Source organism: Panthera leo, chromosome D3 (assembly GCF_018350215.1).
Source record: "Panthera leo isolate Ple1 chromosome D3, P.leo_Ple1_pat1.1, whole genome shotgun sequence".
NCBI classification, from domain to species: Eukaryota; Metazoa; Chordata; class Mammalia; order Carnivora; family Felidae; genus Panthera; species Panthera leo.
This window is the reverse complement of record NC_056690.1, coordinates 53,005,015-53,077,103: the sequence shown is the minus strand read 5'-3', so window position 1 is coordinate 53,077,103 and position 72,089 is coordinate 53,005,015. Positions and strand designations below refer to the sequence as shown.

General features: G+C 37.2%; 1 protein-coding gene and 2 pseudogenes across 1 annotated transcript; 1 reads left to right on the top strand and 2 right to left on the bottom strand.

The window, feature by feature from the left end:
* The first annotated feature begins 28,600 nt into the window (after positions 1-28,600).
* On the top strand, positions 28,601-57,439 carry DSC1 (desmocollin 1). Its single transcript, XM_042909684.1, has 17 exons — positions 28,601-28,663; positions 29,687-29,770; positions 31,367-31,451; positions 32,751-32,953; positions 34,159-34,278; positions 35,268-35,423; positions 40,418-40,562; positions 42,101-42,267; positions 42,749-42,883; positions 44,305-44,490; positions 46,367-46,626; positions 46,710-46,852; positions 50,961-51,173; positions 52,614-52,856; positions 54,483-54,601; positions 55,099-55,344; positions 56,216-57,439. The coding sequence occupies exons 1-17, from the start codon at positions 28,601-28,603 to the stop codon at positions 56,411-56,413; spliced, it is 2,766 nt and encodes a 921-aa protein (XP_042765618.1). The 3' UTR covers positions 56,414-57,439.
* LOC122203562 lies at positions 51,374-51,844 on the bottom strand (annotated as a pseudogene).
* Positions 57,440-66,557: 9,118 nt separating the features above from the next.
* On the bottom strand, positions 66,558-66,658 carry LOC122204353 (annotated as a pseudogene).
* Between the last annotated feature and the right edge of the window lie 5,431 nt (positions 66,659-72,089).

The following is a 72,089-nucleotide window of genomic DNA, read 5'->3' as shown; positions in this document are numbered from 1 at the left end:
AGTAACATGTACAGACAGAAACAGGGAAGAAGGTGTTCCCGGTACTGAGTTAACCCCCTCTGAGGTGGAAACCTTCTGCATAATATCCCAATCAAATGATTAACCCACCCATAGTTGTCTTCCTTAGTGGCAAGAAATTCTGTACCTTGTGGGGAATACTCATCCCATCCTAGTTTAATTAGAATTCTTTCTTATGCTTACCTGAGTTTAATCTGAACTCAAAGTTTTGACCCCATGTGATAGCTGGGTCCCTACCATCTCCTGGCTGGTCATACAATCTGACCCTGTGTCATGGGGAAACTGAACTTCTGTGTTCTCATCTTACATTCCACCAAAAAAGGAGTGTTAAGGACCTTGAGGGTTCTGGAATCACCTTCCCCTGAGGACTCTATAAGGTGAAGAAGATGCTCTAACTTTCCCACCTTTCTTTGAACAATAGAATCCACCTTGGACTTCTCTTTTGGTGTCATAAAGGAAAACAGGAAGTGAATGGACTGAGAGTTGAACTTCTTGAGAATTTACCCTGTTCTAGGCCCTTCAAGGATGTGGGGTGCAGGGGGATGGTACTTCATTTTATTACCACATTTAGTCCTCGGAACAATGCTGTGAAGTGGGTAATCGTTTTCCAAATGCCTTATGAGGAATTGAGGCTTAGGGAGAATGAGCAGAGCTGAGCATTCTCTCTTTACACGCTGTGGCTTTCTATTTCTTTCTTTTCAGGAGACGTCTTTAAGTATAGAACAATGCATCTAAAGTGTTCTTAGTGATCATATATATTCTCACCCAATCTAGAATACTTTTGAGATTGACAGAAATCAATGCTATAATTATGTCCCAACCAAAAGTATAAAACTGGGGGTGTCTGGGCAAACTTTGACCTTTGGTCACTATAACTTAAGGCTGCTCCTAAGCCACCAGGATGTCCTGGCTAGGAGTACTGGAGCTTAACTTAGAGACTTGATAATCGTAATGGGATCTTTTGGCCCCTGTCTCTGTGCACTGTATGAGAAAGTATCTTCTTATATTAATATCCACTCAAAAAATTTTCTCACTTTTATAAGGGTTATATTTTCAGTGTTCCTGTCAAAACTCTAAACAGGGGCGCCTGGGTGGCTCAGTCGGCTGAGCGTCTGACTTTGGCTCAGGTCGTGATCTCGTAGTTCATGGGTTCGAGCCCCGCATCGGGCTCTGTGCTGACAGCTCGGAGCTTGGAGCCTGTTTCAGATTCTGTGTCTCCCTCTCTCTCTGCCCCTCCCCTGTTCATGCTCTGTCTCTCTCTGTCTCTCAAAAATGAATAAACATCAAAAAAAATTAAAAACAAAAACAAAACAAAACAAAAAGCTCTAAACAAAAGAGGACTTCTCTAACTCTCCTAGAACAGAAGTTGAGTCTGAGCACCATCTTGCATGGCATTGTGCCTGCTACTGATAGGAAATGGGCCCACTTGTAGCCTCCCATCCATTCAGTTTCTCAAGGGTCCAACAGGTTGGAGCTGTTCAACTCTTTGCTCAGTACTGTGGAATGCTATCCCTACATATCACGGGAAAAGGTGAAATTAGTGGTGTAGAATCCCTTTGAGATCTCTGATAAAAGATGATTTGATAATATAAGACATAATAATAAACAGACTGTGGGATTGTGTCCTTGGGGTTGTAAATGACACTCTGTCAACATGAACATATGAAGAGATGAACTTCAGGCATCCATTTGGTACCATCTTTTAATGATTTCCATTATATTGGAACATCAAATGTATAGTCATTACATAGTGAGAAATGCTCTGTGTGATCATTACTTAACAAGAAACTTAAACTTGTTCTACATGCACAGATAGACTGAATCATATTTTGAGTTGGGATAAGCACTACAGGTAGAAACTTGTTCAATTATATGCCTTGGAAGAGCCAACCGCCAAACAGAAGAAACTAAATTTGTCAGCATTATCCAAAATGATTCAAGATTGGATAAAGTCAAATTAATAAAATCCTGTCCAGTTTTACTTTACTATCTTAAAACATGCACATCTTAAAAGGAATGCTAATTGCCACTTTATGTTAAAGAACAAGGCGATTGACATTGACTATATTCTAGTAAATAAATTATCATGCAATTTAAAGATATAAAATTCAATGTGAAGAAATGATTTGACTACTCAGTTTGTCTCTTTTTCTTAATTCTCATCAATTTACAGATTTAGGACATCAGCTTTTTGGCTCAAATATATTTCGGATGATCTGAAGTGTTCTGGTAGTTCTTATAAGTTGTAGAATTATATTACCTTAACAACAGATATTTATACTTATGAACATTTTGTAGACCTTGGCCTTTGGAAATATATTTTAAGCCACAAAGCCTACTTCAAAAACAAAATATTTGATGGCAAGGATGTACGGTGAGATGCTTACACAAACATTTCTCAAATAAATGAAGTGAGATACTTCAGGGCACCTAGAAATACTAGCAGAAGCTATTGTAAGAGTAGACGAATGGATTATTTTCTTAATGTTGTAAAGTCTGTTTATAGATTTATTAGTGTTAGGTTAGTTATACTAATCTTTTTGAAGTTTAACCTTGGCCCTCTTTCACAGGAAAATAGATTTTTGCATTTTGCAATCTGTTTGCCACATCAAAGGGAAAATTGAGCTCCAAAGTAAACAGGCTCATTATTTATGTTGGTGTCTGGTCCTCAGGACTGTAGAATCGAGGTACAGAGTCGCTTTGCAGTTATTTCAGTACCACAGGCCAACACCAAAGGTGCACGTGCAGCAGTGTAAAGCAGCAGTTTGCCAACTTCAGTGTGCACAAGTTCTACCTACTGTTCTTGCTAAACATGCAGCTTCCTTGATCGTCTCTCTCCCCCATCCCAGGACAAATGCATCTAGTCTGGAATGAGATCGAAGCACTTAAGTGTCTCTTTCCAAACGCTTGTAATCCAGACACCACTCTGAGAACACTTATCCAGATTATTGGGGACTAGAACAAGGGCGGGAAATTTATGGCAGGTGTGGTAAAGGTAGAAGTAGAATGTTTCCTATAGCCTGGTCCAAGGAGGTAGCATGGCACGGATGCAACCAAAATTATAAAATTGTATCTTCTGCCATTTGGCTTCGGTTCTTATCAATTCCCCCCACCCCCCAAATCCACTCTCCACCCCGTACACCCTTCAGACTAGACTCTATTTCTCTGATTCTTTCTAGGATGATTACTGATATGAGCTGACAGTGATTCCTTTCAAAGGGGATGTTTTCACCATAATAGTATACTTTTGAAATCTATTTCTCATTAACTGCTCCTCTATTTGTTAGAGAAGAAATTTAGTGCGGTGGTTAAAGCCAGGCTACCCGGATTCAAATTTCATCTCTATGATGTTCTCACTGTGTGCTTTCAAACAGTCACTTAATGCCTTGAGTGTGCTATCCTTTAAAGGGGGATAATAATAGTATCTATGTCATAGGATTATTGTGAGGACTAAATAAACTGATATAAAACACTTAAAACAGCAAGAGGAAAATGTTAAAGCTATATAAATGTTATAAAACTTGAGTAAGGTTTTGAGTCTTGGGTTTAAAGGAAACAAGAGTATTATTTTCACTAGTCTTCAGGAACCATTGGCTTCTCCATATAAACCTAAATAAATACATAAATAGGCAAGGTAACCAATGTAAAGAAAGCAGAAGAGAACTATGAAAATAAGAAATGGGATTTTTGTGAATGAAGCTGAAGCTCTTCTATCAATGTGTGCATCAGTAATGCACACATTTTAGGAGACACTCAAAAAGCCATTTGACAATTTGGCAGTTATTCCAAATAACATTACTATCATTACTGTTTTCTTTAATCTAGAAAGAGCAGCACATTGTCTTAACATTAACAAAGCTCTTCCAGCCAAACCAACAAGCTCCTAACTGTCTCATTGCCTGATCACGGTCCCAACAGGTGTTTGACAGTTGTGATGAGGTTATCTTAGCATCTGGCACCAGAACTTTGCTTGAAGAGAGAAATGTCATTATTTAGGGAAATACTGTGACACTGTTGGTGATAAAAGCTGAGTACTTGAAGCAAAGACTGGAATGAGATAAGGAAACAAAGAAATGGATAAATCATGCAACATTAGAAATAAAGATGAATCTAGAGGAGAAGAGAGAAGAAAGCAGAGCAGAGGATAGGAGAGGAAAGAATGAGAGAAGAGAGGGAATTCAAATGTTGTAGCATGGGCCAGAGCCTGAGTAACAGAGGCTACTAAGAAATTCCTGTCATGTGGTTGGGTAGATTATGGCAGGATTTTAAGAGGAGGTGTTTCTAATATTGTAAGGTTTTGTTTTGTTTCGTTGTTTTTGCTTCCTAGTTTCTCTCACCCACTCGCTCGTCTCTATAAACCCCCAGCGAACCCTGGTATGTTTATGCATTCCCATGGAGCCTGTGTTCTGGGCATTAAATGCTGGGGTAATAAAGGAAGATGTGGCTGGTTGGACATTCAAGGAGGGAAGTCCACGTGGTGATCACAGGAAAGAGAATGACAGGCTGGCGCAAAAGAGACAGGGGTATAGAAAAGTGGTTACAGGGTTGTCCTGACTCGGAAGAGGGCAGGGCCACTTTCTTCCTTCCCAATCTAGTAAATATTATTGTATAGTGAGCATATACTACCTGCCATGCACTAATTATGCACTCTACCCATATTATCCTTGAGGCCTCACAAGAACCTCTATCAGGTAGGGACTACTGTGCCTTTTATGCACACGAGAAAACTGAAGCAGCAACAGGGTAATTTACCTATCCAAGATCATGCAGCTGGTCACTGGCAGAGTCAAGATGTGAAAAATGCCACCAGATCTACAGCAAAGCAGAGCAGAGCACTCTTAACCACCACACGGTAATGCCTTGGTTGACTTCAGAGATGAAAGGATGATAGCTGGGTTCTGCCTGAGAGCAACGCAGTCAAAATTTCAAATTGGATGACCTGAGAGTGGAAACCTAAATAATAGGTGTAAACAGGAGGACCTCGGCTGGGCGCTGAGAGCTGATGAAGAGAGTCAACAGCTAAGGCAACAGTCTGGGGGGTGCCCAAGACAGAGCCTTCGCTCACGGCTTTTTTGCTATTCCCCGTGGCTTGATGTGCTTGTAGGCCAGCTGCATTTAAAGCATGGAGACATAGAGTAGAAAATACCTAAAGGTGAAAAGAGGCTCTTCCAATTAATTCAGGAAGGAAAGAAAAATGGTTTTTACTCACCATTACTTAGCATTATGCTAACAAGTGTGATAAAACAGGAAAAGATAGAAAGTTGGAAAGGATTGGAAGAGAGTAGAGAAAAATTTTTGCTGTTTGCACGTATCATTTTAATCAGCATATTACTGGGCTTGAAATTAGTATATGACTACTAGAGGGTTGTTCATTGGGACTTCCCAGGAACCTTTATGAAACACATCCTTATCATTTATTATATAGAAATATATATGGTAAGCTGGCTATTCCGATTACAGAATATAGGTTTTGTTAGTCATTCTTATAAATTCTTTTGTCTTCTTTATAAGGTTTTGAATGTAACCCTTAAGGTATTATTACCTATATACACAAGGCCTTGACAAGTCAAAGTATTGATGCCTAGAAACTAAGCAGCACCAACTAGTACTTCTGCCCCAGTGGACCTTGGTTTAGAGCAGGTGTGCTAGGGCTGAGTGGAAAAGAATAATTAAAAATATTGTTTATGAAGTAAAAGGCAAAGAAATATGTAAAAATGAACATATTTTAAAATATAAGAGATGACCAGATTAAAACATTTTCGGGCACCTGGGTGGCTCAGTAGGTTATGCGTTCGACTTCGGCTCAGGTCATATCTCAAGATTCATGAGTTCAAGCCCCACATCGGGCTCTGTGCTGACAGCTCAGAGCCTGGAGCCTGCTTTGGATTCTGTGTCTCCCTCTCTCTTTGTCCTCCCCACTCATGCTCTATCTCTCTTAAAAATAAACAGTAAAAAAAAAAATTAAAACAAAACAACCTCTCTCTCTCTCTCTCTCTCTCTCTCTCTCTCTCTCTCTCACACACACACACACACACACACACACACACACACACACACGACATGGGGTCTAGGAGGTAACTTTCTAAGAAATAGAAAAAGAAGCCCTTTTTTCTAGCAGACACGGCTTCATGCCAGGGCACACAGCTGATTGCGAGTGGGCTATGACCAGATTTCATCTTTTGTTCTCCTTTCCCAGCGACCCTTACTCACAACACAGCCCAGGTAAACATATGCAGTAGATTTTTGGAAAAAGAAAAAACTTAACTAGAATTTAAACATGTTTGAAAACCGAAGAAAAGACAAAAGAAAACAAACAAAAGACAAACAAAAGTTGCTTATTAGCAGCTACAACAATTTCATCTCATATTAAATCATATCATATAATACAGCGAGGAAGGACTTGAATAAGATATGGGTATAATCTGTATGAAGAAAATTGCAAACTTTTACTGATAAATAAAAGATAATAAAGTAAGAGTCATAGCTTGTGAGTATCAAATATTTTAAAGACACTAACTATCCATGCAAGTATTTAGAGACTTTGGAGAATTTTGTGTTTGGAAAATACTGTGTTCTGTAGCAGAGGCCAGGGAGGATCCAAGGGGTATTTGTTAGATCAGAAAACCCATTACTGAACTCAACACAACCCCACAGAAATGATGTCCTCTTCAATTTCCCAAATCTGAATAAACAACACTGGCTCCCAAACAGGGAAATCTTATAGGTAATAAGGAAAGAGGGAAGAAAGCTAGAAGGTTGGGCATTTATTACAAATAGACTGCTACTGGAACTAATATTAACAGATGGATCTAAGTAAGTATCACTGTTTATTTCTACCAGTGCTGTCACCATCCCCACTACCCTTCATCCCAAATTTCCCCAATCTTTTAATCTTATTTCTTTGAGGACTACGACCAATCAGCCTGGCCATTCATCACTGTCCACGAGTTATGAGTCACTATAATTCAGGCCACTTCTTCCTTCATACAACATGAAAAAACGGGTATACTGCTCTTGGCTTTATCCATTGGGAGAATTTCCCTTCACCACCAGGCCTACCTCTGAGTGGGGCTGTAATAGGGGACCAGTCCACTTATAATTAACCTTAAGATACTGTGCTGACCCATTTGAGAGCCAAGAATAGGTTTAGTTTCTGTTCTGTGTTTCCATACTTCACCAGTCGATCACAACTGACCCCTGTTAAGGTAAAGACATGAATTTAAAAAAAAATAGGAGCCACAAGAACCTGGGCTATCTGGTCATAAAATTTACTTGTGTTTCTGGGCCTTCTTGGACCCAATCCCAAATATATAATATCTATAATCTAATGATTTTTTTTCATGCCCTCACAAGTGAGACCAAGGTCTTACGTGTTGGTATAATTTATAATGTCCAGAACAGGAGGGAAAAGCAGTTACATTACAGGGCCCTTCCTCAAGGAGAGCCAGTTTATCCTTCAACCAATGGATTCTGCATCTGTAAGCTCACTTACATCTGGAAAGTGGATGAAGAATCAGAAGTCTTCGTTTATGATGGCTAGCAGCCTTTTTCTCATCACCTTTTGATAAAGCAGTACCCTGATGGGTGACCCTATATTTCAACTTCTAGAACGCCATAAACTCTTATCCATCACCACAGATATTACTGGGTCTAGGCACCTTAATTGCCACTCCAGCCTTGCTACTCATTATAATAACTATGTCAAACTTACATCTGGCTTCTGCCATCCTGGAATCTCATTATCCCCAATTGGAAGTTGTGGCATCATTGTTTACTATAGACTCCAGCCTATAGAGGGTGATCACTGTCAGTTTCCTCAAAGTGCCAGTGTCCCTGCACCAGTGCATTCCTCATCTCCTTAGTTTAAATAGTACCTCCGAGGCCCCCTCAAGAAACATAATCAGGTGATGGGTTCTATCATCTCACATAATAAATTCATTAAAATGCTCCCACTTTGCAAACCTTGTGGCCCCCAACATTCAGAATCTCCACTTCATTTACTGTAGACCATTTCCACGTCCAAATTCAAGGAACATTCTCAGCAGCATGTTAGGATCAGCTTCAAGGGTGCTTCCTGGACATTACATCCTTAGTCCTAGAATACTCTCATATCAAAAATTCTCCCTTATCCAGTTTTATGTTCTGCCTTCTGTAGTCCAACACTAACTTCCACGTGTGATCCCATAGTTCACGCCAGTCCAAATGGACCAGCACTTTCAATTCCTTTGGTGTATAAGCTATTTTTCTCCAGAGCAGAGATTTTATGTCTACATAGGCTATGTTGATATCTGGGATGCTTAATCTTATGTGTCAACTTGGCTAGGCTATGGTTTCAGTTGTTTGGTCAAACACCAGTCTAGATGTTGCTATGAAGGCATTTTCTTTAGATGTGATGAGTCAGTAGACTTTAAGTACTACAGATAACCCTCCATAATATGGGTGGACCTCATCCAATCAGTTGAAGGCCTTATGAGCAAAGACAGAGTTTTTCTGAGGTAGAATTCTCCTCAAGACTGCAAGCTAAAAACCCTGCCTGTTTCTAGACTACTGATCTCTGGAATTTGGATTCAAGACATCAACTCTTACCTTAATTTCCAGGCTGCTGGTCTGTTGTATGGAATTCAAACTTGTCATGCTCCCCACCCCCAGAATTGCATGAGCTAGTTCCTTAAAATAAATCTGTCTTGCTCTCTCTTCACACAGGCGCACGCACATGCACGCATACACACACACACACACACACACACACACACACACACACTCAATTGGATTCTTTGGAGAACTCTGGCTAACAAAAGACCTAAACTTGATTATAGTCCTGGAAGCAATGAAAAGACACAAGGATATATCTTGAAAGAGGCTTCTCGTTTCCAGCAAGGAGGATTGATCCTGAGGGTTTGTCTTCCAGGAGCACTTAATGTTTTGGCCTGGGTTCTTCCAGAGCAAAGGAGAGCCTTGAGTGGAGGTTTTTTATTTAGGAAAGAACCTCAGGGAGTGGAGGGCAGGGGAATGAACATGGGAGAAGCAAGAGCCAATACACAGGTACATTACTGAGTTTGTCACCAGCACAGGTGACTGATGCACAGGGAGCCCTATGAAATGTCTCCCAGAACTTTCTGGCTAGAGGATGCAAGGGAGAGTCATTTATCCATCAGCTTGCATCTTCTATTGTTAAAGATTGTGCTCTATATTATGTATACATGAGCACCATACGGACTCATTGCTTCCATAATGAACCTTGAAATTTGTCACCTAGAACTACTTGAGGGGTAAAATAGTAAACCCAAGCATTCTATTCTCTGATCATAACCAATCTCTTATAATTATGTCCTCTCACTTTCTTAGTTTTATCTTATGTGCTTTCCAGCTCTTAATCTTTGTTCCTACATTTTATCCTATTCACAGTGCCCTGCTGGTTTCAAGTAAGTTCAAATTGTGTCTCCATCCTCTTGCTAGTTCCCTGAACTTGTGTAAGTTACTTAAACTCTCTAGACCTCAGTTTTTTGTCTATAAAATGGCATAATAACAGTACTAGCTTTATGGAATTGCTATGAGTATGATTTGAGATAATGCATATAAAACCTTTAGCAGTGTCTGATACAGAGAAACCAGTCAATAAATGGTAGCTGTTATGACTAATGGTGATTCTAACAATGATGATATTTGTCCAGCTCAGATACTACAGGTCATCACTTCATCTACTCTCTTAACTTTTGACCCTTGGGTTTCTGCCAACCCTGACCATAAGCTTCACACTTGATCTATAATCTCTTCACCTCAGTTCAACTATTAGACTATCTCGCAGTTGTTCAACCTAAAGAAAAGAGATCATAAATAAAGCAGTAGCAACAAGAGAAAAGAATAGGAGGAAACGGAAGAATCAAGGATGATTTTGGCTTACGTATTACTTACCAAGACAGTATAGGAATATAAGCTGATTCAGATGTGGAAGATGATATAGGCAGTTTGTCCAGGCTATATAATGGCATTTTCTGTTGTGGCACTCTAGAAGTAATTTTCTATCTCCTTCCTTCCCTCTACATCTATTAATTAGAGTCCATACGTAAAGAATAGTTTATTTACCCCCATTTATTTATTTGCCTAGTTATTTACATCAGTATGGACTTGTAATATTTATTTTATTCTTTGTGTTGTAGTTCAAAAGTATGTAATTATTTTCTTGCTCAAGTCGTTCTAACTTTGACCACTGGGAGCTCTTTAGTGCTGGTTCTTGTGCCCTTTTGGCATGCCATTATCCCATGCCATTATGCTTTTCAAGCATTTCCTTATTTTCTGACATCATGAGATGTGCTAGGCTCATCTTATATTTTCTTCAAACCTTCAATCAATCCATTTTCAAGGATTTCTCATTTTTTTAATTGGAGATTTCGAAACCAAGATCTGAGCCTTGGGTGTGCTCATTGATACCGGGGCATCAAAAGTTACTGAAATAAAAAACATGCAAAAGAGACAAAATTGGCAAAGGAAATTCCCATGATGATATATACAGAAAATTAGCTGTGCTGAATGCCTAGAACTCCACAAGGCCAGCTTGGGGCGAGAGGATGGAAATTTCAGGAACAATTATTGCAAGTTATAAATGGAACTGAGCAAATGCTAGACGTGTCTAATCTGATTGATAGTCATAATAATGTAGAAAATGGACATTTACTTAATCTAAGTTTGTGAAGGAAGTTGGGTGAGAGGTAGAGAATTGTGGATGGAGAGGATGTAAGAGAGATAGACACATATTTTCTAATGTAGAAAGTCAATAATCTAAATTTGGAAAATAACAGTTTCTGTGCAAACATGGCATTCAGCAAAGTGATGACAAAAAATGGAATAAATAGCTTAAAACACTTAATGTAGTTTTAAGAGTAAGAGTAAGAATTGGGATTTGGGAGGAATAAGGCAACAAACTGCTATATTTTTTAACCAATGTATTTTAGATTTACATACTTCATTGTTACAAATAAAATATTCGATTTAAAAAGGAAAAAAGAACACAGCTACAAAAGTTACAGTGGATAAAGGTAGATGGAGCTATCTGTTCCAGGTAATATAAATTCAAAGAGACCCACACCTAGAGATATATTTGCAAAATCTTTGCATTCCAGAACCAAAAGAAAATTCTTGAAAGAATGTGCAAAAAGATAAAAATTAACAAAATAAAATAACTTTAGGGAAAAAAATAAAAGCTATGACCCAAGAATATTACACCCTAAGAAATAGTCTGTTTACCTTGTATGAAATCAATGGAAATTCAATTTCAAGTATTTTCAAGTTCACAAAAGATGTACCTACCCTGAAAAAAGCATTTTCATATTTAATTGGATTAAATATGAAATTTCACAGATTAAGTAACTGATTTGCAGAGGAGTTTGTTGTTGTTGTTGTTGTTTTTAACTTACTCAAAGTATGTAAATGTAAGAGGTAGAATCAGCATTTAAATTTAGTTCTGTTTGACTTTGCCCATTATCTAGGTGAGAACATTATTCCAGGAGCTTGGCAATGTTTCTTCTTCCTCTTTTCCTTTTTCTTCTCTTTATCTTTATCCCTCTCTCTTTTCTGCTTGGAAAACAAAAGAAAACAAAAAACCTCTGTAACAATTTTGGGAAAGGAGTTCTAAGCTCAGAATACAAAAATCTGTTCATTTTTCCTAAAAGGAAAAAATAATGTATTCATTGTATTGTTTTCCCCCAGTGAGACTACAGCAGCAGCAGAAGGGACAAAATCTGTGTGCCGGGAAGGCATTGTGCTGGATTCTGGGGATACAATGATGAAGACTGATGAGGCCCTGTCCTCAGAGAGGGCACATTCTGATGGGGAAAATAGACAAAGAGCCAAGAAACAAAAAAGAAGTAAAATACAGGGGTTGTAATAACTGCTAAGAAGGAAACAAAGGAGGGGTTGGCAGAGAAAATAAGGGGACCAGGATACCTACTTTAAATTGGGTACCCAGGAGAAACTCTCTGAGAAGATGATTTAAGCTGATTCATGGCAGATGAGAATGAGGTACCACGTGCTAGGTGGTGGGGAGGCACTCCAGACAGAGGGACAGGAAGTAGCCAACTCCAGACAAGAATGACTACTGAAGTGTGTGGTCCTGTGTGGACAAAGTAATTTGTCAATGTTTAACCTTGTTATTTTTTATTCAATAAATACTTATTTGCTTCCCTCTACATGGGAGGCATAGTTCCAGCCACTGAGAATACACAGTCCCTGAACATGAAGAAATTCTCATTCAGGAAGGAAATCTTACAAGTCCCCTGGAGGTGACTTACCAGAGTGAAGAGGCTTCATATCAAAAGAGTACCTAAAACCAGTGTGGGTGGGTGTAGCAGAACCAGGAAAGGTTTGCCTACAAAATGATGTCTAAGCAGATACCTGGACATAAATAGGAGTTATGTGTAACTAGCAATGCATGAAAATACATGGGGCATAACTGTTTTTTTTCCCAGCTGGATTGAAAACGTTGAATAAATGACTTCAACGTTGTTATGGGTAGCATTGTGTGCCTCCAAAATTTGTATGTTGAAGTTCTAACCTCCAGTACCTCAGAATGTGACGTATTTGGAAGCTGATGTCAGTAGTTAAGAAGAGGTCATTAGAGTGAACACTAATCCAATATAACTGGTATTTATAAAAAGGCAAAATTTGGACACAGATGCACATGTGGAGGGAAGACAATGTAAGGACATTTGTAAGGAAACGTAAGGAAAAGGTAGCAATCTACAAGTCAGGGAGAAAGAACTGGAACAGATCCTTCATTCAGAAGGAACCAACCCTGCTAACATCTTGTGAACTCTGAGATAATAATCTGTTGCTTAAGTCACCCACTTTGTGGTGTTTTGTTATGGTAGCCCTAGCAAACTAATACAAACATAAACTTGGAATTACCTACCATATTATATTAAATGAAATAAATGTACAGAAATGCATAGCCTCCCCTATAACTTGGCAGTGTCTCTCACAAGCGCACACAAACACACACACACACACACAATGCATACACACAAACATTACACCCTCAGGAAAGAATATTTGCAAAAGATATACAAAGGACTGTTATCCAAAATATGCAAAGAACTCTTAAAATTCAACAGTGAGGAAACAAAGAAGCCAACTAAAAAATGGGCCAAATAACTTAAGAGACCTCACCAAGGAAGACTACAGATGGCAGATAAGCATATGCCAATATGCTCCACATCATATATCATCAGGGGGATGCTAACTAAAATAATCAAGAGATATCATCACAAACCCATTAGAATGACCAAAATCCAGAACGCTGGTATCACCAAATGCTGGTGGGAATATGGGGCAATAAGAACTCTCATTCATCGTTTGCAAAATAACAGCGATGTTGAAGACAGATTGGCAGTTTCTTACAAAGCTAAACATACACCTACCATATATGCTCCAGCATGGAAACTGGAAATTTATGTCCATGAACAAACCTGCACACAGCTTTTTTATAACTAGTTTTATATGTAATTATAATTAATAATTGCCAAAACTTGGAAGCAACCAAGCTGTCCTTCAGTAGGTGAATAAACTGTGGTCCATCCAAGCAATGGAATATTACTTAGCACTGAAAATAAATGAGCTAGCCAGCCATGAAAAGAAGTGGAAGAAACTTAAATGTATACTGCTAACTGAAAGAAACCAATTTTAAGAGGCTGCATACAGTATAATTGTAATCATAACGACATTCTGCAAAAGGCAAAACTATGGAGACAATAAAGAGATCAGTGGTTGTCAGGAGTTATGAGGGAAAGGGGATGAATAGGCAGAGCACAGAGGATTTTCAGGGCAGTGAACTTACTCTCTATGATACTATAATGATAGATGTATGTCATTATGCATTTGCCCGCAAATGTATACCACTAGGAGTAAACTCTAATGTAAACTATGGACTTTGGGTGATAATGATCTGTCAATGTGTCCTCATTTGTAACGAATGTAACACTCTGATGGGACATATTGATAATGTGTGAGGGAGGCTATAATGTGTGAGGGCAGAGGGTATATGAAAAATCTCTTTATTTTCCTCTCAATATTGCTGTGAACCTAAAACTTCCCTAAAAATAAAAACTATTAATGTAGAATATATCACAAAGTATGTGAAAGCAAATTAAATTCTTCTAATTCAGTAAGTATGAAGTATGACATTTCTGTCTGTTCAAAAATATATATTTATAGGTAAATATGCCAGCTTTGTAAGTTGTACTTGATAATTAAATAATTTTATATATATGTATATATATGTGTGTGTGTGTGTGTGTGTATATATATATATATATATATATTTTTTTTTTTTTTTTTTTTTTTTTTTAAAGAGAGAGAGAGAGCACGAGCAGGGGCAGGGCAGAGAGAAAGAGAGAATCTTAGCAGGCTTCACATTTAGCATGGAGCTGGACGCTCAATCCCATGACCATGAGATCATGACCTGAGCCAAAATCAAGAGTCTGACACTCCACTGACTGAGCCACCCAGGTGCCCCAATACTAAATCTGTATTTTATTGAATAAGCTCACTGGTTTTCACAGTGAATCTAAACTGAAAATAAAACATAATTTAAAAAAAAAAAATAAGGTTTTCTCCAATAATATTAATCTTAGCCATGTCCTAACTGCCCAGTTTGTGGCTTTGCTCCTGGATTTGCAGATTGTCAAGATGAGAGCAACTTCCTTGGGCACTTGATTATATCCTTTTATTTATTTACAAGTTTCCTGGAATTTATTAAGATTAAAAGAGTGTGTTTTCTGTACAAGATTGGATTGGAAGACAAGTGTGTCTTCTGTACAAGATTCTCTTTTCATTAAAAGGGAAAACTTCTTAAATAACAAGTAGATACTTATACAAACAGGATAGGCTCAAGTTTAAATTGTTAAGGGGAATGGGTGAGATATCCACAGAGATTTTAAATACTCAGAATATGCTGGGGCTTCTTCCATTTTATTTCCTCCTTCCCTTCCAGTTCTCCATTTGTCCAAAAATGCATACATTAAATGACAGGAGGAAGGGAGAGATTCACCTCTATAGTCATCAAAACATCTAGAAATGCCTCAAATTTGCTACTTTCTCTTCTAAATTTCTATAGTATCCACAGATTAGACAATAGGTGTTTTCTCATTATGATTTCATTGGTTCCTGTTTTAGAGTAGTATTCTGTCAGCTTATTATTGAGGTAAGGCCAGTGATTCTCATTCTCAAATCACATCAAAATCACCAGCTTTGTTGCTTTTGTTGGGTTGGTTTTGTTTTAATGGATGTGCCTGAGCTGTGCCTGAACCTCCAATCCCAGAGGTTCTGATTTACTTGGTCTGAGGTGGTGCCCAGACATCAGTATTTTGTTTTTTAACTCTAAACTGATTGAAGTGTGTAGCCAAAGTTGAAAATCCCTGATCTACCCAGTGTTTCTCATCCTGGCCACTCAACCAAATCACCTGGGGCACTTGTTAAAAATACAGAGTCCTATGCCCCTCCCTCAAGAATCTGATTCCATAAGCCTGAGGTGGACCACGGGAACCTACACTTTAAGAAGCGCCCTAAGTGTTTCTGATAACTAGCCAAGTTTGAGAAACACTGGAGGCATCCAATAAAAATACAGAACACGCTAGACTGGTCTGGTTTTTGCTTTATGACAAAATTTCCTCAAACTCATCTTACTGCAGCCTCTCACTGAAAAAAATTTCCTTTTAAATTTTTCTACTTTTTTTCTGTGGGTGTATGTGTTTGTGTACATATATTTAGTTTAGCTATCCATCAATCCCTTTCAGGGCATTCAAGAACCAATTTGCAATATTTATTTTATATGCATTCACATATGCACACAACGTATAAAAACAACAAACTAAATAGTGGTAAAATATTTGTGTTTATATAATCACTCTAAACACCAAAAACACATTTTTAAGTGATATTTTTTTTCGGGGAGCATTTCTTTCTCTACAATCAGATCCTTCTCTCCTTACCAGTTCCGAATCATCATATTCTATCCAAACAAATTGAGATCCTTAACTGACATTCTTAGAATCTGACAGCACTGGGTCTAGAATGCATATAATCAAGCACATTTTCCTTCAGTTTTCAAATCTTCCCCACCAGAACACCTTAAGCTCATCCTCATTTTAAAGATAATACCACTAATTGGGGGTGGGAAGGGAGTTATTCTGCTGACCAGCCTTTCCAAGAGGCTCTGCCTAGTAAGACACTGCAAAGCTGCTTTTTGTCAGACAGGTGTCTTTCAACCAAGATCAGATGCAACTACCAAGTCCAAGTGGGTGGAGTAGGAATGAAAGAACTCCTGTATTGTCATAGTTTAAATATTATATACAGCATTTTAATTTACAGTATCTGCTATGTACATTTGTACTTCTCAAATCAGCATGGGCTTCTAGAAATCCATATGTCACCTAGAAAGACTATTTTGCAGCTAGTATTTAGTAAATACCAAGTTGTTGCTCTAGACAGAGTAGGATTTCCACGTTTAGCAAACAAAACCAACACAAATGAATAAAACAGCATCATCATCAACAATAATATCAAAATGATACATTTTGAGGCAATAACAAATAAGGTTTTCTTTCTTTTCCTTCTTCACTATATTCTTCCCTTTTTACCTATGGATATTTTTCACTTAGATCTTCCAACCCTCTGCAGTTAGATTTTTTTATGCAGGCTCAGAATTTTTCCTTTGTTTTAATTCCTCTATGAGAAAATTAAATGTATGGTATTATTTCCTTGTCTTTTTTTTTTTCTTAATTTACTATTGGAAACAGAATGAGATTGTCCAGGTCTAAAAACAAACAAACGAACAAACAAAAACACAAAATAGACAATCAATGCTTTCCTTGTTGGTTGCTTAACAATGAATTTCTGGAAAAAAATCAAGTTATCAAGAAAACCCATCTGATTTAGAACATGCAATGATTGCCATGGTGTAAATACTGCCACCATAGCTGATCTCAAGCTACCAACTCAATGTCTCTGAGTGCAGATTTTAGAAGAGATAATGCACAATTGGCTATAGAGAAGCAGGACACGCAGCTTCATAGCACACCCCAGGCAGGAGCTTTATTGACATTTACTCATTTAATAACCATTATAACCTGATGAAGTAGAAGAAGAAACACGTAATTTAAAATAAGGACAATTGGGTCTGAGTCTTGGTCTGGCTCCTTATTGGCCAGGTGAACTCAGGCAAGTTCATTCTCTCTGATCCTGAGTCTTTGGAAATAATGTATTTAACTCTTGCTTTTTAATTACCTCCTTCTGAATGTTTTCTACTTCTTAGCATGTTTTAAATTAATTATGGGGTAAGTCATGTTGATAGTATGTACCCTCGATAGGTTGTAATGAACATGGCACTTTACCCCAATCTAATTATGAAAAAACATCCGACAAATCCAAATAGAACATGCAATACCAGTTCTCCTTAAAAAGGTCAAGGTCATCAAAAACAAGGACAGCCTGAGAGACTGTTGCAGTCAAGAGGAACCCAAGAAGACATAATTACCTGATGTAATGTGTTATCCTTGATGGGATACTGGAACAGAAAAAGCATACTAGATAAAAACTAAGGATATCTGAATAAAGTATGGACTTCAGTTAACAATAATGTATCAATGTATCGATCAGATTCATTAATAATATCAAATATACCATACTAATGATATTAATAACTAATGATGTTAATAATTATTAATAAAATAGTAATAAGGGGAAAGTAAGTGCAAAGTATATGAGAACTCTTTGTGCCGTCTTTGCAAACCTGAAACTTCTAAAGCATAAAAACAAGAACAGGAGAACCAGTGTAAAATTTCTCCTATGTGATAGTTGAGAACAAATATTCTATGCTATCATCACTGTCCTCTTCTGTAGGATGAGAATTCCCCTTTTCTTGAACCATTCTTTTCATGATACAACTTGAAAATTTAGTCTCTGTCTAGGAGTTTCTGATTATTTCCTGAATAAGCATCGCTCTTCCATGCTTTTTTTAGTTTTGACTATACAGTTCTCTGGAGATTGTCCTTCCTTGGGACCCCCCTTTCTGGTTAACCCCTATTCTCTTTCAAGAGCCACTAAAATAGCACCTCCTCCCTTGCAACACACCAAATCTAATAACCTTGCCTTTCTTGTCCGCCATGCCAAATGACTTTCTTCTCTGTACTCATGGCATTTGTTCATAGCTGTTATTTCATCATGCTCTGTTGTAATATTTTTCTCATCTCTGTCTCTTGTTATGCTGTGAGTAGAGGCTGTTCTGTATGCTGAAAACCTAGAAAAGCACAGACACATAGAAGGAGATACCAGTCGATGAAGTTGGTTCTACCTGGAATAGCTTTTCCTTCTGATCCATTTTGGTCAGTTCTCCTGCATCTCTCTTATTTCAGGTGTTCCCATCCTCATTCTACTTATCCAATTCCTATCTACCTTTCATGTTTCCATTTACAGGACATACTCCTCTCTCTCTGAACCTGTTTCCTTTATAGTTAGCAAGACACGATTAATTCACCTCTCCTTGTTTTAATGTACTTTTAGTTTGTCTGAGCTAAAGACCTGTGTCTTATGCTATGCTTGTGTCCCTCACAGGTCACCCTATTAGGCTAATGAATTGGCTCATTAATATGTATGTGCTGATCGTTTGGTTTTCTGATTATCCTATTCTTCACTGAATGCCCTTCCTCTGAATTCTGGAAACTTTAATTCTGTACCCATACTTAGCATGTGATTGTATAGTTGCTGTTCTGTTTTTGCTTTGATACATATACATTTTGTCTGCCTAGCAACACTGTAAGCATTTTTAGAGCATAATTGATCTTCCCAGATACTTAATGAATAGTGGACTTCTAGACTCATACCAACTGAGGACCTGATAAAATATTGAATCTGAATCCACATTCTGTGAATGAAACTGGGAAGTTCCTAAACTCTGCATTTTCTAGACTAACTTTTCCTGAATTATCTCACGGCATAGGAATCGTCTGTTACCAATTGATTGCAGAAGCACTTACAATGCAATAATAATTTGAGCCCGGTGGCTAACTGAGGCTAATTCTTAAGAGGGAGTGTGCTTTAAAAGGGTGTAGTTTCTTTTGTTCAGTGTTGCTCACTCTTAATCCATTTGCACTAGGGAAACCACAATTACCATAAATGTAAAGTGTAGAAGTATATTTTTAATGTAGTTTAGTCTAAAAATATTCATGGTCTACTACCTTCTCTTTCTCCATCTGTAACTATTTTATACATCCTACACTGCATTTGAAAGTTAGAAGTTCTTATATACTTTATTAATGAAAATAGAAATATAGATGTCTAAGAAAGGATTTCTTTTCATTTTATCTTTTGTCTGTTTTATGACACAACTAATAATATTAAAGATTTTCCCAATTTTGCCATTTCTTTTAACTGAAATTCACTAAGAGGTTTGCAGAATTTATTTATTTATTTATTTAAAAAATTTTTTTGTTTATTTACTTTTTTGGCAGAGAGAGAGAGAGAGAGAGAGAGTGAGTGAGCATGAGTGGGGGAGGGGCAGAGAGAGAGGGAGACACAGAATCCGAATCCGAAGCAAGCTCCAGGCTCCGAGCTGTCAGTACAGAGCCTGACTCGGGGCTTGAACTCACGGACTGTGAGATCATGACCTGAGCTGAAGTCGGACGCTCAACCCACTGAGCCACCCAGGCGCCCCGAGGTTTGCAGAATTTAGACATCTGAATTGTATGCTGAGATCATAGAGCACCTAACATCCAATTCTAGAAATTATGATTGTGAAAAAAACTTCCTGTCTTACAGCCTTGAATTTTCTGTTTTTCACTAATTTACTACTCAAATCAGTAAGCCAGATCTGTGGACTTAATGGGCAAAAGATCTTGATTTGATTATATCCAAGGTCATTGGTGCAACCTTGGGCACATCCTTTTTCTCTTAGTTTTCTCATCTGGAAATGGAGGACTAAGTGAGATAATGTATATGAAAGGGTTTCATCAACTCTAATACAATATTTTAATACTTTTAAGAAAATACTCTAAATTATAAAATGTGAAGGAAAAAAAAGTACAACCTAAACAACTAATAACCTTAAGAGCTCTGTTTTTCATGGTCTTTAGTATCAGGGACCTAGAAAATGAATTTAACAAGGCTTCCTGTTCTTTTTGGTAAAAGCAAGGTTACATTCAATCAAACTTTCCCAGGTTGGTCTGGACACTTATAAGGTGTGCAGCTCAGAGGAATTATTCCACGTTGACTTACAGTGTTTTTTCTTTATCACCTGTGAAATAAACATGTTTTTATTGTGCTTCCTTTTGTTTTAGCCATGCAGAGTGCTTTGATCACGTTGAAAATCTTTGAGTTCTCTCTCTTTTTGTGCCATTGTTTATTGCCCTGTTGACACGGAATACCTTTTTCTCGTTCCATTTTTACTGATACATTCCTACACCTCTTTCAAGACTCATTTCAAATGTCATGTTTCTGGAAAGATCTCCCTGCCCCTTCTGCTCTGAGTTGGTTAGTTATGACCCCTTTGTGCCCCACTAGACAGTGAGCTTATTGTAGCCCTGTCACTTTTCACTTTTCTTTGGGCAAATCCTGATATAGTGCATGGTACATAATGGGCACTGAGTACAGCTAGTTGCATCGATCATCCTGCCCTCTTTTTGTCTTTTTCATGTCTTGTCTCTTTTTCTTACCCCTGGTCTTTTCAACTCTTATTATTTTGTAATGTTTTTGTCAAGCATGTTATTTTTAAACTTATAAACTTGGGTGTTGTCTATTAAATTTTTTTTTTACCATTACTCCTGTCTTTAATTTTGTGTCACAGAATTTAAAAACCCTGATACATTGTTCTGATACACGAGATGTATACAATTATTTCATTTAAGAAAATACTAGAATTGTAGAATGTTCTACATTCCATTTTTTAAGTAGCATGACTCAACTATTCCATCAAGTTGTGTTCATTTTCTAGTATCTGTTTTCAGTACGATAGGTAAATAGGGCATTTTCCAGGCTTTCCATGAGCCAATGTAAGTTGCAGCCTGCTTCTCCTCTGTGACTTGGTTCACCCTATGATTATCTTCCTAGACTTAGGTTCTCTTTCTCTTTCTCACTCTCTCTCTATAATATATAATGTATGATATACTATATAAACTTATATTTAGGTATTTAAATTATACATATATAAGAATATATAACATTTTACAACATCAGAGAAATTAGAACAATGCAAAACCTAAATATCCTCTCAAGCCCAGAAAATAGAAAGTCACCAGAAATTATTCCCTGATTCCACTTCCTGGGCCGGCCCCATATTGTGTCTTCAGGTGTTCATGGTGTGAATCTATATACCTTCCTCTCCAGTAAGATCAATATCCATCCTCCTCCCTTGACCAGAACAGTCCACGGGATAGAGTGGTATAGCAACACACGCTCTAGAAGTCAAATCATTTGGTGTAAAATAACAAACACTGCCAGGGCTTAAGCAAAGCATACCATACTCGTGCTTTCTTTTCAGAATAGTAGTAAAAAAGCAACAGTTAGCCTAACAGTCTAAGGTAAGCTGAAGTAACTCTGAGCTTTTGCACTGCGCCTGAGACCTCTGACCTGTTTTAGGAGGCACGCAGTGCGCCCATGCACATCTTTGAAGTATGGGCAGAAAGTGTCAGAAACATTTTAGTTCCAATTCATATAGGGCAACTTTTACCAAAAGACAGCATGGTTTACAAAATGTTTCTCTATCCACGCAGGGGAACATTGTTTTGTTTGATCACGCAGAGCAGTTTCTGCTTTCCATTCCCATCTTTCAAATTATCCTCCAGTGTGTAAGAAATAGCAGCGGTTCATAACCACCCTTGTAAAGACCAGCAGTCTAATTCCTCATCTTCACCTTAGACCCATGAAGCAACAGAGGACCACTGAGATGACAGTCCGGTCAATTAACCTTAGATAACGACAAATTCTTAGAGGTGCTTCATGAAATACTATACAGGATCTGATCAAGAGACATTTATTTTTGTTATATCCAAAACAAGCTGCAGGAACCTTGGTGAATGGCTTTTATTTTCAGTTCAATAACACATACATTAGAAATGGTTCCTTGGGGAGCGTGGGTGGCTCAGTCCACTAAGCATCCGACTCTGGTTCAGATCATGATCTCACGGTTTGTGGGTTGGAGCCCCATATCGGGCTCTGTGCTGACAGTGTAGAGCCTGGAGCCTGCTTCGAATTCTGTATCTCCCTCTCTCTCTGCCCTTCCCCCACTTGCACTCTGTCTCTCCCTCTCTCTTAAAAAATAAATAAACATTAAAAAAAGTTAAAAAAAAATTATTCCTTTGACTATATGTCACATTTTCTATAGAATTGACAACATTTACATTGCAATCTAGCCAACAAATCAATTTATAAAACTCTAGGTGACTTTTATGGATGTTGTTTCAGAAAATACCAATAGTTTCTCAGGGAATATTAGCATTTCAAAGGATTAACAAGGCAAAACTATTTTGTACTGTCATCAGATTCAGTTACAAATATAAAAAAGGCTAAAAACTAAAAATATAACAATCTTCTTATCTCAAAGAAGCAGCTCCATTGAAAAGAGTTTTAATTATTAACTTGTTTGGTTTACTTCAAATGCGCCAGTATCCTTATAGTTCCAAATATGTGCTAATATATTAAAAGAGCATATATATCATGAAAAAAATGCAATGGCTTAGCAGTTCTGAAAAGAGCTCGACATCATGATCAGACAAATGATTCAGATTAAAATGATAACGTCATATTTATCAAAATAGGATTTTTAACAAAATGTCAATATTCAATCCTGGCTAGGATGTTTATTGTTTGTGTTCGCGTCAGTGAGAATGTGCATCAGTGCTCTGCTTTGGGGATGTAGGTTGGCTTTATATACCAAGAGCCATTAAATCTCGTTATCTTTTGACCTAGAATGTCTATGTGTAGGACTCTATCTCAAGAAATGATCCTAAATCCAGAAAAGGCTTTAGCTTTCAGGATGGTTTTTGTAATAAGAAAAAACATTTGGAGCACCTTAAATTCTCAATCTTAGAGAGTGGTTAAAGCAATTGTAATGTGATTATTTGAAGGGATTTAATACAGTCATTGACATATCTATATAGGACTTGTCACAATATGGGACAAATGTTTGTTTTATAAAATTATTAAAGGGAAAATGTATTCTACAAAGTTAAAGCACAATGTAACAATGTTTAAAATTCTATACACAGAAACTATATTGGAAGATATGCAAAGAAAGATTACATTTAGATCATAGGTGAAGGTCTCCTCCCTAATTGTCTATCTTAACAAAGTTTAGGTAGTGATTATACATATTCTTATCCATAAAAATCAACATTTAATAACATTATTTTTAATATTTAAGGTAAATAATTGACAGTAAGGTTCCGTGTATTATTAAAAAAAAAAAAAAACCCACAACACATTTTCAAACATTTGACTTTGAAGACCAACAAAAAAAAATAAAAATTGGAGGAGATTTCAGGAAGTGAATAAAAGTCTAAAATATTCATTATGTTCATTTCACCAAGATTTTAACCCTAACTACATCATATGAAGTACTTTAATTTTCAAAATGTGTAATAGATTTTAAGCTCCATGAGGGCAGAGGTCATGTTTTCTTCAGCTTTCTATCATAAGCATCATGGGTAGTGCTGAGAGTACAGAAGCTGTTAATAAATGATTTGATGCATAATAGGTATTATTGAAATGACAATAAAGAAAAGGTCAGTTTGGTGGAAATTTTCTGATTTGCCTGCTTATCTACAATATTTCTTGTTCTGTCAATAGCCCACAGTTGTTTTGGGCAAGGGCCTTTCCACCACTTTTTGCCTACGTGGTCTGGCTTGACCCTTGACGTTCAACTCATGGATTTAACCAGTGGAACTGTGATTTGCTCAAACTATTGGAAGCAAGACACGCTTTTTTAACTATGAATTACTAAACTGATAGAAAATAATCTTAGAGCTTCTGGTGGCCATCTTTGGCTCCACTTTAAGGAAATTGAATGACAATAAAACCAACACAAAGAAAGAGCTAAGAGATGGACACCAATAGCTTGGTGAGATCCTTTGATCATTTGGTTTGAGCTATGCCTGAATCCAAGCTATCCCTGGACTTTCCAATTACATGACCTAACAAATCCCTTGTCCACAACTATTTTGTTTTGTTTTGTTTCTCTTAAGCCAGTTTGGGTTACGTGTGAGTGCTGAATAGAGTTCTAAATTAAACAGAGACTTTATGCTGACATTTCTTATCATAGGTTTGCCAACAGTTTTGAGAATAATGAGAAGTAGTCATTTTTAATGAAAACTGATCCATATTCTATGCCAGCAGCCTGAAGAAATCATTGCCAATAGTTATCAGTACTTATGAATTACTTCTAATTTTCAAGAACCTTTTACCCAGATAAAAGTTTCTGAATCCAAAGGAATTTAAGGGGCTTTCTACTGCAGTACATTGAACTCATGAACCCAATGTGTTCTCTATAGCCACGACTTCTTTTTCCTTTGTTCATACACTTCTACCCTCCCATTTTAAGATCACATACCCTCATTTACCCCTGTTTTTCTGTCATCTTTGGTCATGTATATTTAACACAAAGTGCCTTGTTATGGGCTCATCAGTGTATACAGATTCCTACCAGTTCAGAGTCTTTTAAAAGAAAATTGGGTCCTCTGACAGAGATAATAATTCTATCAATAAGTGGTTATTCTGAAGCTTTGAATTTATTCATAAACAACACTTTCCAGAAGCTGGCTGTGCATAAACACTTCTTATGAAATTTGTCACTGTATTTCCATGAGACACAATCTTGAAAATTTAATAGAAGACATATTTTCTCAACATGCCTTCCATAAGTTAAAAATTAAAGACTTATAAGGGCCATGTGAGTCCTTAGATTTAAACTTTTCTCTGTAGGATCATAAATCTGTGGTAGAAAACAGATTATGCAATGCTTACATATTTAATTTTTTTCTTCTATAGGACTCTGCATTTAGAATGTAATCATTGTCTATTCTTTTTTTTTTAAGTTTATTTATTTATTTTGAGAGAGAGAGCACGAGCAGGGAAGGGGGAGAGGGAAGGAGAGATAATCCCAAGCAGGCTTTGCACTGTCAGAAAAGAGCCCAATGCGGGGCTAGAACTCACGAACCGGAAACCAGGAGTCCAACCCTTAACCTAGTGAGCCACCTAGGCGTCCCTCATTGTCTGTTCTTAATTTCTAAGTTTCTAAGACATTTAATGTTTGCTGTGGTGCCTCCTTTTACCCTATATTTTGAACTAGAAAGAAAACATTTGTGCTTTCCTCCACAAAGTTGTGCCTTTTAAAAATTTTAATAAGATGCCTGTCTTCCTTTTTCTTTTTTTTTCTGTATATGGTGCTTATCTTTTAGCAGAGGTGAGACCCCCATATTGGACCCTTAAATATTTGTTCCATGAATACATCTGTTTGTATATCTTTAGATAGCTTTTACATAAGAGACCTTGTATTTGCAATAAGTTTGTGTTTGTTTTACTTGAAGTGCAGTCTCTTTAACTTTTTATTGCATACATAGGCAATTATATGGTGTAAAATATTAGTGCTTGCTATGAGCCAAACACTGTTCATAGTGCTTTCTGTGTATAATCACATTTATCCTCATAATAATCTATAGATTAGCAGCTATTATTATCCCCATTTTATAGATGAAGAGTCTGAGGCGCAGAAGAGTTAAGTAACTCGCCTAATGGTATATTGCTAGTAAGTAGTAAAGACAGGGGTTGAACCCAGGCATTCTAGCTGCAGAGTCTAAACTCCTAATCTGCAAAATCTGAGCTTTTAACCACTGTTCTATGCTATCAGTCATTCAGTTATGCTGGTAATTTAGGCATAGATTAAAACAAAATACAACAAACACACACATAAAAATGAAAATAAAATAGAGCTCTTTCTAAAAAATATATATTATAAATATGTTTAAGTATACATGCATTTAAATATACACTTAGATAATCATGCCCAAACATACACAGAAAGAATTACCTTTGGATCTACACATATACTTTTTTATTCCTATTTCTATATTTCTATTCTTTTCTCCCAAAGTATCAAATATTAACATATCCAATTAAAGTGATTTTATTTTCTCAGAGCCAAATTCCAATGCAGACACAAAATATATGTATCAGTAGCTATACCTTTGGCAATATATACTACAAGATATCTCTCAGTTCTTCTTCCATGGTCTTTTCTTTCCCAAATATTCCCAGCCTCCAATTTCAAAGAAGCGGTTATATTATTATTCCCACGTTTATATGCAAGAAGGAATTGCTCCCACTGTGAAATAATGAAAAGAAAATCTTTCATACTTTCTTTCTCATCATCACGGGTATTGGGTTGTGCCTTTACTTTTCAGTTGAACATGAGGTAGAAATGTCAGTAGCAGGAGCAAGGGGAGTAATTTCACTTATAAGAATTTGTAACATAAATGCATTACATAAATGCAAACAAGCATTTCCCGTGACTATAGGATGGCTGTCAAAAAAAGAGGCCAGGGGAGCACCTGGGGGGCTCAGTCGGTTAAGCATCTGACTTCAGCTCAGGTCATGATCTCATGGTTCCTGCGTTCGCGCCCCATGTCAGGCTCTGTGCTCACAGCTGAGCCTGGAGCCTGCTTTAGATTCTGTACCTCCATCTCTCTCTGCCCCTCCCCTGTTCACGCTCTGTGTCTTTCTCTCTCAAAAATAAACAAACATTAAAAAAAAAAATAAAAAGAAGAGGCCAGGTGCCCACAGTATTCCAGAATAATGGGCTGCCATTAAGAAGCATAGATTATAACTGCTTCTGAATACATTTTACTAGTTCCAACCTGACTTATTGTTGAGCAAGGCTGAACTCTTACTTGTCTGATCATCACTTTCTGTTCCTTTTCAACATATGTATATATACTTATCATCGAAATAGCAGGAGAGAGTGAAAAAGTGGCCTTTTGGAGGCAGTCAGGCTTGGGTTCCAATGTTGACTTCTTCATTGGGTCAGTGGGCAAAGGATGATCACATACTTTTTTATGGTTTTATCGACTGAAAGGAGCCCTCACTGGGCTGTTTGAGAGGATTCACTGAAATGCCTGCCACATCCTGATTTTTAGCAGTGGCTCAGGAAGTATGAATTTTAGTTCCTTCTCTATACCCTATATTAAACAATTACCATTTGAAAATATTTACCTTCCTTTCCTAACTTCCGTCACTGCTGATGGGTGCAGTCAATACTGAACTCACTGATTTGTGATAGGAGAAATGATGCTGTGGTTCTCCTTGCAAGGGTTATTAGTTTTCAAAAGACTATACTCGATGGGGGTGCCTTGGTGGTTCCGTGGGTTAAGCAATCTGACTCTTGATTTCGGCTCAGGTCACAATCTGACGGTTCGCGAGTTTGAGCCCCATGTTGGGTTCTGCACTGAAGACGCAAAGCCTGCCTGGGATTTTCTCTCTGCCTCTCTCTCTCAAAACGAATAAAGTTAAAAAGAAAAAAGAAAAACAAACAAACAAACAAAAACTAACCTCAGTGGAATATAGTACTTTTGGGCTAGGATACCTTGCATGTAATGTGTAAGTAATTCGGATGAATGGAGTGATTTTAAAGAGAGTTGGTCCCAGATCGTAGTTGCTCTCAAATAGTGATAGTCAAGGAAGAAAATAGATTGCCTTGCGATGAGTAACCAAAAAAGAATGCAATAAAAAAATTATCTGCCAGCTATTTCCTTATTCTCTAACTTTTATGAGGTCTGTGTACACTCTGCTAAATTCTTGGTGACACCTCGAAGACCAAACCACAGTGGTCAGACGATGACGGGGGGTAAACACAGAGAAGTTGCTGCTGTGACCGGAGCGCCAGGTCTCCTGCAGAACTGTGGTGCTGTCTGAGGCAGACAACACCTAAACGCTGAGATAGGGAGATAAGTTCTGATGGCTGTGATTACACATGCATATGTTCCCTGATTTGCCAAAACGGCAGCTGAGGAGGCATCACTTCCATGTATGGAGTTTGTGCACCATTTGTGTTTGTACCTAGGGGCAAGACAGGTTAATAAGGCCAAGAAGAAGGAGGGGAGGACGTGGGAGTGGGTAATAACCGGGGAGCATCAACCTGGGGGGAAAAGGAGGAGGTTTGAGGATGGAGGGTGTTCCTTCTTGCTTCTGCCTATGTGTCAAGTGGCAGGAGAAATTTTGAAAGCTGTGAGGAGGAGCTAGTGACCGGGCTTTGGGGTGTTTTGTACCCCACCCTCCCCACTTGTAGGAAAACCTCTTTACATTCAGAAGTAATTGAATTGGAAGGAGGAAGACTGACCTGGGAATAGGAGGAAAGCAATTCTCCCGCGGCTCCATCTCCTGTCTCTTATCACTGGCCTCCTGACTCTCCTCCAAACCAAGCTTGGCTGCATCAAGGTGGCAGCAGAAACACCCTGCACAATTGCCAGCCATTGGGAATCTGCTTAAGCCACCCTGTGCATCCCAAGCTGCCCTATTATCCAGCCACCATCCCTGACCATTGGGACCACTTCTGATGGCTGTGGCCTCTGCTGCCCCAGGGAGCATCTTCCATAAGCAGCTCCTTTTCTGTCTCCTGGTGAGTAACAACCAAAGGATCAAGGAATTCGTGCATGTTACTACGCGCTTCCTCCCTCTAGTTTGGGCTTGAAAGGGAGCAGGGGTGGCAGTGGAAGGCCCAGAAGATAGACTGAGAAAACAAAAACAGATCTGAGAAAAACCCAAGCAAGAGCTGAGATACATGTGACCCGGGATAGCAGGTGTTTTGTTTATTCTTCGCATGCCCACTGCCAGCATGTTGAAGTTTTTCAAGGGAATCCCAGTTCAATCTTGCTGTGGTGTTTTCCTAAGGAGCACTGGAATGAATTTATTCCTTGGGCATTTGTCCCAGAAGGTTCTGAGGTTTCCTCTCACTACCAGTCATTAAATGCGCTGTAGTTGTTTGTCACGCTTAGTTCCATTGAGCTGCAAGAGGAGGAGAAGGAAGTCTGGGTGGGGATGTGTATTATCCAGGACTTTCATTTTACCCACCTGAAGCTAAGAGAAGTGCAGAACTCCCAGTTCAAGCAAGGGGTTTAACTTGAGAAAAACAATAAAGAAAAATGTGACAGCCATTGAAAACAATCCATGACCTTGGCTTCCACTTGGGTTTTCATAGCTTCATAAGTGTGTACTCAGGTGCTATTTTTCTTTGGCGGGGATGAGGGAGAGGAGACTTGTCCCATATCTCCATCTGGCATTTCTGAGCTGTGCATTGTCTTTCTTTCTCTCTCTCTCCATTTTAGTTTCAGAATTTAAAGATTTTACTGTATGGGGATAAACATTTTCTCCATATAAATATATGATGCAGGGTTGATGGTCAGATTCTCATTCTGTAACTGCCTGGGGGAGACAATAACAACAATGTCAGAGACCACCTTGAGTTAGCAGTAGGTAAAATGTGAAAGATTTTTGAGGGACTCGTCCAGTTTTCTTTTGCTTCTGGTCTCTTCTGTGTCCAGTATCCTTTGGATCATCCCTTGCCCATCCATCCCTAACCCCCATAATAATTAAAAGGTGTCTGACCCCAGCTCCCTGTAAATCATTAAGCTGTTAATTTAAGTTGAAGACTGGAGTAGTACTTCTGGTGACCTCCATTGGCTTTGCCTACAGAGGCAGAAGCAAACAAGTGGGGATCGTAGGGCAGGTAGGAAAGAAGACGGTTGTGGGAGTAGGGATGTGGCTATATCCTATGAGAATAATGTGTGTGTATATATAGGCTAGACGTGTATACATATAAATACGTACATATACAGATACAGATGTGTGCACATATATATATATATATATTTTTTTGTCAATTACAAAATAGTCTTTCTACATCATATATTGAGATCGTTACTAATAGAATTCTTTATGTTCTGAAAGTTCTTGAGATATAAATGTAGTTTATTCCTTGGCATTAGGGATGAGTATATTAAAAAGTCAAATAAATAAGAATGTCTTATGTTTAAATACCTACCATGTGCTAGACACTGAGTTTGTAACAGAGAACAAGGCAGGTGTGTTTTTTCCCCTTAAGTAACTTGCAAGCTCTTGGAAGAGAGGCCTGGAAACAGAAAGATCATTAGATGACTATATGATCAGCCTGCTGCTACATTCCAGGAAGGAAAATGTGTGGAGTTGTAAAAACATTACAGGGAAGCTAAAAAATAATAATAATATAATTAATTAATTAATTACACTGAGTACAAATGTAACTTTTTAAATTCCAGTGTTTGGTATTATTTGCCTAACAGTGTTTTTGTAAAACTACAAACTATTTAAATAGGCTGATGCAGTATATCCAAGTATGGATGATAATGCCCTCTTTCTCTCCCAAATAATAGGTCCCATAACTAGAAATATGTCCTCAGAAAAAAATCATAATAAAATTGACCTGTTGCTGGGAAATCTAGCCCTGCTCTATCTTGTATTTAAACAATCAAAAAGCAGTCATAGTGGTAAACAGGAGAGAAGGCAAATAAATACAGAATGTGAAGAGAAAGAAGCAAACTATATTTTGAACCTGACGATACTTTTAAACTAATAACGTTTTTCCCCCAAGTGCTCTGTTTTTTTTCCTTTGACTATCTAGCTGTTTAAAACAATAGTTGTGTTTTGAATTTAATTACAGATCTTTACCCTGTTGAAGGGTACTCTCTATATTTTGAATTATATTTCTTTTTAGACTAGTTTTTTTGGTTTGAGATCATTTAAACTTTGATGTTTATGCCAAGCCAGTCCCAGGAGCCACCTGAGATGAGTGAATATTTGTGGGTGGTGTTCTTTACAAGGTTAAAAAAAAATCCTCCAATGGTTTCTAGCCTTAATCAACTATAATCTCAAATTGTGTGGGGTTGTGGAAATAATTTGTGTATAAATATTGGATCATTAAATTCTCAACTTAAGTGCTTTCTTCACGCTAAGAAATCACAGTAACATTTATAATTGGCCTTACAGATGATAACCTTTATATAAAATCAATGGTTTGTAAGCCATTTCTTACGAATGACACAATATGATTTGGGTTCTAAGAACTACTATTCACTCTAATTTTTCATTGATACTGAATGACTATGGTGCCCCTAAAGCCATTTCCTTTGCTCTTCCCTTTTAAAATGAATATGAAAAATGCTGAAGGACTAGAAGATAAATTTGTTTCTGAAATTGACACGATTTTTATCAATAAGACAAAACTGTAACGTGAAAGTTTGTGATCAAATATAATTCCTGATTTTTTTTTTCTTTTTTCTTTTTTGAGGTTTTAATATTATCTTGCGATGCTTGTCGGAAAATTTCTCTTCAAGTTCCTTCTCATCTTCAGGCTGAAACACTTGTAGGCAAAGGTGAGAAACAGTATTAAAACAGTATTATAGTTTTCACTGCTATATCGAGCTTCAGGGTGCTCTAGTAAACTTCGGGATAAAGTCATGTAGTAGCTACTTGGCATTAAAATTCGACATAAAATGAAAGATAGACTACTCTGTTTTGGTAGTGGTTAGAAACAATTAAAGTACCAAGTCAGTTGTATACTTTTCTTGCCAGAGAGTTAGCAAACATCAAAGCTCTAAATTGGCTTAGTTCAAATGAATAAAGGCACCAAAACCAGAAGCATATCTTAATCCGTATCAGCTAATCTGCTGCCAAAATTCCAAAGCCAGTTGTTCTTTAATTGATTAGATAGAAAACAAATGTGTCAAAATTTAAATGCCCCCACATCATATTTGTGCTTAAGGTTGGTTATAATGAACAAATATTCACCAAGAATTTGTGATCTGTGATCTATGACACAGAATAGCTTGTGAAAGTCAAAATTGCAACAAATCTTACTCTCAGAGCCGTCCCTGAAGCGTAGGTTGGTTGGTCCCAGTCCAAGGCCCACATTCCTTCCATCAAGGTTTTTCATTGGCCTTAAGTTTACATCTTCAATACAGAAGTGGTATCCTTTCCAAGACAGACATCGTTTGCCCAGTGCTTTGAAGTTTTAAATTAATCCACTGCCTTATACCTTCTAAAAACACTTAGAAAGATAAACAATCTATATTTTATAGACATATAGCAAATATGCTAAATATGTTAAATATGAATCTGTAAAGGAAATATTTTGATAACAACCACAATATATACTAAGTATTACTTAAGTATAGACTAGTTTTCTTACTTTTTGCAAGATAGTTTTAACTACCAAAGATTATTGCAAACAATCTCCAAATTTACTGATATCATACAGTTATACTACATATAAAATGATAAATTTGTGTGTATATATATATCTGTTATATATATATATATATACACACAAATTTATATATCTATGTGTATATGTATACATATACACACACATATATATATATGTACAAACCCATAAATAAGAGTTCAAGTGGAAACAGTAAATCCAGGGACACTAAGAAAATATTTTATATCTATTCACAAATTAATTTATGATGAAAATACCAGAAACCATGACTCCATTTATTTAATTATTTAATTTCCATGGCCCCTAAATTTTATAATAGTAGGTACTCAATAAATTCCAAGGGTAACCTCCCTCTTGCTGCTTCTCAAGCACTCACAGTTGCCAGTCTTGTAAAACTTGTTCTATTCCTGTTTTATTTTACAAATTACTGTGAATTTCTTCCCTGCAGTGAATCCAAAAGAATGCTTCCAGTCAGCCAGCCTAATCCTATCAAGTGATCCCGACTTCAGAATTCTAGAAGATGGCTCCATCTACACAACACATGACCTCATTTTGTCTTCTGCAAGGAAAAGCTTTTACATTTCTCTTTCAGATGACCAGAGACAGGAACAGAAAGAGATAGAAATTGTACTGGATGTGAGAGGAAAGAAGGTATATAGGTCAAGACTTAAGTGTAATACTCTGCTTTATGAGAACTCTTCATTTCATAGATTTCCTTCCACGTTAAAATCATTGTTCCTGAATGCTCTCTTGTTTGTTTATTCTACTTCTAATTAACTTATGTAAAGACTAGACAGTTTTAAGGCGTGGGAGAGCTATTTGCAAAATGGTGTAAGAATGAACAGCTCTGGGGCCACGGAGCAAACTCAGAATATCATAGGTTTCAGATAGTGGTTTGAGGTGTGGCTAAAAGCACAACCAACCTGAAGAACAGGCAGGGGTGGGTCTAAAACTCAGTGGAAATGGATTCAGGTTGGAGGTGTGGCACTCTACCCTGAGTGGCTTTCTCCCAAGTGACTATGGGTTTCAGTCTCTTTAAAGAGATTCTCTGAAGCTTACTCCCAATTTAATAGACAATTCCACCGGGTCCGTTTCCTCAGAGAATGAAGTATAGCCAGTCCACAAGATTGGTTTGAATGTTCTGGCTCTAGGCTCATTTTCCTGAAGTGAGAGGTAGTGATCAAGGAGTGGGAAGGGAGAGGTTACTGAAATTCACATAGGTCTCACTTTAACCAATTCTGCCCAATGAATCGGTTTTATGAAATAATTTATTAATAAGTGATTTGATTTATGGGAGACCCCCTCTAGTTAAATTCCTTTGGATTATAAGAATTCTTCACCAAATTTAGACTATGCTTACATATTAATATGCATTACATATATTACAAATTTAGGAAAAGGCTTGTAAAACATTATTTCTTATTAGAGAGTTTTCACATTACATAAAATAAAATATACTTGAACAAATGCTGACCTCTGTCTCTGTATAGTTATACAAATGCTTTGCACCATAGTTAGTATTTTAAAAAATGTCGGTTGTACCACTCCTAACGGAATAAAACTAATTTTTAGCTTTTGTTAACAGATCACCTATTTTTAGGGGGTATATACTCCTCAAGATGGCATCTTTCATCAATGCCTTACAAAGTTCTGGTTGATTAACTCATTAAATCAGGTGAAACTGGTTCTTAAGTGTGTGTATGAATCTTAGTAATACAAAACAGAAATGGTGAGGGTATTACCTGTGATCTTGTTATGTACAACTCTTACTTATTTTCCTCATGTAATGTACATGTGAAAATCACAGTTCCTGATGACAGGCAGTATTGTATTTCTTCATGTCTCATCGCACGCAGGTTCCCAAGAAGAGACACACAAAAGACCCAGTTCTCAAGCGCAGCAAGAGGCGATGGGCCCCTATTCCCTGTTCACTGATGGAGAACTCCTTAGGTCCATTTCCGCAACATGTTCAGCAGGTACATTTTACCTCATTTGACTTTGTAGAGTGGAGGCGTTTTGCTTGTTTATTTTTAAAACTTTCCATTTGAATTGAATCAAGACTTTAAGCTGTTTGTACTAATAAGGATCATCTATTCACCAGAACTAGAAAAGAATCAGTGTGTTTTGTCACTTTCCTCCAGAAATCATATTTAACATTTAGAGACAAGTTTCAGGTACTGAGTTGTTGATGCTCTTGGGTCTATATCCAGGTTCTCCTGAATAGTCTACCAGAATTTAGCATTCTTGGACAGAGGACATGCCTAGCAGATTTTGCATAATTCAACTGTCCCTTTCATTAATACTTATCCAGGGTGCCTAGCTGGCTCAGTGGGTAGGATATGTGACTCTTGATCTTGGGGTTGTGAGTTCAAGCCCCACGTTGTGTGTAGAGATTACTTAAAAATAAAGTCTTTAAATAAATAAATAAATAAATAAATAAATAAATAAATAAATAAAGTTATCCGCACAGAAAAGACCAGTATTTTTGTTTACCAAAAAGGTGGCATCACTGTCAGATAGCTGGAGTGTAAAAATAGGTTAGGTTTGAAATTATGAATTAATTGTGGGAAGAAAGTTGCATTATTTCTATTTTTTTTTAAATCAGAAAGGTTTCCATTCCAAATAACTCAACCCACTGAAATTGTTACTATACTTTATATAGTAATAATAATTAAGTGAATAGGAATTGTAAAGGTATAGCTCCAAGATTTCCCATAAATATGCAGATCACTCAAAAGAATTTGGGATCCAATAGATGATTGAGTTTGTGGCTTTGCACGTTGCAGAAGATGAATAAGAATTTAGAAAAATATGGGAGATGATGAGAAAATAAGTAAGGGAAAGAAAGAGTAGGGGAATAGAAAAGAGAGGAAGTGCTAAAAATGGAAACATCACCCCATATTAGGTTGAAGATGTTTATCATCGCATATTTGTTCTTTTCCTAAATTGTCACTTATTGTTATAGGTCCAATCTGATGCTGCACAGAACTACACCATCTTTTACTCCATAAGTGGACCAGGCGTGGACAAAGAGCCCTTCAATTTGTTCTACATAGATAAGGACACAGGAGATATCTTTTGTACGCGAAGCATAGACCGTGAGCAATATGAACAGTTTCCGGTAAGATTATTGGATTGTTTATTCAGAATTACCTTTCAAATAACTGTATTAATATTTTCAGTGCTGCTTATTTGGATATTAGAAGAATCAATTATTTGACTTAATATTTAAATATTATCAATATATAATATAAACTTCAAATTTCTATTAGTACCATTGATAAAGAAAGATAATGGATATCGTAAGAGAAGAAAGGGGGGAAAATGTAATGATGGGGCACCTGGGTGGCTCAGGATGTTAAGTGTTAGACTTTTGATTTCTGCTCAGGTCATGATCTCAACGGTGAGTTTGAGCGCGGAGCCTGTTTGAGATTCTCTCTCTCTCCCTCTCTCTGCCCCGCCCCTGCTTGCTCACGCTTTCTCTCTCTCTCTCTCTCTCTCTCTGTCTCTCTTTCTCTAAATAAATAAATAAACTTAAAAATTTTTAATGTAATGACAGAATTTTAAATGAAAGGCTTTGATCTATAGAATCTTGGGACAATAGTAAATTTTGTTGAGCTTGAATTTCCCTATAATAGCATCGTTCAACTAGTCTCAACCCGACTGTACATTATAAATCACATGAGAACTTTCTAAACACTACTGATGCTCAGGTCATTTCCCAGAAATTCTGATTTAATTGTTCTGGGATGGGGCCCAGGCAATTAAAAATTTGAAGTCACCCAGTGTAATTCTAAACGTATCCTAAGATTGACATTCACTGCTTTAACTTCTTGAATAATATTGTGCTTCTTCTCTTCTCTCTGACTATCCTCCAGCCATGAAAACCTTTGATATTTATTTTCCTTCTTTGGTAATCCAGAATAAGTTTACCAATTCCTCTTAGTCTATCTAATTTGACCCAAAGGAAAATTTTAGCTCTTCTGAGAATTAAATCTTTTTTTTCTCTTTCAAACTTCACATATTTCCTTATGTACGGATGTCTAATCTGACATACAGGAGAAATTCAGAGTGAGTTTCAGGGAGATGATGAATTAAATTGTTTAAGCATTAGGATATGTGAATTATGAGTATAATGAAAGAACTCTTTGATAAAGGAGTACATAAAAGGGAAAATTATCTCATACTTGGGCAGTCCAGACAGTAACATCTTAGATATCTGGAACGTAAGTAGGAAATGGTAACCGCATAAAGGCAGCCGTGAAAAAAGTTAATGATTGGGGGTGGGGTGGGGTAGAGGGTGGACACCCTATCCTAAGGATGTCAAAGCACCGTATAAGGTGGTGAAATTTTTAGAACAATACTAACGGCCCACTTTAGGGATTTCATAATTAAATTAAATGATTGGATCAGAATGACGTATTTTCTTTATAATTTTATGCTCCACCCCAATTCTCTGAATAAACATATTTATTCATAATAATATCAAATCATTACTTTAAAAACTAGCTTACATATGGGTGCCTGGCTCCTCATTCAGTGGAGCGTGCCATTCTTGACTTAGGGGTTGTGAGTTTGAGCCCCGCATTGGGTGTAGAGATTAGTTAAAAAGAAAATCTTAAAAAAATAGCTTGCATGGACTCTTACAGGAAAGGTGTGTTAAGCATTATTGCAAACATTTTGATCTATCTAGAAAACAAATAAATAACTGATAAATATATAGATACAGATGTGTGTATGTGTGTGCATGGGTGTAAACATGTAAATTCTCTGCCCCTTTTATAGCTTCTTCACAAGAAGAAAAGATCTAACATTAGTAGTCTCTCTTGAGGAGAAAAAAAAGGTGCATACTCTGTATGCTACAACATACATTTCCTTTCTTATTCTGCTGATAACATTCTGCTTTTGGATTTTGGAATTTGGAGGTCTTCAGCTGCTTCCCACTGGATCATTGCCAGTAAAAAGGAGGAGAGAATAGTTTAACTTTAAAAATAAGTTACATTGGGATGCCTCGCTGGCTCAAGTTGGTAGAGCATGTGACTCTTGATCTCAGGGCTATGAGTTTGAGCCCCACATTGGGTGCAGAGATTACTTATAAAAAAGTTAATTTGCTATTTTTTAACATCTTTTAAAGGACGAAGGAATAAAATAGTTTGGAGTTCATGCTTAAAGTGGCTTTTGGCTCATTTTTATTTCAGAATTACCAATATTGCTCTAGTTCCAATTAACATAGGATTGAATTGATATTAAGAAATATCACTTGCAAATTAGTAAGATTCGTAAAAGAAAGTATAACAAACAGATGTAAACATGATGCAAGTTCTGAAATCACTTGAGGCAATATAGAATGGAAGCCTTCTTTACCAACATAAAGGTGCAAATTAAAATAATATGTCTTTGCGGCACCTGGGTGGCTTAGTCAGTTGAGCATCCGACTTTGGCTCAGGTCCATGATCTCATGGTTCTTGAGTTCCAGCCCCACGTCAGGCTCTGTGCTGACAGCTCAGAGCCTGTACCCTGCTTCGGATTCTATGTCTCCCTCTCTCTCTGACCCTCCCCAGCTCACACTCTATGTCTCCCTCTCTCTCAAAAATAAACAAACATATAATAATAATAATAATAATAATAATAATAATATGTCTTTGCTTTCCTATCAAATCAATTTCACTCACTGCTTTATATTGGAAAGCTTATTTCTCTGGAAATTAGTAGATCTTCAGTATCTGCCACTTTTTCTTTTAGCCTTGGACAGGTCACAACCTTCAAGAATCTGTTTCCTTCTGTATTTTATGGGCTTCTAATAGTTCTCTTACCTACCTCAGAGCTGTTGCCATCATTAAACACCATAATATTGGTGATATCAATATATAAACTGTAAAGCTCTTTAAAAACAATTCTAGTGGCAGATCGAACAATACACATGCTATAGGATTTTGCCTTCAAAGTAGGATTTTGATGGGATTTCCCAACTTTTTGCATTTATATAACCTATATATAAATGTTATGTGTTGACCAGTTATTATTACTTGAAATAATTCAATTTTATTGATTATTGAGAACAAGTAACCATGAGTCTAATTCAATACATATCCTTTTTGTGCTCCTGTTCTCTCACTTGCCACCTGTTATCATGTTTAATCTTGGCTTGTAAATATTTTTCTGGATGAGTCGCACCATTATTGCAGTTTGAGGAGTTTGTCTTAAACCATTAAATTCATCTTATCTTTCAGGGATGTGTATAAGGCCATTTTTTCCAAGTTTTTCAAAAAATAAGAAGAGGATTTTCTTCAATAATTCCAAGTTATATATGAAAGAAAGCAGTTATAAACACTTTTCTCTTTGAGTGTTGAGGATAATCTGTATCTTTTGTAAATACATAGGGGAAAATTGGGTTTCAGTGTAATCCCTTACCTATCCAACCAGAGCCTTATTATCTTGCAACATGTGTTTCTTTTCTAGACTCATAGGTCTACCCATTGTCTTTATATGTATGTTGCAAATCACATTCTGTACCCACTCAGCTTTGGTGGCACTGCTCTCTCCATAACTCTGCTCAGTCAGCATTAGATATCTTTCATTACAAGGTCAAACTCAAGTCCCCACTTCTGTTGGCAACTATTTGTGTCTTCTCAAAGATAAAGAAAATTTCAGCAAATTGCAGTGCAAAAGGGCTAAAAGAAATGAGATTCTCCAAGCTACAGAAGAATTCAAGGGAGAAACAATATATCAAAAACACACCTGAAATGTAAATAATACTCTTCTAATTCAGCTAAAAATGTGACTGATTTTAAAGTATAATATTCTATATTATACTTCTTTTAAACAATATTCATATACTTGAATATATATGATTATTGCTTTCAGTATAAAATAATGGGAACTAAACTGTAAAACCATTACTATTATTGAGTTTTTGGAACTGTTGCTTTAATGACTAAATAAGAAAGTATATAAATAATTTCTTTATTATTGGAGTATAAATGGATTCCCCACGGGAGCAAGGCTATGCTTTAAAGTTTAGCTATATTCCTAATCTGGATCGTCCTCTCTACAATAATGATTTCAGTTTTGATTTATTTTGGAGATACTTAACTCATCACTGGTAACAAAATAAAACCAGGTACCCAAAATAGTACCTGGGATTCTGTCTCGCTTTCTCTCTGCCCCTCCCCTGCTCATGTGTGTGGGCTCTCTTTGTCTTTCAAAATAAATAGATTAACAAAATCTTTTAAGGATTTAAAAAGAGATAATGGATGCCAGAGACACAGAAATGCCATAATCCCTAGAGCTTGGCAACTAATCAGGCTATTGAAAGACAGGGAGGAGTTAAACACCTGGAATTTTAATCCTGGTTCATTTTGGAAGATGGTCACAGCAGGACAATCAGGAAGAATTGATTGTTCCGAAGAACTGAATTAATACAGAATTTACCTTGGGCACATTTAGTTGGTACTGTCGGTGAGAAAATCTATTTAGTTCAATGACTATTTATTGAACAATTGTTATGCATAAAGCATATAAGAGGTAGAAAGAAATAAATTGATGGTGTTTACAAGGAAAACACATTAAATCCCAGCTTTGGGGTCAAGATATATTATTATGAGATTGAGTTTGAAATATGTATATGATTTTATTGGCACTTTTAATACATAACAAATATATATTTATGATAGAAAAATGAGAAAGTACGGATAAGTAGAGAAAAGAATTCATAATTGGATCACTGAAGATAGTTGATATCTATGTATACATCTCTGCAAATCTGTAAATAAATGGAATCCTGCTTTTTGTAGACTTAAAAAAAATACTTGTCATTAGCATAAGTGGGGGAAATTTGTGTGCTCTAACAAGCAGAGGGCATGTGATTAATTCAGAGAGCAGAGTAGCCTCATTCTGGCGTGCATGGTACCTGGTGGGAGAATGTGAACACTACAAGAGTATCAAAGCCATAAGGTCATTGTCTGCGCTGGTGTGTTTTCCATCGCTTAAGTTCTTAGTTACATATTCTTTTCTGGAGGACTTTTTAAACATCATGTCTTTCCCCATCCGCTAGGCCTAATTTTGTGTATCATTTGTCATTTGAGAAGGAGCTGATGGTGTTTGTCTACCTTTCAGCTATATGCCTATGCAACCACTGCAGACGGCTACGCGCCAGAGTACCCGCTCCCCTTGCTATTCAAAGTTGAAGATGATAACGATAATGCTCCATATTTTGAAAACAAAGTGACTATCTTTAGTGTGCCTGAAAATTGTCGAACTGGTAAGTTCCCTTCTTAGAAAAACACTAGATTTTTGCTTTGATTCAGTTCCTCAGTCATGCTTGAAACACAAGTATGCGAAACATTTAAAAATGTTTGAATGTCAGGGGTGCCTGGCTGGCTTAGTTGGAAGAGTCTGCGACTCTTGATCTCAGGGTTGTGAGTTTGAGCCCCATGTGGGGTGTAGAGATTACTTAAATAAATAAATATTTTTTCTTAAAATGCTTGAATGTCAAGGGTATTCTACATGAAACTTTGTAGTCTTACAAGATCATATACTCTTCAGAGGCAAACCTTTTTGCCCTCATTTCTTCGATGCTCATATAGAAGGCAGCTGAATCCGCTATGAATATGAACGTGTGACAGACAAATGCTGTTTATGTTTTATGATTTGACCATGTACATAGGTGTCACAGATGCCTTTATAAAGCAATAAATAATTTGAATCTTTACAAAGTTTCAATAAATTTTCAAGGACCCAGAAATAGATCATCTCATGGAAATGTTTATCTGACTTATAAAAATAAATATATTGCTTTAGTTGGCAAATTTTTCAGACAAATTAAAAAAGCTAAACTGGCTTAATGCTCTTAGGCAGCCAAGACTGTGACCTAGGCACATCAATGGGCATAGGACTGTGAGGTTTATTTTAAAAAGAAAAAAGTTACAAGAGGGGTACCTGTGTGGCTCAGTTGGTTAAGCATCCAACTCTTGATCTCGGCTCAGGCCATGGTCTCACGGTTCATGAGATTGAGCCCTGTCATCAGGCTCTGTGCTATTTACTAATTCTATTAGCTTAGAATTCTATTAGCTATTAAATATATTAGCTTAGAAAACTCTCTCTCCCTCTCCCTCTCTCTCTGCCCCTCCCACACACTCTCTCTCACTCTCTCTCAAAATAAATAAACTTTCAAAAAAAGTAAAAAGTTGCAAGAAATGCCTCATCCATTCTATTGTCATTATGTATGCATGCATGTTTAATATTGTTCTTTCACAGTTAGTAATTTGGTAAAGCAACATTTCTAATACACTGATTTCTGGGCCGTAAAGCTTGTCCAAATGATATTCAGACTGCTACACAGTGTATTAATAGTGCATTACTTGAATATTAACAATTCAGCACATTTATTAAAATATCAAAGTGTAAAATCTTTCTTATCATATTCAAAGCTGTGCTATTCCTCTAATTAACATTATCAAGTTCATCTATAAAAGAAGATATACAGAGAAGGTCCCATCCAAAAATGGTCCATGAACTGGGGTGGTGGGTAGGGGGGAAGAATTTGAGAACCGCTGCTACCAAGGGTGGGGTGGATATTCTCATATGTGTGGAATATAAACCGTGTGATTCATAGTACCCACATAAGTGAAGTTTCCAAGTAAGGGGAGCTTGGAATTTGGGAGAGCTTTAGCCACTCCACTAACCTGTAAAATCAATCCACTTGTGGTTTTAGGGAGAATATACTACAACCATACTTTGTTTGTAATTCAATTATATTGCTCTTTTAAATTATTGATGATATTGCATTTATCTAAACAGGAACTTCAGTGGGACAAGTGACTGCCATAGACCACGATGAACCTGACACTCTACATACTCGTCTGAAATATAAAATCTTACAGCAGATCCCAGATCATCCAAAGCATTTCTCCATACATCCAGATACAGGTGTCATCACCACAACTACACCTTTACTGGATAGAGAAGTAATGAGCTGATTAATTAATTTTATAATCACTAAGCTATATTTAAACTGATAATGAACTCCCAGAGAAGTTACAATAAGGCATCCTACAGCCACCTCTCCCAGCTGGCTTCTATACAGGCTGTCCTTAGGGCTTCTCTGATACTTTCTTTGTCTCTACAGAGATTCAGGGAAGGTACAAGATATTAGACAAGTTCTCACTTAAAATCATTGACCTAATTTGATGTGAATGATAAAATAGCTTTACATTTTGAAATGTTAGGTTAGGTACATCAGTTTTCTATTGTACTGACTAGCCAATCTCTTGTTCTATATTTATATTTAAGGTGGCCTTTTAAAAAAACAAAACAAAATAAAATAAAATAAAATAAAAGGAGTGTAAAATAATCAGATCCTAAGCAATGGCTATGAGAATTATAACTTATAGGAAATATAAGTGTTCTTCAATGTACCTTTTTCTTTTCTTTTCTTTTCTTTTTCAGAAATGTGATACATACCAGTTAATAATGGAAGTGCGAGACATGGGGGGGCAACCTTTTGGTTTATTTAATACAGGAACAATTACAATTTCACTTGAGGATGAAAATGACAATTCACCATATTTTACTGAAACATCTGTGAGTACATCTTTGTATTTGTTTACCAAGGTTCACTTACTTTTTCAAAAAAACACATCTGGAATTTGGTAGCTCTGTGAGACTACACATTTTTGGTTTTAAGAGCTACTGCTTACAGATGACATATAAACAAAAAAAGATTTTCTGTAACAATAATTGAAGGGCCAGGCATTTCTAAATGCTAAGGAAAAAACTATTCTCTTGGCTGTCTAATGGCCTCTTAACCCTTGATGCTTGCTGTTCATGTATTCATCATTTTCTTGGATGCCAAAGTCTGTTAGTGATGCCTTGGATTTAAATTCCTTTTATAGAGTAAAAGAGAAGTGGCCCTCTCTCTGGTATCTTTCTCACTTTAACTTCCTAAGATGTTAAAAAGAGACTAGCTTTGTGTTTTCTGCTCCGCTGGGAGATCAGTAAGTACAGTGTGCACCTCCCCCCCACCCCCCCCCCCCCACCGTCATCTATATGCAGAGTCTTCCAACATCACATAGGAGCAAACTTTCCCTTAGGAAATACACAATACAAGAAATATATACAGGATGATACTTCCAGGAAATGGTTTTTCTTTCTTGAACTTTTAGTGAGTAATCTTCATTTTTTCATTAATCTATACTAGAGAACAAGTTAAAGAAGAGAGAACCCCTAGTGATAGGTACATTCATACACTGTTTTATATAGATCCCTACAACTTTTAAGGGCATGTTTATCCCATATTTTATTTGAGAAAATGAAAAATCAGTTAAATAACTTGCTCATGATCTCATACGTGTAGACCATGTAAGAGAAAAAACTGGGATTAGAATTAAGATCTGTTATACTCCAAAGGTATCAGGCTATTATCCCTCTATGAATTCATCTTACATCTCTAGAGGATTCTGATTTACTACTTTCTTTAGTCTTTTAATTAATATAATATGCTTCTGTAAACATTTATTCTTTGGAGGAAGAGGAAAAAATGTGATTTAATTTCTCAAAAAAGGAAAAACTTTTTCCTTAAAATGTTTGCTAGTGAATCAGAAGTAAATTAAAAACAAAAATTGGCATAGTAACAAATCATCCAGTAATAATAAGAAATCAATGTAGGTTATAATTATCTACAAATATTGAAGGTTTAATATGTTCATATAAAAGGGGCCAGAGACTGTAAATATTGAGGGGATTCAGAATAGAGACAAATCTGAGGGCTTGAATGATTTAGAGAAGTTTAGAAGTTAAGACATGAATTAGTCTTTGAAGAATGAGTAAGATTTGAAAAGTCAGTTTAGTGAGAAGTACACTATACGTGAAATTTGTAAATTCTTTCCAATATATGATTGCACGTTCTCATATCACTTTGTTTAATATTTCTTTAAGTGTAAGTTTTAGAGTAGAAAATCATGTTAATGCTATGAATTTGTAATGACAAGGGACAATTGTTTTAGTATTTTACAGAAGTAGAAGAAAACAGAATTGATGTTGAGATTTTACGAATGGCGGTACATGATCAGGACTTACCAAACACTCCTCACTCAAAGGCTATATATAAGATCCTACAGGGAAATGAAAATGGAAACTTCAAAATTAGCACAGACCCCAATACAAATGAAGCAGTCTTGTGTGTTGTCAAGGTAAACAAGAACAAAAAAACGATCAAACAATATTTTAAAAGATACTAACTTACACTTGGGCATTGCTATCTACATATCTATATCTATATCCTATGTACTATATATCTCTATATGTATTTGACTGTATGTATGTGAATAGAGACAATGCTGAAATGATTTCTATTGGTTTACATAAATGTTTTGTTATGATGATTTTGTTATGATGATGATGATGATGATGATGATGATGATTTTACCCTCATCTTCATTCTTAGAAGGTAGGCATTAGGGCACCTGAGTGACTCAGTTGGTTAAGCATATGGCTCTTGATCTCAGCTCAGGTCATAATCTTGTGGTTCGTGAAATTGAGCCCTGTGTTAGGCTCTGCCCTAACAGCGAGGAGCCTCCTTAGGATTTTCTCTCTCTCTTTCTCTGTCTCTCTGTCTCTCTGTCTCTCTGCCCTTCCCCTGCTCGTGCTTTCTCTCTCTCTCTTTCAAAATAAAGGAAAAAAAAGAGGAAGAAGATAGGCATTATGGGTACAAGACACATTGTTCCATACGTGGTGAAAACCAAGGCAGAGAAATACTGTGTTAGTAATCAAGTATTAGTCTTAGAAGAAACCTTAGATACCCACTTGTCCAAATCCCTTATTTTATGGAACACAAGACAGAAATAGAAGAATCACTACTGGAAGTCAAACCTCTTGACTTTTCAAGTGCCTCCATGCTCATATTATACTTTTACTTTTCTATAATGTACAAGACAGACTATTAAATATTGAGCAGCTATTCCTATTCTTTCTCCTATATTTGAGGTAGCCAGCATTTGGGGATTTTAAAAATTCAGTTGCAATTAGTGGCACCCAGAATGATTACTTGAACTAAATGTGGTTCTTTTTTCTCCCTTCAAAGTACTAATGAGGCCCGACCCTGCTTAGCTTCTGAGATCAGATGAGATCAGGCATATTCAGGGTGTTATAGCTGTAGACAAATCTGATTCTTTTCAGAGTCCTTCTTTCCAGAGCCCTCACTAACCTGTTGCATAATTGTCCTGATTAATTTCTTAGGGACAGTGTATTTTCTTATGTACTCTTGTGCATATATGCACTCTTGTGTATATATGCACAGTTGTACTTTCCTCCTAAGATTTTTAGAAAATGCCATTTAATTATTATATTGCTTTTTCTTTCTCTCACTCGTCTTGTTCTTTCTTGGGTTTTTTGTTTGTTTCTTTTTGTTTTTTTGAGGGGTCTAGGTTTCTTTCTCTTGCTTTCCTTTTTTTTTGTTGTTGTTGTCCTGATAGATTTTAGTCTCTAATTGTTTAACTTTTGTTTCAAGATGCTTCTCATTATTCAGTTCGGAACTGAGCACTTTGATTAGGAGCTATACAAACCTAAATATAATCATTAAAAAAACATAAATATAATGTACTTCAGTAATATCATAACTTTTACTCATACACTCAAAGCAACTGCTCCATTATAGCCAAATCTCATGTTCTAGTAGTCTAATTATTTTATATATTTCTTTTTATACTTTTTATATACCTCTTAGTTATCACTGTTAACTTCATTTGATAAATTTGGATTTATTCAAACACTTATTCTATATTTCCATTAATATTTAAACCTGTAATGAAAAACTGAAGGCAAGACATTCTGAAAGAAAAGGGAGAAGAAAAATTGGTTGACTCGTCAACAATTTTGTATTTGATAGTGTTTGTTTCTTATTATAGGAAGTTAACTATTCGTCTTTAACTACATTAGCACCTGCTTTGGGTAACGTTTTATATGCAAAAATGATATTCCTTTTTGTGCTAAAACTTGGAATCATACTTATAAGTCTTCTGTTATATACAGTGCTCCAAACTGACTGATTAAAGTATGCTTATTGAACAGCCATTGAACTATGAAGTCCATCGTGAGGTTGTTTTGCAAATTGGTGTACTTAATGAAGCACAATTCGCTAAAGCAGCAAACTCAAAAGCTCCTACTATGTGCACTACAACTGTCACTGTTAAAATTAAAGACAGTGATGAGGGCCCTGAATGCCAACCACCAGTAAAAGTTCTTCAGAGTACAGATGGCCTCCCGGTTGGAAAAGAACTCCAGGGATACAAAGCGATGGATCCGGAAACAAGCAGCGGTGAAGGCTTAAGGTAACATATTCTTCAAAATGACATATTTTGAGATTATGTTCAATCTTTGGTTTGAGCATTTACATTTGATTTCTAAAAATTAGGTATAAGAAGATAGGAGATGAAGATAACTGGTTTGAAATTAATGAACACACTGGTGACTTGAGAACTATAAAAGTGCTAGATAGAGAATCAAAATTTGTAAAACACGACCAATACAATGTTTCCGTGGTTGCAATGGATGCAGGTGAGTACAGTTTTCTAGAAATACAGGATGTATCTTTTTTTTTTTAATTTTTTTTTTTAACGTTTATTTATTTTTGAGACAGAGAGAGACAGAGCATGAACAGGGGAGGGGCAGAGAGAAAGGGAGACACAGAATCTGAAACAGGCTCCAGGCTCTGAGCTGTCAGCACAGAGCCCGACGCGGGGCTCGAACTCACGGACCGTGAGATCATGACCTGAGCCGAAGTCGGACGCTTAACCGACCAAGCCACCCAGGCGCCCCCAGGATGTATCTTTAAGGAAATCTTGGGGTGACCTTTGTTTATTGCCAGATCCAAACTTAGTGTGAAATATGTTTGCACTGACTGCTCAATTTATTGGAGACCACCCAACATCAGCTCTAGTGCGTCAGTAACGCAAAGCTAGGAGGTGATGAATGAATGGCCAAAGACATGGTGGCCTCCTCTAGGATCTCCAGTCTTCAGGAGTACAGATTTAGATTATTACGGTTTGAACTTGCTGAAAGGGTTTAACCCACCTATAACAGTGGCTCAAGGTAAGTTTGTTCTGAGCGTCTCGTAATGGGGAACAAAGCATTTAATCGTATTTCCTAAAGAAATGATCAAACAATGACTCTTCAGTCTTTTGCTGTGGCTTGCAGTCCTTCTGCTTAATTTTTTTTTTTGTGAAACTCTTCTTGTGAAGAAGTGCCCTTCAGATATCATAAAGTAGTGTTTTCAAAACCCTTTTGAACAAACACTCCTACAGTAAACCATTTTTGAATGTGCACCATTGTAATGTGTGCCCTGACAGTTTCGTTTGTTTTGTAATGCAAGTGCTTGCCTGACTTCAGCTTTGATTGCTAAGGCATCCACTTCAAAGATGGCTTTCTGCCATCTAGTCTGCCAAGCAGACTAGACAAAGACCCAAGCCACATCCCAGTACCCCACGCTCCTTCATTTTAGAGATCTTGCTTGCTTTCAGGAACTGACCACTGGGGTTGCTTGTGTTTTCACTTCCCAGGGCTTTGAATTCTTGCTCCAATGTTTTAAATTCACCAGTAAAGAATGAGCTCCAGAAACCCTTAGCCCCAACTCTTGACCCCGATAAAAGCAGTACCCCAGGCTTGCTTTTTTTCTTCCTGCCCACGACAACCTTGCTGTGTGGCCTCAGCTGAGCCACATAATTTCCAGGACCTTTTTTCTCCAAAAGCCTCCTGATGGCTATGGCACCTTGCAATCATCTAAGAACCACAAGGGCCAGTCCAGCCACAAAATTGGTTATCCACTGGCTGAGATCCGCACACAGCAACCTCCCTACATTTGCCAGTATGTTTGTATACATGTGCTACTATTGCTAATGTATATACCATAAAAATATACAAACAAGCAATTGTTAAATGTTATTCCCATGTGTCCAAAATACTTAGGTTTCAAAATCTAAAAGAAAATGTAAATGTGGCTATCATTACATAACCATGTACATATGATCTTCCCTTCCTCTTGATATCTCTCACATAGGCTTTTGATGTAGTTCTTTCAATATAGGAAGGACAAAAAAGCTACCAAAGAATGGTGAAAACATTAGCTGAGAAATATGATGTTGCCACCACTCTAAAACCATGGGCGATTTGCTACTCTTGTATAAACAAAAGTGAAATCTGAATGATTCAAGAACATGATTATTATGTCATTCAGAAGGATTTATTTCTCCCCATTTATTCCACAAATGTTGACAGTCTAGTAAGTTCCAAGTACCAGGCATGTTACCATGAAAACTAGATTTCATAACACTGGGCAAATTCTCACATGATACCAATTAGAGGACTATTATATTCTCATAAGAGGTTCTTGGTATGACAACTTTCCCCATAAATGTATGGATATCATAAGAGGGAGAAATCAGTTAAGAGCTGCCCAGATTAAAGGATAAAGGGAGATTTCAAGAAATGAAGAAGTTTGGTGATAGGAAAATGAAATACTATTTGAAGAGAAGGAAAATATGGAGAACAGAAATATGAGAAATTAACTTTGTCTTTGGTTGCTAAAAGTACAAGGAAATGAAATGCCAAATCTAAACTGTAAGATTCTATGTCCCAGGCTCATGAATAACCTGGGTGTGCTCAAGAAGAAATAAAGACATGGATATTACAAGTATTAATATAAGATGATAGGGTGACACCAATGCTTTTGTTCATTTGAACTTTAATCCATTAATCTGTATTTCCAAGGACCAAATATATAAGTAACTACTTATAGTTCCACGTGAACATTTACTTTTGATGCTCATAAATATTTCAGAATGATGACCCAGACATTCTTCTAGCTTTCCTAGAATCCAATTTATTTACTTTGTTTCTTGTGTTAGTCTTCTTTGTTAAGCAGGCTGGTTTCCCCGCTGTCACTCTAGAAAACACTGTTTTATACACCCTCTGCCTAGTGTAGCACTGTCCCAACTGTTTGAGATTCAGGTCCCTTAACTTCAAATGAATGGCAGTGACATCTGTGATTGTTTCCACTCGTTTGTGTTCAGGTCTTCTCTTAATACTTCATAAGGCCCCCTTCCCAGGGAATAATATGTTAATTATCACAGGTGATGTGTCTTCTCTATAAAAGGATGTTTCATTGTTTCTCATTTATATTCTGTTCCTGTAACTAGATTGATTGTGAAAATTAACACGTCTTTGTTAGTTTGGTGATTTTGAAGTTGTTACTTGTGTTCAGATTTATCTACAAATTTCTGGAAGTATCAAAATGTGTATATCCTATTGCAGATTTCTTACTAGAAGGCCTAGATCTTTCTTTTATTTGTAGATATTTTAAAATTTGTTCACATAGAATAGTTTCTAAATAGGTATATAGTGGGTGCCTTTTGTTAAGTAATTTAAAAGTCACTTTTAATAAATTAATTTTGTAGTTATTCAACAGAAGAAAAATCACTAAAGCATTCAAGATATCACCTAAGTCTTATTTCAAACTAAAAATGGGTGATATTTATATATGATTTGTAGTGGTGTTTATGATAAATTCAACATATACGCTCAAAATTTAGACTGGTATTCGAAGCAAAAAAAAAGAAAACTTATCAATTATTTTTCTGTTTATTTCAATTTTGAAAGCTTGTCATTTATTGTAGTTTATTATCCTATCACAAATGATAAATTTTAAACTTGTTTTTTGAGCTTCAAATAATGGGCAATGTTGTCATTAAAAATATTTATGGAGACTTAATGTGTAAAGCATTAGTACAATACCAGTGGCCATCTAGAGATGAGTAAGAGCTCCTATTGTCAAAAACATATTTATTGAATGAGGGAGGGGGTGCAAATTTATTTTTATAGTTTATTCAACTAAGTTTTTTGGAAAGTATAAAATAGTAATAGCATTACTATTACGTTCAGTGTGTTAGTATGAAGTTATAAGTTAGCGAATAAATGCTGGGAAGATCAATAGGCTATCAAGGTGAGTATGACTCAGTTCTTAGGACGAACATGTTCACAGTTCAGTGTGTGAGTCAATGATGAGCAAAGTGTTGTGAGAACTCAAAGGAGAATATTGCTACCATTGTCCATATAAGTCACAGCAAGTTTCACGAGGAGGCGATATTTGAGGGGATTCTTGAAGGATAACCAGATTTTGTCAGGCAAAGAGAAAGACAAAAGTATTCCTAGCCATGGCGACAGAATGTACCAAAGCAGACAAGAAGGAGCACACCTCGTGGGTTTGATAAGTTTCACAAAGTCTGAGCAAAGAGGATGTGAGGAAATGAGTCAGGAGAGGAAGTCAAAGGAAGTGACTGATGACCAAAGCCTTTGTATTTTCAGGATGAATATATGCTCTTCAGAAAGGTGTAAGAAATCAATTTTATTTTCAACTGGTTGCTCTGTAGTGATATTACTCATAATCTCATACCTTTTTATTTTAAAAAACACCTCAAGATACCTGATACAGCCATCAATCTTTAAGAGTGACATGTCACTATTTGTACTTGTAGCAATAGTATTTGTGCTCTAAAAAGTGTGTGAAATTCAAGTTCAGATAGCCAGTAGAAAGCAGATGTCATCTGTGTAGCATAGAGATGTTGAAAATAAAATCTTAAGTAAAAAATATGCTGGTTTTAATCTTTCTTAGCTGGCAGATCATGCACGGGAACCCTGGTAGTTCTTCTGGAAGATAATAACGATCACCCACCGCAAATTGATAAAGAAGTGACAATTTGCCAGCATGCTAAGGATTATGCCGTTCTCGAACCTGTAGATGCAGATGGACCTGAGAATGGTCCACCTTTTGAATTCTTTCTGGGTAATTCTGCCAACAAACTTTGGAATTTAGAAACAAAAGATGGTATGTAATTCTGCTTAATCTTCTAATCATTAGGAACTTAGGATGGCTGATGATGTTGACATTCACTTTAGTTCATTATGATAAGCATTCATTTTAGGAAATTATTTTATTGATCCCCCCAAAAAGGTAATACCTTGCCTTTTATTTATTTATTTTTGAAAAACTCTTGTTAGCTTTAATGAACCTCCTTCCACATGGCTTCAGGCTACCAGGATGCAGAGCCCCTCACCCCACACCCCACTGTAGCTTCTCTGCTCTTCTACTGGAGAACCTGGCCTTCACGATGACAGGCTGTCTGGGGAGCTTTCCCTTCCCCAAAACTTTGCAGTAGCCCGATCGGACCACATCAGTGATGGGAGCAGCTCCAGTCTTGTTTTTGACAGCATGTACCCGTGTCTGCTCACCGACTAAAGTCCACGCTGTATCAAGGTTATCAGTTGGGCAGAGCTCTGGTTCCTCTTTACCTGGTAATGCCTCCTACCAACTTTTCCAAAGTGACGTAGGTGATATTTGTCGAAGTTGATCCTATGAAGTTGATCCTATGGTGGTGCATGTCACTAGCATTATTTATTACCCTGGCCTCCTGGCTGCTTCTGGGACTTGCTAATGCAACTGTGGCTTTGGCTCATGTGACCCTGAAGGTTCTGGGTTTTCCTCAGTGTGGATGGCATGTTGCAGCCCAGACAGGAACAATACCTTAATTTTTTTTTTTTTAAGTTTATTTATCTTGAGAGAGAGAACTGGTGGGGAGCAGTAGAGGGAGAGGGGGACAGAAGATCTGAGGCAGGCTCTGTGCTGACAGCAGAGAATCAGATGCGAGGCTCCAACCCATGAACTGTGAGATCATGACCTGAGCCAAAGTTGGACGCTTAACAGACTAGGCCACCTGGAGCCTGAATACCTTACTTTTTTTAAAGAAATGGATAATATATTTATGTTTAGACTCTTGTTCCAAATATCTTTTAAGAAAACATATAAATATAATATGTGAATAACATTAAGTATAGCTTAGCCTAATATAAGTGGAGAGTAATATTAATTAATTTTCCTAGTTTTTCAAGAAATCAAAATCATTTTTAAGAAATAAAAATGAACCACTAGCGTTTTTCCTTTAAGCTAAATCCTGCACCTTCTCTCCTCCTCCCTCCACCCCAAGAATACCAAGGAAGAATAATATTGCTATTGAAAGGTCATAGGGGTGCCTGGGTGGCTCAGTCAGTTGACTGTCAGACCTCAGCTCAAGCCATGATCTTGCAGTTTGTGAGTTCGAGCCCCGCATCAGGCTCTGTGCTGACGGCTAGGAGGCTGGAGCCTGCTTCCGATTCTGTGTCTCCCTCTCTCTCTCTGCCCCTCCCCTGCTCACGCGGTCTCTCTCTCTCTCTTAAAAAAAAAAAAAAAGTCATATAAATATATTCTTTCTCTGCCTTTTTTTCCCTCTAGGTAAAACTGCCATTCTTCGACAGCGACAAATTCTTGACTATAACTATTATACTGTGCCTATCATAATAAAAGATAGACATGGTTTAGATGCAAAACACATGTTAACAGTGAGAGTATGTGACTGTACAACCCCATCTGACTGTAAGATGAATATTAAAAATGTGAGAGATTTTAAGCCATCAAATGTAATACTTGGAAGATGGGCTATTCTTGCCATGGTGTTGGGTTCTGCATTGCTGTTATGTAAGTATAATTATCTAGAATGTATTAGTTGAAGTCTTATCTAATATTTAAAATATATATATGGTAATTCTTTATTTAATGGCCTTTATAGCCTTTGGTAAATGTGTCCTTTTGAAAATCTTGTATGTACTATATGACTTGGGGTTCTGATTCACAGAAGAAACTTATCAGCAAGAGCAGATTAAATTCAAAGTAATTTTCAGAGGTGTCCCCTTAGTTCTTCCAATGATAAGCTGTGAGATACTGGATAAATCATTTCCGCTTCTTTGAGCTCATTTTTCCATAAGTACAATAAAGAGGTTGTAGAAAAGTAATGTTAAGATTCCATCCCATACAAAACAGTCTTTTAACCAGTCAAGTTTATGCACAAAAAGAATAGTGAAGAGTACTTCCAAAACTTGCTTAGATGTTTATGCTCAATGTTATTAATGAAGTGATTTAACATACATTTTTTTAAGTTTATTTACTTATTTTGAGAGAGTGTGTGAGTGGGGGAGGGACAGAGAGAGAAAGAATCCCAAGTAGGTTTCAGACTGTCAACACAGAGCCCGACATGGGGCTCCATCCCATGAACCTTGAGATCATGACCTGAGTGGAAATCGGGAGTGGGACACTCAACTGACTGAGCCACCCAGGCGCCATGATTTAACATACATCTTAAGAAGACTCCAATGAGAGGCACCTGGCTGGCTCAGTCAGAGGAGGCAACCCTTAATCTCTCAGGATGGTGAGTTTAAGCTCCACATTGGGTGTAGAGTTACTTAAAAACAAAGAAATAAACAAACAAACTTAAAAAAAAAATAAGAAAAGAACATTAGAACTCTTAAAAAAAGAAACAAAAAGGAACCCAGTGTGTGGAAAATGGTCATATGGTAAGCCACTGAGGAAAAGTAATGCATGCAAAGAATGTTAAGATTTTGCATTCTTCAAACTGTTGTTTTAGAGATGCAAAATTGATGGAAATCACTCCCCACACTTCTGTGCCCTTCCTTCCACTCACACTCCCTTTCCTTTCTTTTTTAACAGTTTATTTTACTCTATAATCTATCTGCATTTAGAGACTTTCCCCATAGTCTTTACTGTGTCCTAACTCATTGATTTGAGTTTCAGCTGAAATAGGATGTTCCCCTTAGCACTGTTAGTAGTCGGCATACACTTTCAAAATTGGGCACTGGTTTTATGTAAATGCCTTACATGTTTGTATTTATGCCTAATACCCTTTAAGTGGGTTCTGTATGGATTTTAAGTACCAACAATACAAGCTTAAATTTCCATCAAAGGGAGTTGCCCTTTGAGTGTGGAGGAAATAAGAGAATCATTGAAGTTAATTCTGAACTTGGGAAGAGACTTGTTAATAAACTATGCTCACTTCATCCTTATTACTTTTTATTGATTTCTTTCTCATTTAGCCTACTAATCTCAATAAGACAGAGATGGTCTATATACGAATACATTTGTTAATATTCTGTTTTAAATGTTATGACCCAAAGAGATCTAAATTTATGGAACAAAATTTTTTTAAAGTTCTGTGAAGAAACTTAAAAGAAAAATCATACGACTTAAATGATTTAATATATACTTGCATGAAAAAAATACTATTTTACTTAAATGCTTTTTATTTTTTAGGTATTCTGTTTACTTGTTTCTGTGTTACTGCTAAGAGAACAGTAAAGAAATGTTTTCCAGATGTAGCCCAGCAAAATTTAATTGTGTCAAATACTGAAGGACCTGGAGAAGAAGTGACGGTAAATTAGATTTCACTTTCCTATGAATTGTTTGGTGATGGATGATAACAGTTGATTATCATGTAGTAACAGTAATAATAATAACAGCTAATGTTTATTGAACACTTACTATGCCAAGCAGAATTTCACATGACCTGCATACATTAATTCATTTAAACTTCATGATTCTATTGTATTAGTTTCACAGGACTGCAAAGAATCACAAACTGGTAGTTCCTGTATTATGGCAACATAAATCACATCTTCGGCTGGCATTCTCTCCATGTGTGCATGTCTGTGTTTAAATTTGGCCTTTGGATTAGGGACCCACCCTAGTTGAGTATGACCTCATCTTAGTTTAACTAAATGCATATCTAATGACCTGTTTTCAAACAAATTACATTCTAAGACCCTGAGGATTAGGACCTCAGTATGTGAATTTTAGTGGGGAAGAAATGAAAGCAAACTGTTAGCTTCAATTTGATTCATTCATTTTATAACTCTAACTTTATTTTTAGGAAGCAAATATTAGACTGCCCACACAGACATCCAACATTTGTGACACAAGCATGTCTGGTGGCACTCTTGGTGGCCAAGGAGTCAAAACACAGCAAAGCTTTGAGATGGTCAAAGGCGGCTACACTTTGGAGTCCAGCAAAGGAGGTGGACATCAGACCTTGGAATCTGTCAAGGGAGCAGGACAGGATACTGGCAGATACACATACACAGACTGGCACAGCTTCACCCAACCTCGGCTTGGCGAAGTGAGTGCCGATGTCTTCAAGATGATATTACATGAGAGTTTAAACACGATTTATAAGTCAGGATTTCCCAAAAGTTTTACTCTCCATGCACCTAGAACTCATCACCTTTTTAGTGTTTAATTACCATAGATACAGATTTCAGGCCCAAACCCAAAGGCAAAATGATCTTTTAAAGTTTAATTTTTAAAATAACATTTATGAAACTACAGAACCATCTAGGAGTGGCATATGTAGACATGTTTAGGAAGTATAAAAAGACCAATAGCTTCTTCCCCCCAAATTAGCAGGAAGATCACCTGGAGTGAAAGATTTATGTGGACTGATCATAAATTGTAAATATTTTTTGGTGTATTAAATCCTCTGTGTAGTCATTAAGTACCGGCTACCAGCATCAATCAGGTAGACTGTTAAGTTTTTATTTTGGGTGTTAGTTCCTTGTTTTATGTTCAGATTAATCAATATTGACTAATATTAGCCACTTTAATATATTACATTATTATCACTATATAATAATGTATAAACAGAAGAATCATAACCTATATTGGTCCCCCAGATACGTGAAGAAATTACAAAGATACGCTGCAACTATGCAAATCTTATGTCAAATGGGAAATTGTAAGTTAGCTTTGTGATATGTGTGTAGCTTTAAGTTTCATAAATGTGTTCACTAGGAGCATTTATATATCTGCTATATTTTCAGAATGAATAGAATACAGACCAATCATGTGCATTTTTTATATGTAGGAATCCGTTAGAGGACACACTCTGATTAAAAATTAAACAGTAAAAGGTAAATCAAAGACATTATTTTTAAGCTAATATGTTTAGGTGTTTTTTAAAAAATAATAAAATGTGCTCTTTTTTGACACAGAAGGTGTATCTGTGTGGACAAGACGAGGAGCATAAACATTCCGAAGACTACGTTCGTTCGTATAACTATGAAGGAAAAGGGTCTGTGGCCGGCTCTGTAGGCTGCTGCAGTGATCGGCAAGAAGAAGAAGGGCTTGAGTTTCTTGATCATCTGGAACCCAAATTTAGGACGCTAGCAAAGACGTGTGTCAAGAAATAAAATGTGCGTTTTAATGGAGAAACATCTACAAATGCATATGCAGGAGTTTATTAAATGTAAAATGATAGCAGCATCTGCTAATGTTTGTTTATTGGAGGTAAACTTCAAGTCATGTATAGATAAGGATACTATAAATACAAAACTCCTCTAAATTCTCCTCGTCTGATATAACTTCCATGTTCTCTAGAAATAGAAGTTTCATGTGTTAATTTTCTTTTATATGCATGTATATATTGCCCTTTTCAGCACTGTGCTGTGTGCTTTCTTTCATCTTCCGTGTGGGAATTTATGGTACCCTGTATGCTATAGGAGTGGATGGTGGGAGAGCTGGGTATTGTGGAGGCAAATGAGAAATGAATTTTAATTTTAGATGAAAATTAAATATTTTCTTCAACACCATGGGGAGGTTGCTCTTAGAAACGCTCTTAGAAATACTGTCTTTGGTGCCAGAGAATTGATTCCTCTACCTGAGTGGCTATGTATTGAAGGATTTTTAAATATTCTTTGGTACAGTCTTCAGTTTGGTAAATAGGTGTTCATTTCTCACTACACTTTTCACCCTGCGGAGGTGTTCCCAGTACTGTTTGCTTTCAGGGGCCTTCAGCGCTTGGTCCTTGGATCTCTGTCTATATGGATGTGTAATCAGATTCCTACAGCTTCTAGACTGTGGGAAAGACAGGAGCAGAAGAAGCTCTCAGGGCAATTTGAGCCACAGAGATTTTGTAAGGATCAGATGGGAGGATGTACTATTACCTTTTTAAAATGTAAATACCTTGGCAAGAACATGCACTCTCTAGTTTGACAGAGGCCCACCATCTTCAAGCATTTGTGAAACCAGCCTGGAAGGCATTAGACTTGCAACCCTGATCCATGGTGCTTAGACCTTTAAATATGCTAAAAATGGAATGAGCATCCGTAATAGAATTTAATACTCTGCTTACATTGGTAATTACTTTAAGAAAATTGAAAATCAGAAATAATGAATTTCTGGCATGTAAATGTTAAACCATTGAAATGAATGATGGATAAATGGACACGAGTTAATAAATTATTTTGAATATATAACATCTTAATAGGATATTCCATTAATTAATTTAGAAATAATATCCATTTAAATAATATTTTAATAGTCTCTGTGCCAAACTCTATAAATTTACAGTGACAGTATATATCACACAGAAATTTCTCATTCAGACAAAAAAAATGTTTCTTTTTAAAAAATCTATTAACTGGTTAACAATTGAAAAAAGAGTGGTGATTTTTTAAAATTTTATAAGTAAAATTTTGTAATTAGTCCTCTGATTCTCAATTACCGCTTTGAATTAAAGGTGTTTCTTGATGTGAAATTGGATATTAGAGCAGAATAAAAAAGTAATTTTAATAAATAAGATTTTATTTTATAGGATGCCAACAATGTATGATTTTTATAGCAATTGTGAGTAAAATAATTTTGGGGGGTAATGCAATTTCTGTTGTCTGACATATATTATGCTAAGAATAGTACCAGTTTTGAAATTCTTAAATATAATGTTAAAATTTGGAATATATTCATGCCATGTTATATTCTTGAATATAGGTGCAGAATGTTTTTTGAACAATTAAAAATCTTTAGCTGAACATTAACTTATATGTGTTAGTTTATGTTTTCATTACTTACGTTTACTTAAATAGGAAAGAGAAATTTTATATCTGAACTTAAAGTACAATTAGAGGCCAAAGGTTAGCAAAATAAGACACTTTAAAAATATTAGCAGAATTGTTAGAAGGTGTGGAAAATGAATTTGTTTAAGCAGTTTTGGCTATTATAAATATTTTCAAATATTATTAAAAATTATCTCACGGAGGAACTATGACTTGTCTTTTATTTAGGAAATTCACATTCTCTGTTTACACTCAAAATTAAATGTTATTTGTATGACTGAGAAAATTTATGAAACTCCATTGTACTGTTGACCAATTTAGTTTGTTAATAAAACATTGTATTTTATGGATTATTTCATATAAGTTAACCATCAATTGTCAATAAGTGAATCGGTATGAATTGTTTTTCTGTAATTAAATCTGTAGTTAGGGAAAATATACAATTAAATTTTTCTTATCTTGATTCAGATCTCAAAGTATTTCATGTGAAAAAATTCCTTGGGAGCACCAAGATAGATGAAAATTGATATAATTGCTATAATAATTGGCTTTGTTAAATACCTCTTTAACTTTGCCAAGCTTTCATTTTCCCTGAGTTGATTAAAAATGTTTTATTAAACTTGGTATCTATGCTTATGCTTACTTTTAGAAAATGGAATATGCTGTGTTATTTGGAAATTGCTCACAATAGATGTTTTAGAGTTGAGGATTTTTATGATCACAGAAAAGAAAAGCCAACTCCATTTTGTGGTGTCTTAGCTTTAAAAGTCCTGTTCCAGGAGAAAACCCTCGGTTAGATTAGGGTAATGAAACAAAACAGACCGTGTTATTGCTAAACATCTCTGGTCTCTTATCTGCTCTTCTAGTAAATCCAAAGGAACATTCCATTTGTCCAGATACTGCATTTGGCTTTCTGCTTACACAGGGAAAAGAAAATAAAACTGTAGCAGGGGAAAACATTACTAAGAATGGATGGACCCCTGTATATTTTGTAAGGTTCAGTAAAATTGAGCATGATTTAAAAAACTCTTTGGTAGTGTTGCATTAAAAAAAAAATAAGAATAACCACAATCTGAAATCCTTACCACTAACAATAAAATTACCACTTCCAACTATTCAAATAGACAGGTTTTTTTTTTTAATGTTTATTTATTTTTGAGAGAGAGAGAGAGAGAGAGACAGAGTATGAACAGAGGAGGGGCAGAAAGAAGGAGACACAGAATTGGAAGCAGGCTCCAGGCTCTGAGCTGTCAGCACAGAGCCCTACCGGAGCCTTAACCGAGCCACCCAGGCGGCCCTACAAATAGACTAAGAAGCATCATAAAAACAAATATATGAAGTACATTCATAACACACATTTTGTAGATATTGATCAGATTATTTAAAAATCTTCACTGTTAAAGAACAAAACTTTATGGGGCACCTGGGTGGCTCAGTCGGTTAAGTGTTTGCCTTTTGGTTTTGGCTCAGGTCATGATCTCCTGGTTCATGGGCCCTACATTGGGCCCTGCACTTAAGCTGCGGAGCCTGCTTGGGATTCTCTGTCTCCCTCTCTCTCTCTTCTCTCTCTCTCTCTGCCCCTCTTCCACTGTCTGTCTCTTTCTCTCTTTCTCTCTCTTTCTCAAAAATAAATAAATAAACATTAAAAAAAAAAAAGAACAAAACTTTAACTGAGTAAATTAGAGAATGTAAATGGCTTTATTCAAGAACTCATGAATTTGTCAGCTGCCCCACTAGTATACCATAGACAGACGCTACAATTGTGCAAAATGGAAAGTTTTTATAGGCAAAAGGAGAGTGTGAGGGTGGGGGGTGGGGAGAAAGGAGAAAGTCATTAGCAAAAGAAAAGCCAGGCAAGGGTCTTATGCAGATTATCTCAGTAATGCTGATCAGGAAATTTCAGATTGACTCTTTAAAGGTCACATTTCTGGGAGAGTTTGAAACTGAAATTAAGTCATGGGTTGCCATCCTAGGGGCAAATGACTCCATTTTGGGCCTGTTGTTTCTTTTCCAACACTATTTTTTTTTTTTTTTTTAAGAGAGACAAAGCGAAAGAGAACACCATGGGGAGGCAGGGGCGGGGCATTGTGAGATCCTGACTTGAACGGAAATCAAGAGTCTGATGCCTAACCTACTAAGCCACCCTGAAGTTCCCCCCATACTATTCAAAGTAGTTTTTTTGTTGTTTTGTTGTTTTCTTAATTTTTAGAGAGAGAGAGTGAAAGGGGCAGAGAGAGAGAAGAATCCCAAGCAGGCTCTATGCTCAACAGAGCCTGATGGCGGTCTAGATGCCATGACCCTGGGATTGTGACCTGAGATGAAATCCAGCCAACCACTGAACCACCCAGGAGCCGCTAAAGTAAGTTTTTTGATAAGAATAAAATGTCCCTTGAAAACACCAATCTACAGAGTTAAAAGTTATTTCCAGATTATAGAGGAAAAAAAAAAATTAGAAACAAGTATGGCCTTTCTCTGTATTTGGCCCAACGATACATAGGACCTCAACATTTACAAAAAAAATTTTTAATGTGTATTTATTTTATTTATTTATTTATTTTCAATGTTTATTTACTTTTGAGACAGAGAGAGACAGAGCACAAGCAGGGGAGGGGCAGAGAGAGAGGGAGACACAGAATCTCCAACAGGTTCTAGGTTCTGAGCTGTCAGCACAGAGCTGGACACGGGGCTCGAACCCACAAACTGTGAGATTGTGACCTGAGCCGAAGTAGGACGCTTAACCAATTGAGCCATCCAGGTGCCCCTGGACTTCAACATTAAAGTTTATTTTGAGAGAGAGAGAGAGAGAGAGAGAGAGAGAGAGAGAAAATCTCAAGCAGACTCTGTGTGCACAGAGTGCTCAATGCTGGGCTCAAACTCATGAACTGTGAGATCATTACCTGAGCTGAAATCAAGAGTCAGATGCTTAACCAACCTACTGAGCCACCCAGGCACCCTGAGGACTTCAACATTTAAAATAATTAGTTGTCAGTGTGCAATAAATAATACCTATAATTTTGGAATGTTCTTATTCGCCTATGTTTAGGGACCTTTAAATGCTATTACATGGAATTATTAATGTTAAAAAAAGCTTCAAAACTTCGCTGGAGATAGCTAAGGTTTGACCTAGAATTCATGCCAAAAGTTCAGGTAGTAGTATTTTCTGCCAAGTATAGTACAAGAAAATCTAAAAGGAACTCTCTAATCCAAAGTGGAAATGAAAGAATTTCTTTGCGTTGGCTTTGCCTCTCCTGATGTATGTAGAAAATTCAGGATTTAAGGGTGGGTGACATTTATATAGTCCAGTTCTATAAAATCTGAAATCCAAATTCACAAAGACATTTCATCCATAGTAGGTATTTTACAAGATAGATTTGTTACTGTCTACGCCCACCATATTTCTCACCTGTTTGAGATCCATACTGAAATTCTATTATTAGTGGTTCTTGATATGCGATTCTGAGACCGGCAGCATCAACATCACAAAGGATTATGTTAGAAATGCTAATTTTGGGGTCTGTCCCCCCAGACCCATTAAATAGGAAACACTGGGTTTAAGGTTCTCCTGGAGTTGCTGATGTATTATCAAATTCACCTCTGTACCAGCTCTTTGCTACTTGGGCTCCATCTGAGGAAAGTGGATTCGGGCCCCACCCCCAGACCTATTGAATCATAATGTGCTTTTCAACAAGATCCCCAGGAGATCTGTATGCACCTGAAACCTTGAATAGCATGTAAATGATCCCTTGAGAGGAACCTGCAAGTAGGTTCCTGCAAGAGGAACCCATGAGCTGCACAAGTAGCCTCAGGCATCAGGTCTGTGGCTACCGTGTGGTAGGGAAATTGTCCCAGCTCACTTGGTGGCCCAAATTCAAGACTGCTTGCCTCTCGCCATCCATAAAGCAGAACCACCCACTCTGTGTTCTTCTGTAGCTGGATAATTGACTCTGCGAACTTCATACCTGAGTGCTTTGCATTGGAGAGTATACGATAACACACAAGGTAACCAAATTTAGGTAAATGACATGCTCATTGTCACTTTACTTAGTAAATTAATACTGCTAACCCATAATTTAAAAAAATCACATTTTGATACTAATGAGTTTTGATCAAGCCTATCCAATAAAATTAACCAAATGATGTTTGAAAACCAACCTGAATAATCCTGATAATTTAAACAATACATTCACAGTTTCCTGATTTTATTTTGGTGAATGGCTGTCTTAATGTACGCTTTTCTTACTGAGCCAATTTATCTCCATGTACGTTTTTAAGGTTTTCTTTTTCTGGGTGTAGCTGACTTTGAGTATTATAGGTGTGGCTGAGAACCTGTCAGAACCAGTTGTGTTATATTAAGTAACCAAATTCTGTCATGATTATTTCTTTTTGTTTCAGACTAGGTAGAAGAAAATTGAGACAAACTTTCAGAGTTGTTTTTGTTTGTTTCTTTGTTTTGTTTTGTGTTGTTTTTAAGTTTATTTATTTTGAGAGAGAAAGAGATAGCGTGAGTCAGGGAGGGGTGGAGAGAGAGGGACAGAATTCCAAGCAAGCTCCTCACTGCTAGTGTTGAGCCCGATGCTGGGCTCAAACACATGAAACTGTAAGATCATGACCTGAGCTGAAGCTAAGAGTTGACGCTTAACCAACTGAGCCACCCAGACACCCCATTTTTAGTACATGTGCTGTCAAAGTAAGCACCAGAGTTGTTTTAATTTTTTTAATTTAATATGGTGCCTTATTAGTATTAAATATATAACAAAATAGAAATAAAGAATGTAAGTAATTATTAAATGTGTTCAATATTAACCACGAATTTTAAATATTAATTCGGTATAGATGTTTTTATATTAAATATATTTGAAGTTAAACATTAAGAAGACAGTTGCCATTTAGAAACTCATGTCCCTTGATATTTTGTGAGGGCCATGGCAGAGACTGCTGGCTGTCAACCAACCATCTTCTAACTTAGTTCTTCATTACAGACAGAGCTCTGATTTCATTCAGTGTGGTTATGTGCCCAGCGAAGAGACCCCGATTTCCCAATGCCCTTGAACCGAGTGTGGCATACCTTAAATTCTGGTCAGTGAGAAGTAAGTGAAATGCTGTGTATAAGATTTCTGAGTAGGGGTCTTAAAGGAGCTGATTCATCTGGAAGACCTTTTATTTTTCCTCCATTTGTATTTTGTTTTGTTTTAAGTAAGCTCTACATACAATGTGGGGCTTGAACTCGCAACCCCAAGATCAAGAGTCACATACTCTACCCATGAAGGCAGCCAGGTACCCCTGCTTCCCCCAGTTGTATTTCATGATGCCTAGAACACAGATGTGATGCCCAGTGCTCACGTAACCCTGTTATGAGTTTCATATTGAAAGCAATCAATAACCATGGAGAATGGGGGAGCATAAAGATAGAAGGAGCCTGGATCCCTGATAACTTTGTGGAGCCCCAAACCTGTCCTGGATTTCCTACCTTTAGACTTGTTCACTTGAGTGAATAAACCTTTGTGTGTTTAAGCAATGACTTTTTAGGTTTCCTGTTAAATAAAGCCGAATCTTAGTCTGATATAAGGAGAGAACAGAGATTGAATGGGAATAATTGATTTACCTAAAGCGTGATTCAGTAAATTTGGGAACTCATTTTCTTTTGGCTAAGATTTTAAAATGGTTAGTCTTGAAGACATTTCAGTGTTTTCTAAATTGTCTCAAGATAAAATGAAGTACTAATTGTTCCGTGGAAATCAAGAAAGGGGTATCTTTTCTGGATCTCTTGAAAATGGACTTTTCAAGCCTCTCTAAAGTCAGAATCCTGTCTGTAGGAACCTGTGAACTAGGAGTGAAGAGACCTCTTGTATGATCTTTAATAAGTCATCGAATCTCATTTGTTTCAATCTTTTCGACTATAATATATATAGGTGTATATATTACATATGTATAGGTATATATATTTATATAATATGTATAGGTATATATATTTATATAATATATATAGGTATATATATTTAAAGTTTATTTATTTTGAGAGAGACAGAGACAGTGCAAGTGTGGGAGGGGCAGAAAGCGAGGGAGAGAGACCGAATCCCAAGGCTCTACACCAGCAGCGCAGAGCCTTGTGTGGGGCTCAAATTCACAAACTGTGAGATTGTGACCTGAGCAGCAATCAAGAGTCAGATGCTTAACTGACAGAGTGACCCCGGTGCCCCAAGACACAGATTTTGAAATGTAGTGAACTACTTTTCCCACTTCATCCTCTGTTCCTATGAATTGTGTGATCAAAGTAATGTGTTGCCTTATGAGTCTGAAAGATTCAATATTTTGCTCCTTTCTAATAGCCTGAGGCATGATCTTATTTTTCAGTTAATTTCAGGTAAATAAACGTAAATAAAATTTCTTTTCCAGGGGGCCTGGATGGCTCAGTCGGTCAAGCATCTGACTTTGGCACAGGTCATGATCTCATGGTTCGTGGGGCTCTGTGCTGACAGCACAGAGCCTGGAGCCTGCTTCAGATTCTGTCTGTCTGTCTGTCTCTCTCTCTCTCTGTCTCTCCCCTTATTGTGCTCTCTCTGTTTCAAAAATAAATAAACATAAAAATATTTTTAAAATTTATTTTCTATTAATCTAATGAATTTCATTTTTAAAAATCTTTTTAATGTTTATTTATTTTTGAAAGAGAGAGAGAGAGAGAGAGAGAGCACAAGCAGGGAAGGGGGAGAGAGAGAGAGAGAGAGTGAGTGAGAGAGAGAGAGAGTCTGAAGCAGGCTCCAGACTCGGGGCTCAAATTCACAAACCGGGAGATCCTGACCTGAGCTGAAGTCAGACACTCAAGCGACTGAGCCACCCAGGCGCCCCCCAGTGAATTTCTATCATTATCTAAAACTTATGCCAACTTAAATAGACTTCAAAATGAGTAAAGTTGAGTTTGACAAACACAGGAAATTGCAGAGGTTTCAGCATGTGACAAAGAAGACAATTTTATGATTTTAGTGTATGACAAATGGTGATTCCATATGCTAATTGACTCAGCTGGAATTCTGCTCTTTTATGTTAGAGGCTATATAAAAATGTATTTAAAAAAAATGACTCCAGTGAATTGGCTAGGACTGGTCTTAGACTACTTGGTAACAGAAATAAAGGGGCTTATGGGCGCCCGGGTGGCTCAGTCGTTTAAACTTCAGACTTGGGCTCAGGTCATGTTCTCACGGTTCCTGAGTCTGAGCCCCACATTGTGTTCTCTGCAGTCAGTGCAGAGCCCCGTTCAGATCCTCTGCCTCCCTTTCTCTCTTCCCCTCCCCGCCCCAAAAATAAATAAACATTTTTTTAAAAGAAATAAAGTGTCTTAGACAATGTAAAAGTTTATTTTCACTAAATGTAAAACAAGTTCAAAGTCTTGGATTTCTACGGACGCTTCTTAATGTCCTCGGCACCTTCATTTTTTCTGCTCAACCATCGTTTGTACGAATTGCTCCACAATCGCAAGATGACTAACGCAGCTCCAGCCATCATATCCGTGCCTATGACAGGAAAAAAGACAATCCCAGTGTCATGGGATCAAGCCCCACATCTAGCTCCATGCTGAGCCTGGAGTTGGCTTGAAATTCATTCTCTCTCTCTCTCTTTCTCTCTCCCTCTGCTGCTCTGCCCTGCTTGAACTCTCTCTCCATCCAAAAAAAAAAAAAAAAAAAAAAAAAAGAAGAAGGAGGAAGAGATGACTTTTAGGGAGCATTCCAGAAGCTCTCTCCAACAACTTCTGTATATCCTTGGGAGAACTTAGTCACAATTTCATCTCTATCAACAAGAAAGAGTGAGAGATAGGGTTTTTCAGCTGAACAAAATCAGGGCACTGTAACTAAGGGAGGGGTTTATAATCTGGGGACAAATGTGCAGGAGGAATACTGTTTCTTATTCGTAATCAGTGTCACTCTGCCCCAGGCCAATACAATTCTTGACAAAATATTAATTCCTTATACATTAGTTAAGGGACTATATAGTTAGAGTGAAGAGACACGCTCTTTCACTCGCCAAGTTTGACAAAATACTGCAGAGCAAAAACATATTTTAAAAAATCAAGTAGGTAAAATGTAAGGTGTGTTAGACATTAAAACTTGCTTACGTCTGCTGGCCAGATGTAGCTGGCAAATTTCTGAGAGGAGGAGGAAAGGAGAAGACGGGAAACTTTTACAGTTGAAAAAAATTATAAATACATGGCTGTATTCCAAACAAGACATTTTACCCAAAATGTAAATTTGTGAGTTCTCTTGAAGACTTGGCAGTTCTGGTGACCCCAAGTCCATGTTCCCAAAGGCCACCAATTGGCTAGAAGTGAAAAAGTGGCATTCCCAGTGCCCTCTGCCGATGCCGGTGACCTGTGAAGCTTGCCATTCGTGTCTCAGATAGGAAGGGTGCCAACTGCCATTTGTTATGACACTTGTACTATTCCCTCCTCCCTTTTCTTTCTTTCTTTCTTTCCTTTCTTTCTTCCTTTCTTCCTTTCTTCCTTCCTTCTTTCTTTTTAAATATGGAATGCTTCATGAATTTGAGTGTCATCCTTGCACAGGGACCATGCTCATCCTCTGTATCGTCCCAATTTTCGTACTTGTGTCGCGGAAGCAAGCCCTGTACTATCATTTTTTGAAGGTAGATTTAGGAAGAGAAAAGAGTCATATTGTCTGTATTCTTATCTTTCTCAAAAGCAGAATAATTAAAAAGGGCTGTTTTTTTCATCCAACCTGGCATATTTATTTTGATTTCTTTTCTGGCCCCTGCAGGCATTGAAGTCTGTGGCTCTCTGCACTACGAGTTTCAATGTCCAATGAATTACATTGTCATTTGGCATAAAATAGAATTTACTTGTTCATTGTGTTCATTGTTTATTGTTTCCTCTCCTCTCCCTGCACTGGAGTGTAAGCTCCACCAAGGAAGGGATCTTTGTGCCTAGAACAGTGCATAGCACATAGAGGGAACTCAATAAATGGTTTTTGAAGACATTTATTGAGCACCTACCATGTGCAAGCATTCCAGAATGTTCTTTTTTTAATGTTTTTGTTTTTGTTTGAGAGAGAGAGAGACCATGAGCAGCAGAGGGGCAGAGACAGAATGAGACATAGAATCTGAAACAGGATCCAGGCTCTGAGCCGTCAGCACAGAGCCCCATGTGGGGCTCAAACTCACGAACTGTGAGATCATGACCTGAGCCAAAGTTGGACGTTTAACCAACTAAGCCACCCAGGCACCCTCAGAGTTTTCTTTTCACAGATATTATCTCATTGAAAATATTAACAATGTGTGTACAATTTAGGCATTACTATTCCTATTTACTAATAAGAAAACTGACGCTGACAGAGGTTAGCAGACTTAATCAAGCTCAGACTGGTAGATTTTCATACAGCCAGGATTTAAATGCAAGTCTGACCAATGGTTGCACCCTGAACATTTCTCCTCAAATGGCCTTCCATATCTATAATACAATGGAAAAAATGTTCCTAACTTCTTCATCCTAAAAGAGAATTATAGGAAACTATGAATCTATGTTGCTTATTCATGACATTTTACAACGTAAATTTCTTTTTTTTTTTAATTTTTTAAAATCTTTATTTACTTTTGAGAGAGAAAGAGAGACAGATCATGAGCGGGGGAAACGGGGGAAGAGAGAGGGAGATGAAGAATCTGAAGCAGGCTCCAGGCTCTGAGCTGTCAGCACAGAGCCCAACGCGGGGCTCGAACTGAAGAGCCACAAGATCACGACCTGAGCTGAAGTCAGAGGCTTAACTGACTGAGCCACCCAGGCACCCCTACAATGTAAATTTCAATCTTCAGCTGGTAAAAGTCTATAAGAAGGAGGATACAAAACATAGACTTTCTTACAACAGAACAATCCTCTCCACACCAGAATCTATGGAGCAAATAGATTAATTGTTACCATTTGGAGTTGTCCTAGTTATCTGTATGCTGCTAATAATCAAGTTTGCATCTCCAGACTGGATGTCCCCTGAATTCCACATCCATATTTCTTACTAACTATTTCCAGCTTTATGGCTCACAGAAATATCAAACTCAGTACCCTCAGAGGCAAATTATTTAATGCCTTCACAAACTAGCATTTTGCTGCCATCCTTCTCTTTGTTACTAACAGTATCATCCACTCTTTGTCCCAACATAGATCAAACCCAGAATTCTGCAATTATCTGAGCATACGAAGAATAGAAAATTAATGCACTCCCGGAGGAGACAGATTTATAAATCAAGTAATTGCAACACTTTGGTCAGATACCAAATAACAGAGGCACATGTCAGAGCCTGTATGCATGGAAGACTTGGAAAAGCTTTTCTTTAGGCGGGGAAGCTAGGGAAGGATCTGTGCGCAACATCAAAGGAGGCATTCTAGTGGAAGTGGAAGTAGGGATTCCCAAAACGAACAGAGCCCCAACCAAACAGCCAAAAGCAAAACAAAACGAGCAAAAAACAAGAAAACTGGAGTTCCAAGAAACACACTTGGAAAGCCACAATTACGGAGGGTGGATTGGACGGCTCATAGAGCTGGATGGAAGGCCAATGAACACAGTCCAGATGAGAGATGAGGAGTCAAATACAGCAATTAACCTGGAGACCGATGGATGTGAAGCAGAGATGATGTCGAGGATGATTCCCTGGTTCCTTTCTTGAGTAAGTGGGAGGATCATGAAACCATTAACTACAAGGAAGAGAAACACAAAGGAGTTGCTTTTTTTTTTTTTTTTTTTTTTTATGGAAAGACAATGGCTTTGGTTTGAGACATTTTAAACTTGAGGTATTTGTCAGAGTTCCAGGAAGTCTTGTTCTGTCTCAAAGTCAGAAAGGACATACTTGACACTCCCCAGTCCCACCTCCCACCCACCCTTTATTACTTCATATCCAAGTAATCCATCCCCCCAAATTAGAAGTTCATTTATGGCAGGGACCACCTTTTAAATTAACTTCCTGTCTAAGTAGCTAGTGGTATAAATTTTTTTGGTATGAATATTCAAAGAGTCTTGTCTTTCCTCTGCTCAGCAAGGACCAGCTAGGCATTACCCCCTTACAGCTCTTTCCTTCTCTCCCTTCAAGGACCCCTTCACCCTTATTCTAGACTCTAGGATTTGTTATGAAAATCATGCTAGCCAGCCACATGCTAGTGATGATTGCTATTAAATGAAGTAAAATGAGTGTGAGAAAGAAAGACACGAATTCTATTTCAATAAATTTGTTATAAGAAAAAAGAAAAAGAAGAGATGAGAAAAAAAAGAAGTGCTCAGAGAAAGAGGAGGTGGCTTATTTTAATTTCTGTGGTGATAGTTGTTGAGAAATAGAAAGAAGGAAAGAGTTACATCCAAATGTTCAGGAAGCAGCAACAAACTGAATACAGGACATTGAGAAGGAAGAAAAGATTTGAAAGATAGTTGCGGCATATTAAGATGACCTTTTGAACAGGCTAGCACACACTGGAAGTACTTGAACAGGTTCGTGTTTGACGGGACTGTGTTTCCCAGAAGGCCCACTCGGCTGAGACTGTAAATCGTGGGGGAGGCTGGGAGTTCTAGCACAGTCACTGGCCAGGCAAATGTCAGGGGAATGACGGCACTTGTTTTCGGTTTTGCTCTTCAGTTTTATTGAGGTTTAATTGACAAATAAAATTTATATGCAGAAAGTGTACAATGTGATGGTTTACTACACATATACTTCATGACATGATTATCAGAATCAGAGTAATTAAGAAATCCATCAATTCAGAGTTGCCTTTTTTTGGTTTGTGTGTGTGTGTGTGTGTGTGTGTGTGTGTGTGTGTGTGGTGAGAACACTTTAAGGTCTACCCTCTTAGCAAATTGCAAGTACAAAATACAATGTTATTAACTATAGTCACCAAGCTATACATTAGATCTCCAAAGCTTATTCATTTTATAACCGAAGGCTTGAACCCTTTAAATAGCATCTCCCTCTCTCCTCTACCTCTTAGCCCCTGATAATGACACTTCAATCTTCAGCAGGATAGCTATTGATACCTATAGCTTGCTCTATCTATCATCTATCTATCTATCTATCTATCTATCTATCTATCTCTATATCTATCCATCCAATATTTATTGGCTGGCTTCCCCCAAACTGATTAGATGAAAAATCCAACCATCAATTCCTGCTATTACTTTCTCTGGAGCAAGCTCCATAGAATTGTCTGAATGGAATACAGCTTCATTGTGAGCCAATGATTGTAATTAGGAATTCTGGGACTTGTTGTTATCGATTTGAGTCTCATGTTTATGACCACTGTTTGTTAATGTTGTTCATACGCTTCCTGCAACTGGAAATTACACAAATTTCTCACTGAATATTTTCAATTGTTTTGAAGGATCACAGCCTCTTTATGGAATGCCTTCTCGGATGCCCTGGTGTAAATTTCAGGTTTGCTTATAGCCACCATTTTACATGTACTTATCTCAAAGTAATGTCATCATTTGTTAATAATTAGTCTATGGGTTACAGGTAGTTGGATAGCTTATATACATATTTGTTCAACAACTGTTTACTAAGGGCCTACTCTGTGACAGGCACAACGATAACCACTGAAAGTGGAGACCAATATAAGACCTCATGAAAAAAAGGGAGAGAGAGAGAGAGAGAGAGAGAGCAAGCACAAGTGAGGGAGGGACAGAGAGAGAGAGGGAGACACAGAATCTGAACCAGGCTCCAGATTCTGAGCCATCAGCACAGAGCCCGATGCAAGGCTTGAACCCACAAACTGTGAGATCATGACCTGAGCTGAAGTTGGACACAAACGACTAATCCACCCAGGTGCACCAAAAATGACATTCTAATAGAGAGAGATAGACCAAGAAAGTAAAATCAGTAAAATATATGAGACACAGATAGTAGGATGGAGTAGCTCATAGGAGACCAAAGCTCCCACCAAGACCAACAAGAAGAGCCAGATGAAATATAAAACTGATCTGTTTTGAGAGATCAGAAGTTGTAGAATCAACAAGAGCTAGCAAAGCTAATATTCCAGAGGGGAGAGCACCAGAGAAAAGTGAGTGTATCCTCTGTAAGATAACTTCATCTTTTTCCCCCAGGGAGCCTTTCAAGATACCAGACACTGGCTTGCTGCTAAGAACCCAGGCTCAGCCAAAGCATAAGGCCATTGTGTGGGAAGAGAGAAACAGGGAGCAAAATTTTAGTCATTGCACAGGGCTAGAGTGGTCGTCACTTGAGGGATTTCATATACCTCTGGTTTTCCCTTCAAGACATTTGTTGAGTTCTAAACCTTCATAGGGTAGGAAGCTAACAAACTAAGGCAAAACCCTCTGATAAACAGAAAGCTGGTTCCGCAGTCTTGTAGTGCAAGAGACAAAGACCTGCCAGGGGAAGGAGCCACAGTAAACCCACCAGGCTCTTAGCTGGAATCCAGAGAAAGTCATTGGCAGTTTGAAATTTTAATTAGGGTGCACAAGGAAGGCCTCAAAGAGAAGGAGACACAAGGGTCAAGGCTGAAGGAGGTGAGAGCAAGCAGTGTGGCCATCTAGGGGAGGATCATTGCATACAGAAAGGACAGCCCGAGGAGAAGCGTGCCCACCATGTTCGTGGGACAGCCAAGAGCTCCATGTGGCTGGCAGCACAGCGTGTGAGGGGCAAGTAAGAATTAGAGTCTGGGAGACACGCGGTGGAATGTGTAAGGCCCTGTGGACCACGGGACCAAATCTGGATTTGATCTAAATGAGATGAGGCACCTCCACGGGTTTTGTTTTGTTTATCTTTTAATTTTTGGAACCATTCTAGACGAGTTTGGGTAGAGAAATGTCATGATCTGACTTATTTTTTACCAAGGACATTATAGATGCTGGGTTGAAAACAGATTGAAGTGAGGCATGTCGGAAACAGAAAGACCAATGAGGAGGTTTTTTGAATAACCCAGGGGGGAGACAGCAGTGATCTGGGCGAAGATGGATATGGTGGGAAGGACAGATTCTGGGTGTGCTTTAAAGGTAGAGTTCATAAGATTTACTGACAGATTGTATTTAGAGTAGAAGAGAAAAGAGGA

Bases quoted from the DNA above. Each gene is read 5' to 3' on its own strand.
- DSC1 (XM_042909684.1), top strand. From the start codon at position 28,601: ATGGCTGTGGCCTCTGCTGCCCCAGGGAGCATCTTCCATAAGCAGCTC. The intron at 35,424-40,417 runs GTAAGATTATTG...TCTACCTTTCAG, and splicing joins AGCAATATGAACAGTTTCCG to CTATATGCCTATGCAACCAC. The intron at 46,853-50,960 runs GTGAGTACAGTT...AATCTTTCTTAG, and splicing joins CGTGGTTGCAATGGATGCAG to CTGGCAGATCATGCACGGGA.